Source organism: Anolis carolinensis, unplaced genomic scaffold (assembly GCF_035594765.1).
Source record: "Anolis carolinensis isolate JA03-04 unplaced genomic scaffold, rAnoCar3.1.pri scaffold_12, whole genome shotgun sequence".
Lineage (NCBI taxonomy): Eukaryota > Metazoa > Chordata > Lepidosauria > Squamata > Dactyloidae > Anolis > Anolis carolinensis.
Genome location: NW_026943823.1, coordinates 1,253,208 through 1,310,436, shown reverse-complemented (window position 1 = coordinate 1,310,436; position 57,229 = coordinate 1,253,208). Strand labels below are relative to the sequence as shown.

Sequence of the window (57,229 nt, the reverse complement as noted above, 5' to 3'; positions counted from 1 at the left end):
TGTGCAACGGGCAGAGGTTGAGCCGCTCGGTGGCAATGACACCCTTGCAAGGGAGGAAAAGGGCGTAGGTTATGCAAAATATAAACACAACAGGATAAAAATAAGAGACCCAACGTCGTCTGGATTCCCTGCAAAAGCAAAAACTTTTTCCCAAAAGTTTGGGAAAAGAGCGCGACTTTCCCCAGCATCTCGTGAGCCCTCGTCCTTACTTTGAAACGAATCGTTCTACTCCGGAAACTTCATTTTTTGAGCCACAAACTCGGTTTGTATTAATTGAGAGCCAATGAGATAATAGATATGCATTGAAAAACTATCACAAAACGTGCTGCAGGATGATGTCCCTCCCACAAAAACGAACTTTTTGGCACTTTAATAAACTTTTCCCCATGTTTTTATGAAAGAACCAATTAGGAAATGGCCTTTATAACCCAGGAACAGAAGTCATAGTGTTACATAGTGTAATAATAATAATAATAATAATAATAATAATAATAATAATAATAATAATAATAATAATAATAATAATATTGCTTGGGCAGAGCTGCTCCTTTTTGCCTGTCCCAAATCAAGAGAAAGGTCTCCAAAGTTGCTATTGGGATGATTTCTCCTTCAATAAACTTATAATTTTGCATAGTATTTTCAGAGTTCCTTCTTTGGTTCTGAAACCAAACTTTTCCATCTCTTTCCTTCTCGGTCGGTCACGAATGGAGACGAATCATCTGGAAAGGGCTTCTTGAAACGTTGGGGTGAATCATATGAAAAAAAGGAGCTTGTCGAGAAGGATAGCAATGCTTATCGTGATTTATAGTGAGATTAATAATAGTAATAATACTAAAGGTCGAGTTAAGAAAACACGGTCCAGAGTTGGAAATATTTACAGGCGATATTGCAATATATTGGTGGTTTTTGCTTTTGTTGCTCAATCCTGAATCCTGAGAACGCTCCTTTTCTCCAAGTCGTTCATCTCCTTCAAGATCAGAGCCACGTTGTACCGCAATTCTTGAAATTTTGCCACCGGCACCTGGGATACGGGAGGAATAATATTCACAGAAGTTAGGAATAATCTTACTGTATTATATGCAATGTGTAAATCAGTGTCATAATTAACAACTTAACACTTATACAGAGATATACAGATATCCGTGGCTCTGTATATAAGTCTCTTTTGGTCCCTGCTTGGCATCCAGAACCACTTACTTCAAAGCGATGGGCCGATCCGTCGGAGAGCTTCGCCTGCATCAGAATGGACGGCTGCAAGGCACGAGCCAGCGAACTGAAAGCAAGGGCACAAACAGTATAACTGAGAGGCAAATGTGAGTAGATCAATAGGTACTGCTCCGGCAGGAAGGTAACGGCGCTCCATGCAGTCATGCCAGTGGCCACATGACCTTGGAGGTGTCTACGGACAACGCCGGCTCTTCAGCTTAGAAATGGAGATGAGCACCAACCCCCAGAGTGTGAGTAGATCAATAGGTACTTCTCTGGCGGGAAGGTAATGGCGCTCCATGCAGTCATGCCAGTGGCCACATGACCTTGGAGGTGTCTACGGACAACGCCGGCTCTTCGGCTTAGAAATGGAGATGAGCACCAACCCCCAGAGTGTGAGTAGATCAATAGGTACTTCTCTGGCGGGAAGGTAATGGCGCTCCATGCAGTCATGCCAGTGGCCACATGACCTTGGAGGTGTCTACGGACAACGCCGGCTCTTCGGCTTAGAAATGGAGATGAGCACCAACCCCCAGAGTGTGAGTAGATCAATAGGTACTGCTCTGGTAGGAAGGTAATGGCGCTCCATGCAGTCATGCCAGTGGCCACATGACTTTGGAGGTGTCTACAGACAACGCCGGCTCTTCGGCTTAGAAATGGAGATGAGCACCAACCCCCAGAGTGTGAGTAGATCAATAGGTACTGCTCTGGTAGGAAGGTAATGGCGCTCCATGCAGTCATGCCAGTGGCCACATGACCTTGGAGGTGTCTACGGACAACGTCAGCTCTTCGGCTTAGAAATGGAGATGAGCACCAACCCCCAGTGTGTGAGTAGATCAATAGGTACTTCTCTGGCGGGAAGGTAATGGCGCTCCATGCAGTCATGCCAGTGGCCACATGACCTTGGAGGTGTCTACGGACAACGCCGGCTCTTCGGCTTAGAAATGGAGATGAGCACCAACCCCCAGAGTGTGAGTAGATCAATAGGTACTGCTCTGGTAGGAAGGTAATGGCGCTCCATGCAGTCATGCCAGTGGCCACATGACTTTGGAGGTGTCTACAGACAACGCCGGCTCTTCGGCTTAGAAATGGAGATGAGCACCAACCCCCAGAGTGTGAGTAGATCAATAGGTACTGCTCTGGTAGGAAGGTAATGGCGCTCCATGCAGTCATGCCAGTGGCCACATGACCTTGGAGGTGTCTACGGACAACGTCAGCTCTTCGGCTTAGAAATGGAGATGAGCACCAACCCCCAGTGTGTGAGTAGATCAATAGGTACTTCTCTGGCGGGAAGGTAATGGCGCTCCATGCAGTCATGCCAGTGGCCACATGACCTTGGAGGTGTCTACGGACAACGCCGGCTCTTCGGCTTAGAAATGGAGATGAACAACAACCCCCAGAGTCGGACACGACTGGACTTAATGTCAGGGGAAAACCTTTACCTTATTATTATTATTATTATTATTATTATTATTATTATTATTATTCTACCTGGACGAAATGGCCACATCCACCCTCCACTTGAGGTCTTCGATTTTGGGCAGATGGCTGGATTGGTTCTGCAGGGAAGCGTCAAGAGTCGGTCGCCTGTCGTGGGAGAAAACAAATACAGAAATAAGCCATAAAAATGACAGCAAGGCTGTATTTATGATGATGATGATGTTTATTTATGCTCCACTTTTTCTCTCCACAAGGAGACTCAAAGCTGTGATATTATTATTATTATTATTATTATTATTATTATTTGTACCCTGCTTTTTCTCTCCACAAGGAGACTCAAAGCTGCGATTTATTATTATTATTATTATTATTATTATTATTATTATTATTTGTACCCTGCTTTTTCTCTCCACAAGGAGACTCAAAGCTGCAATTTATTATTATTATTATTATTATTATTATTATTTATACCGTTTTTTTCTCTCCACAAGGAGACTCAAAGCTGCAATTTATTATATTATTATTATTGACACAATGACGTTGTATGACACAGCAAACAAGATAGATATGCTGGATTTCGTTTCACAAAACTACAAGTCGAACACTTCCCAAGCGTCTAGGACTGTGTGATGTATTTTCGGATGATGCGTGTAGATCCCAGCAGGGTGGCCTTTTGCAGTTATATTATTATTATTATTATTATTATTATTATTATTATTATTATTATTATTATTATTATTTATACCCTGCTTTTTCTCTCCACAAGGAGACTCAAAGCTGTGATTTATTATTATTATTATTATTTATACCCTGCTTTTTCTCTCCACAAGGAGACTCAAAAATGCGATGTATCTATTATTAGTATTAGAATGTATTATTATTATTATGTTTATGTTTATTTAAAAGAGATGGCTCTTGTCCTTTGTAAATGCAGATCTCTCCCTCTCGCCACATTACAGCTAAACCCATGATATTTAATTATATTCGGATGTTTTTAGATTTTAAAATGTATTGAAATGCTTTTAATGTAAAGCGCTTTTGTGTCTCCTCCGTGGAGAGAAAAAGCTGGGTATAAATAAATATAACAACAACAACAACACAAGTCAGTGCGACTAACCTGTTCCCAAAGGCCACCGTGGCAAAGTCCACAATGAAGTCTTCTGGGATCCTTAAAAAAAAGAGAGAGAAAAAAAGGATTTATTGAAGCCAACAGAGAAACAACTTTAATGTCAACCTGCCCCACAAAATGCTCAGAGGCGTCCTCATTAGTTGCTTCCAAAAGTTCCCCCAACTAAATTAATTAATAGGTACCACTCTGGCCAAGAACTAAATGTTAGAACTACCATATTTTCCGGCATATAAGATGACTTGTTAACCCAGGAAAATCTTTTCCAAAGTCATGGGTCGTCTTATATGCCGGAGGTTGGAGGGTGGAGTGGGAGGGCAGCAGCTACACCATGCATGAGCAAACTTGGAGGGGTAGTCTTATACGGCGAGTATATCTCAATACGGTTATTTTAGATCGAAAAGTTGTGGGTCGTCTTAATACGCCCCGTTGTCTTGTACGCTGGAAAATACGGTACACAAGGGACAGTGAAGAATGAACATAAACGTTGGGTTGTTGTATGTCTTTCGGGCTGTGTGGCCATGTTCCAGAAGCATTCTCTCCTGACGTTTCGCCCACATCTATGGCAGGCATCCTCAGAGGATGCCTGCCATAGATGTGGGCGAAACGTCAGGAGAGAATGCTTCTGGAACATGGCCACACAGCCCGAAAGACATACAACAACCCTGTGATCCCGGCCATGAAAGCCTTCGACAAAACATAAACGTTCATTAACAAATGTTCTGTTCCTGGTTTGAAAGTGTTATTCCTGTTTGATTGTCCTTCCTTTGAAAGGAGTTGTTCTGTTTTTGTGGCACAAACTAGGTTGAAGTTGTTGAGACTCAATGACGACGAAGCAACAACAACATCAATACAAAGCAGACCTACCTAAGCTCCTTTAAGTCTTCTCGAAAGACCTGCGGAGAGAATAAAAAAGGTGGAAAAAAGCAGAATTAAAGCCATGTTTCTGCAGTTTCCCCCAAATATTTGGGATATTACCACGTGGCCTGGGAAATACTTGTTTCTCCCCAAACAACGGCCTTCCAGAAGACGTATTTCATGGCATGAGCAGTCAAAATAATCCACTATTTTGCTTTCACAAGCCTTGTTTGCAAACACAAAGCCACCCCATCCATCTATTATGGGTAAAAAGGGAAATCTTCGATACATAGACGAAAGCCCTTCAACACCATATGGCCTCCCAGAGATAGGATAAGGCTTAATCCCATCATCCACTTAAGACTGTTGACAAGAGAGGGTTTTAGAGTCACTCTGGATACAGCTCACTTTTATTTTGCAGGAGCAAAACTGTCACAAATCCTGATAACTTGCTTTAAAATCACCTATATAAATATAATAAATTACAAATTATAAATAAATTATAGACACACGAATATACATACAATAAATTACAAATTATAAATAAATTATAGATAGACACACGAATATATACACTGCCAACAGAACCTCGGAAAATGTCAGTAGACATCTGTGGACATCATTCCACAGGTATGTGTGTGTGTGTATGTATGTATGTAGGTATGTGTGTGTGTCTGTGTTATATATATATATATATATATATATATATATATATAAAATAAATTACAAATTATAAATAAATTATAGACACACAAATATATACACTGCAAACAGAACCTCGGAAAATGTCAGTAGACATCTGTGGACATCATTCCACAGGTATGTGTGTGTGTGTATGTATGTATGTAGGTATGTGTGTGTGTGTGTGTGTTATATATATATATATATATATATATAAAATAAATTACAAATTATAAATAAATTATAGACACACAAATATATACACTGCAAACAGAACCTCGGAAAATGTCAGTAGACATCTGTGGACATCATTCCACAGGTATGTGTGTGTGTGTATGTATGTATGCATGTATGTAGGTATGTGTGTGTGTCTGTGTTATATATATATATAAAATAAATTACAAATTATAAACAAATTATAGATAGACATACAAATATATACACTGCCAACAGAATCTCGGAAGATGCCATTAGCCATACATGCAGGTGAAAACGTCAGGAGAGAATGCTACTGGGACATGGCCAGACAGCCCAAAAAAATCACAACAACCCAGTGATTCCGGCCATGAAAGCCTTCGACAACACAGTGCTCATTCATTTCCACCATGACCTGTAAATGTCGGAAAGGGAACGAGTCCAAATCCTCTGGAAGGAGGATTCAGGCGACGTCCTCCCACGGTATGTTGATTGACATGTGGGGCTTTGGACTCACGTCTTGCTTGAGAGAGGAAGTGGGGAGCCTCAGGGCTTCCCGGAGGAGCGTGTACATGCCGGAGAGGAGGACGGCGAGCTGCTGGCCGGAGAGGCCCGTGCTCTCCACAATCGCCCTGACCGACTCCTTGCAGTCCTTCCCTTCCAAGGCATTGACCGTGACTGTGGAGACGGAGAAAGGGAAAGGTTATAATAATAAGAAAAGATACTTGAAAATGCAATTGCAGAAGCAGAAGACCACGCTGCAAAGCAAAAGAGCCAAGCAAGGAAGCTGTGGCTCTGGGCTTGCAAAACTGTGGGGAACAACCCAACGTGAAGATCTCACATTCATAGGACCGTCTTAAACTCATGTCCGTCTGTATTAATAATAATAATAATAATAATAATAATAATAATACTTTATTTTTGTATCCTGCCACCATCTCCCCAAAGGGACTCAAGGTGGCTCACAATAATAACAATAATAATAATCATAATAAAAATAATAATTTATTTTTGTATCCCGCCAACATCTCCCCGAAGGGACTCGGGGTGGCTCACAATAATAATAATAATAATAATAATAATAATAATAATAATAATAACAATACTTTATTTTTGTATCCTGCCAACATCTCCCCGAAGGGACTCGGGGCGGCTCACAATAATAATAATAATAATAATAATAATAATAATAATAATAATACTTTATTTTTGTATCCCGCCACCATCTCTCCAAAGGGACCCGGGGCGGCTCACAATAATAATAATAATAATAATAATAATAATAATAATAATAATAATAATACTTTATTTTTGTATCCTGCCAACATCTCTCCAAAGGGACTCGGGGCGGCTCACAATAATAATAATAATAATAATAATAATAATAATAATAATAATACTTTATTTTTGTATCCTGCCAACATCTCTCCAAAGGGACTCGGGGCGGCTCACAATAATAATAATAATAATAATAATACTTTATTTTTGTATCCTGCCAACATCTCTCCAAAGGGACTCGGGGCGGCTCACAATAATAATAATAATAATAATAATAATAATAATAATAATAATACTTTATTTTTGTATCCTGCCACCATCTCCCCAAAGGGACTCAGGGCGGCTCACAATAATAATAATAATAATAATAATAATAATAATAATAATACTTTATTTTTGTATCCTGCCACCATCTCCCCAAAGGGACTCAGGGCGGCTCACAATAATAATAATAATAATAATAATAATAATAATAATAATAATAATACTTTATTTTTGTATCCCGCCAACATCTCCCCAAAGGGACTCAGGGCGGCTCACAATAATAATAATAATAATAATAATAATAATAATAATAATAATAATAATTTATTTTTGTATCCCGCCACCATCTCCCCAAATGGACTTGGGGTGGCTCACAACAACAACAACAATAATAATAATAATAATAATAATAATACTTTATTTTTGTATCCTGCCACCATCTCCCCAAATGGACTCGGGGCAGCTAACATGGAGCCAAGCCCAGAAAAAGACAAAGTGTAGACAAGTTAAAATATAAAACAAAACAATAAAATAGTAACCAATATAACAATCAAAAATGGATTCAAAGAAATAAATATAAAAATAAAACCATAAAACAAGATAAGAAGTTATAAAAACCATCCAGTTTCACCTGTCCTGTGTATTTTATAGAAATACATTTTAATATGTACCTTTATAAAAACTATATTTTAATATGCGTGTTTATAGAATTTTTGCAATGTTTGTGTGCTTTATATATTGACAAGGCTTTGTGTGTTTTGACCGACTGATTGATTGATGTCCCACTTTATTTTTCCATACGGAGACTCAAAGCGGCTCACAATTAAAAACATTACAACTGAAAATGTACAAATATACAATATTATCATTATATATTGTTATATATTATCAGTAGTGTTATAATTAATATATTGGTGTTATTATATTATAAGATTATAATAATAAGTATTGCATACAGTACTCTTATTGGACAAAGCATTAAACTAGACAGCATTTGCAACGATTTTTAAATACTTTGGGCAAAACATTCTTATTGACAGAAAGTATTTTAAATAGTTGCCAATGCTAGCAAGTGGATTGCTTTCTGTCTATCTTCCAGTTACATCAACAAAGCAAACAAATGGATGTGATGCATATGATAACAAAAATATGTCAAGAATGACTTCCTTTATTGTCATTAGGAGAGAACAACAACATAGTATCTTTAAGATCTTTTCTGAGCTTCTCCTATAACCCTCATTTAAAACCTTTAATTTAATAGATTATACATATAATACAATATATATTACATTGTATATATTATATTAAAACCTATCATATATATTATATATTGATCTCTTCTGAGCTTCTCCTATAACCCTCATTTAAAACCTTTAATTTAATACGTTATACATATAATACAATATATATTACATTGTATAAAATATATTATATTAAAACCTATAATATATATTATATATAATTAATACATTAATACCTATAGCGTATTATATATAATATAGTAAAACCTTTAACATATTATATAATTTATTAAAACCTATCTTAGATATAATATATTAACATCTTTAATATTAATAGTATATATATATATATATATATATATATATATATATACACACACACACACACACACACACACACACAATAAATTAAACCCTATATTCTATTACATATACAGTAGAGTTTCACTTACCCAACACTCACTTATCCAACGTTCTGGATTATCCAATGCATTTTTGTTGTCAATGTTTTCAATACAGTAGAGTCTCACTTATCCAACATAAACGGGCCGGCAGAATGTTGCATAAGCGAATATGTTGGATAATAAGGAGGCATTAAGGAAAAGCCTATTAAACATCAAATTAGGTTATGATTTTGCAAATGAAGCACCAAAACATCATGTTTTATAACAAATTTGGCAGAAAAAGTAGTTCAATACAAAGTAATGCTATTTAGTAATTAGTGTATTTATGAATTTAGCACCAAAATATCACGATGTATTGAAAACATTGACTACAAAAATGCGTTCGATAATCCAGAACATTGGATAAGCGAGTGTTGGATAAGTGAGACTCTACTGTATATACACAATTAATAAATTAAACCCTATATTCTATTACATATATTAAAAACTTTATTATATATTATATTAAATCTTATATTATATAAAATATATTACATAATATATTAAAAACCATTCATATAATATATTAATATATCTAAATAATATATTAAAGCCAATCATATATTGTATTATATTATTGTTGATACAGGGTTGTCTTGTGCATCCTATTCTTCCCAGCTAAGGCTCAACAGAATGAATGCATTCTGAGCATTGGAAAACAGCCCTGGCTCTGGAAAACAGGATTATGGGAGTTGTAGTTTGGCAGAGAAGGTGCAACTCTAACTCCCAGGACTCTATAGGATGCAGCCATGGCAGTTCAAGCGGTGCCAAACTGGATTAACTCTGCAGTGCAGATGCAAAGATATATTGAAGTGTCTCTCTGTGCATTTGCTGACCTTTGAGGAGCTTCCGGAAGGTCTCCTTGCCCACTTCCCGCAGGCTTTTGGCCATGGCTTCCACTTCGGGGGGCAACCGGGACCCCAAGAAACTGACCCTACTGCTGCTGTTGTTTGCATTGCTATCTATGGAGAGCCCCGCCTTGACCAAGGCCGCCATGGCGGCTGACTGCAAAAAGGAAATAAAGGGAAAAACCGCGATGCAAATGCAAGCTCCTCTTGCAAAAAAAAATCCCCGGGCTGCTTCCGGATTCCCGGGGAACGTTCCATTGCTCGCGCGCGGCCCCTGCCGGACAGATCAGGAAGTGCACGCAAGCACGAGTCAATCGATCTGCAGAAATATTCATAGAAATACAGTAGAGTCTCACTTATCCAACACTCGCTTATCCAACGTTCTGGATTATCCAACACATTTTTAAAGTCAATGTTTTAAAAAAATCTTGATATTTTGGTGCTAAATTTGTAAATACACTAATTACTAAATAGCATTACTTTGTATTGAACTACTTTTTCTGTCAAATTTGTTGTCTAACATGAAGCTTTGGTGCTTAATTTGTAAAATCATAACCTAATTTGATGTTTAATAGGTTTTTCCTTAATGTCTCCTTATTATCCAACATATTCGCTTATCCAACATTCTGCCGGCCCGTTTATGTTGGATAAGTGAGACTCTACTGTATATGCAGAAATATTAACAAAATATCTGCAGAAATAGTCATAGAAATATTGCAGAAATATTCATTAAATTAAATTACATTAAAATATCTGAAGAAATATTCATAAAATATCTGAAGAAATATTCATAAAACTATCTGCAGAAATATTCATAATAATACATGCAGAAAGGTTCCTAATAATATATGCAGAAATATTCATAGAAATATCTGCAGAAATATTCATAAAACTATCTGCGGAAATATTCATAAAAATATCTGCAGAAATATTCATAAAATATCTGCAAAAATAGTCAATAAAATATTTGCAGAAATATTCATAAAATATTGCAGAAATATTCATAAAATAGTGCAGAAATATTAACAAAATATCTGCAGAAATAGTCATAGAAATATTGCAGAAATATTCATTAAATTAAATTACATTAAAATATCTGAAGAAATATTCATAAAATATCTGCAGAAATATTCATAAAATAGCTGCAGAAATATACATAAAATATTTGCAGAAATATTCATAAAATATCTGCAAAAATAGTCATTAAAATATTTGCAGAAATATTCATAAAATATTGCAGAAATATTCATTAAATTAAATTACATTAAAATATCTGCAGAAATATTCATAAAATATCTGCAGAAATATTCATAAAAATATCTGCAGAAATATTCATAAAATATATGCATAAATGTTCCTAATTATATGCAGAAATATTCATAAAATATCTGCAGAAATATTCATAAAACTATGCAGAAATGGTCATAAAATATCTGCAGAAATATTCATAAAACTATCTGCAGAAATAGTAATAAAATATCTACAGAAATATTCATAAAAATATCTGCAGAAATATTCGTTAAGATATATGCAGAAATATTAATAAAATATATGCAGAAATGTTCATAAAAGTATCTGCATAAATATTCATAAAAATATATGCAGAAATGTTCATAATAATATATGCAGAAATATTCATAGAAATATCTGCAGAAATATTCATAACAATATCTGCAGAAATATTCATAAAATATCTGCAAAAATAGTCATAAATATTGCAGAAATAGTCATAAAAATATCTGCAGAAATATTCATAAAATATCTGCAAAAATAGTCATAAATATTGCAGAAATAGTCATAAAAATATCTGCAGAAATATTCATTAAATTAAATTACATTAAAATAGCTGCAGAAATATTCATAAAATATCTGCAGAAGTATTCATAAAATATCTGCAGAAATATTCACTGAATTAAATGACATTAAAATATCTGCAGAAATATTCATAACATATCTGCAGAAATATTCATAAAATATTGCAGAAATATTCACTGAATTAAATTACATTAAAATATTTGCAGAAATATTCATAAAATATCTGCAAAAATAGTCATAAATATTGCAGAAATAGTCATAAAAATATCTGCAGAAATATTCATTAAATTAAATTACATTAAAATAGCTGCAGAAATATTCATAAAATATCTGCAGAAGTATTCATAAAATATCTGCAGAAATATTCACTGAATTAAATGACATTAAAATATCTGCAGAAATATTCATAACATATCTGCAGAAGTATTCATAAAATATCTGCAGAAATAGTCATAAAATATTTCAGAATTATTCATAACCTATCTGTAGAAATACTCATGAAATATTCCTATTTCCGAAGCCTTCCCTCTGGGGTCCTGGCTGTTCTACCGCGTGTCACCCGCAGGGGGCGCAGTTCGTCCTCTCGGCCTGCAGGGGTCGCTGTGGGGAAAGAGGAGGCGAGCGCTGGCCTCGTTTTCCCTCGCGAGGAAGCGGAAGAGCGGCAGCGCGGCTTCCGTCGGCCCGGCCGGCGCCTGAGTCCTGTCATGGCGGCGGGCTGAGGCGGCCTTTCTTTCCGGCTTCCCGTGGCCTCGGGCTGTTTCCGCGCGCGTCCGCGGCCATGTCGGCGTGCGAGGAGGCGCAGAAGTGGGCGGCGGGAGAGGAGCCGTGCTTCTCCACGCCCACGCCGCCCTCGCGGCTCGCACTGGGCCTGGGCCTCGGGGAGGAAGGCCCGGCCGGGCTGGACGTCAGCGACTTCGGGTGCCACCCCGCCGCCGCCTCGTCCTCCTGCCACCGCACGGACCCGCTCCGGCGCCTCCACGCCCACCGGTACGCGCCTCAGGAAAGCGGGCGGGCCTCGGGGAGGAGGGTAGGCCTCAAGAGCCAGAATATACCAGGCCTCCTTCATTGACACGCCGCTGAATAAATCCCCGCATTGTCTGCTTTGATCTGGGTTATATGGCAGTGTGGACTCGGGGCCTTTCCACGCAGCCCTATATCCCAGAACAGGGGTCCCCAAACTTTTGAAGCAGAGGGCCGGTCCACAATCCTTCAGACTCTTGAGGGGCCGAATTATCATTTGAAAAAAAAAATCCTATGCATACTGCACATGTCTTATTTGTAGTGCAACAACAACAACAACGAAAAAACAATACAATATTTAAAAATGAAAACAATTTTAACCAACATAAACCTATCGGGATTTCAATGGAAAGTGTGAGCCTGCTACTGGCCAATGAGATAGTCAAGTTAATTAGGATTGTTGTTGTTGTGTGCCTTCAAGTCATTTCAGACTTTGGCCGAGCCTAAGTCTAAAATTAATTATTTATTTACTGCATTTATTTACCACATTTATACCCCACCCTTCTCACCCCGAAGGGGACTCAGAGCAGCTGTATGTACATACAATATATTACATTATTAGCATAATACAATATTAGCATTATATATTACTATATTGAACTATACCATTATACTATTATATAATATGTAATATATAATATATAATTAATATTATTATATGGTATTACTATTAGTATTATATTGTATAACATAATATTATTATCAATATTATATGTATATACAATATATTATATTATTAAAACTGATATAAAAATATTATATTACAAAACTGAGGGCAGGGGCCAGGTAAATGACCTTGGAGGGCCGCATCCGGCCCCCGGGCCTTAGTTTGGGGACCCCTGTCCCAGAATATCAAGGCAGAAAATCCCACATTTTCTGCTTTAAATTAGAATATATGGCAGTGTGGACTCAAATAATAATAATAATAATAATAATAATAATAAAACTTTATTTATATACCGCCCTATCTCCCGGATGGGACTCAGGGCGGTTTACAGTCATAAAAGCAACACAACATTACATAACGACATAACACACATTATTAAAGAAGGTAAAATAATACAATTATAACAATAAATCACACTTACATGATCAGATCAAGGGGACGGGAACCATAAACCCAATATATTAAAATGTATCATTTTAGGATAGGGAAATCTTGTGCAATGTATTCAGGCTCAGAAATCGGCGGTAGTCCAATATAATTACTCAAAAGCCTGCCGACACCACCAGGTATTCAGTTCCTTACGGAAATTGGACAATGTAGGGGATTCCCTGATCTCTTTTGGCAATGCATTCCAGAGCCGGGGGGCCACTGCCAAGAAGGCTCGTTCCCTCGTCCCCACCAGCCGCACTTGAGACGGTGGTGGGAGCGCGAGAAGAGCCTCCCCGGAAGATCTCAAGGTCCGCACTGGCTCATAGGAGGAGATGCGATCACGGAGATAGGTAGGGCCCAAGCCGTGTAGGGCTTTATAGGTCAAGACCTGCACCTTGAATTGGGCCCGGCCACACAGCCCTATCTCCCAGAATATCAAGTCAGAGAATCCCACATTTTCTGCTTTAAACTAGAATGTATGGCAATGTGGACTCAGATATCCCAGTTCTAAGCAGATATTGTGGGTTTTTTTTTTCTGCCTTGATATTCTGGGATAGAATAATTTATTTATTTATTTATTTACAGCATTTATATTCCGCCCTTCTCACCCCGAAGGGGACTCAGAGCGGATCACATTACACATATATTTATTTTATTTATTTATTAGCTACATTTATATGCCGCCTTTCTCACCCCGAAGGGGACTCAGAGCGGCTTACAAATTAAATTTACATACAATATTATATTAGCATAGTACAATACTGGTATATAGGCAAACATTCAATGCCTTTTAACATAAAACAAGGACAAACAAACATAGGCTCCGAGCGGCTTCGAACTCATGACCTCCTGGTCAGAGTCATTCATTGCAGTTAATTACAGCTGGCTTGCTCTCCCGCCTGCGCCACAGCCCGGCACATAAATAATATTTATTATAAAATATTTTATAATAAAAGATTCGAGCCTCCGGTGGCTCAGTGTGTTAAAGCACTGAGCTGCTGAACTTGCAGACCAAAAGGTCTCAGGTTCAAATCCCGGGAGCGGAATAAGTGCCCGCTGTTAGCCCCAGCTCCTGCCAACCTAGTAGTTTGAAAACATGCCAAATGTGAGTATTTATTTATTTATTTATTTACATCACTTTTACCCCGCCTTTCTCTCCGAGGAGACTCAAAGCGGCTTACAGTAAATGGCAAAAATTCAATGCCTAAAAACAATGTAAAAACAACAATTCATATAAGTAGATCAATAGGTACCGCTCCGGCAGGAAGGTAACGGCGTTCCATGCAGTCATGGCGGCCACAAGACCTTGGAGGTGTCTACGGACAACGCCGGCTCTTCGGCTTAGAAATGGAAATGAGCACCAACCCCCAGAGTCAGTCACAACTGGACTTAACATCAGGGGAAACCTTTACCTTTACCTAATAAAATAATAAAACTTTATTCATACCCCGCCACCATCTCCCCACGAGGACTCGGGGCAGCTTACATGGAACAGAGGCCCAAACAACGTGAGGGCAAAATATAAGCAACATAGTACAAATCACAATATAAAAAAGATAACACAGTAATACAATATATCAATTAAAACAACAATACAGGATAAAAATTGCATTTAAAACACATAAATGGTAAGACCATAATAAATACAGGATAGATTATTAAAAAACCCCTGGGGCTGATTAATTAATGACTGTCTCACCGAAGGCTGTGTGGAAGGGCCCTCTAATATATGGCAACATAGACTCGGGGCCCTTTCACACGGCTGAATAAAATCCCACATTTTCTTTGAACTGTGTGATTTGAGCTCTATAACCCAGTTCGAAGCAGATATTGTGGATGATCTGCCTTGATATTCCAGGCTATATGGCTGTGTCTATTCTGTCTATGACCTGAGGTCCCTTCCGCACAACTGTATCCAATCCATATTGAACTGCACAATATGGCAGTGTGGACTCAGGCCTCTTCCAGACAGGCCCAATATCCCAGGATCTGATCCCAGATTTTCTGTTTATCCCAAATTATCTGACAATGCAGACTCAGATAACCAGTTCAAAGCAGATATTGTGGGATTTTCTGCCTTGATATCTTGGGTCATATGGCTGTGTGTCCACTACCAGATAACCCAGGAGATCAAGGCAGAAAATCCCACAATATCTGCTTTGAACTGGAAGATATGGCAGCATGGACTCAGATAACCCAGTTCAAAGCAGATACTGTGGATTTTCTATCTAGATATCCTGGCTGATTTGTGAAGTATTGTACCTTGAAACTGTTAGCCAAACATGTAAAGATCAATGAGTGACAGTTTCACTGATTTGTTCTTTAGTCGGCTTTGTGGGAAGTATTTCCCGGAAATGCAGATGCCTGAAGACTGCTTGAGTTCTAGTGATGGGCTGTTCACTGTTGATGTTTGTGTGTCCCAGCTTTTAATTCCAAATAAGCTAGCTGTCTTTAGGCGAAGCATGAGGTGCTCCCCAAGGACTGAGTTTAACAGTGGGAGCTCTTTCATTCTGTTTTGCAGGTGGAACTTGACCTCATGCGGCACAAGTGTAGCAAGTTCCGAATGCAGCGAAGAGCTCTTTTCTTCCGTTTCGGTCGGCGACCAGGACGATTGTTTCTCCCTGTTGGACGACCAGGAGTTGACGTCCTTTGACTTGTTTCCAGAGGGGAGTGTCTGCAGCGATGTCTCTTCCTCCATCAGCACGTATTGGGACTGGTCAGACAGCGAGTTTGAATGGCAGGTAAAAATATGCAGTCTTGATTAATCTACAAAAAATGTCCAAATATAGTACTTCTATCAAATTTTGGAGATATAACATTGAATAGCCAAAAAATGGAAAGAAAATTATGAATACGAAATAGATGACTGGCACAAAGAAGTGCGGAACATTGCAATAAACGATACACTGACTTGAGAAATAAAATACAAAAAGGGATTAAAGAAAATAAATGCTTTTGAAGCAATATAGGGTGAATATATATATTTGCCCTTGCAGATGGCCAATTCTCTCACTCCAGAAGCAACTTGCAGTTTCTCAAGTCGCTCCTGACACAAAAAAAAATTGTCAATCTAAAAGGAATAAAATTAGATTATCACACATTAGCATTTTGGATAAGAAGTCAATATGCAAATTATTTATTTTAAGGATGAATCAATGTCCCATGGGTGGTGGGTCCACGTCAAGATTACATGACTAATTGATTTATTGTATGTTTTGTGTTAATGTTAATTATTAGTTATTATTATTTGGATTTTATTTTGTTTGCTACAGCTTATGTAATCATATTTTGGTAAATCAAATGGTTCATTCTCTGGTCTTAAATTCATTTCAGAAATACCAGGATTTGAATTCATTTTATATTGTGTGTGTGTGTTTTAATTGCTAAATGCTAGAGAAGATATAGAATCAGTGGCAACTTAGTAAATTGGCACCTATGTAAATGCTATTTGTTCTGTTTTAAGTGGAATGTATGTTTTGATTTCACCTTTCAATTCGTGTCCCCTCGTGCTTTGTTGAGATGCTTCATTCTGAAATCTGAGTTCCTTTTTTTCCTGCCATTATCAGTTGCCTGGCAGTGACATTGCAAGCGGAAGCGACGTGCTTTCGGACATCATACCCAGCATCCCAAGCTCACCTTGCCTGCTTCCAAAAAAGAAAAACAAACACCGGAATCTCGATGAACTCCCATGGAGTGCAATGACTAACGATGAACAGGTAAGGCTTTGCAGGTGCAGGATGTAGCAGCCTTCATCTTTATCTCTTTATAGGAAACTTTATAGGTTACTTTTTAACTTCTATGTTTATACACATATTTGTTTTGCACACACAGAGAAACACTGTATAACTAAACAATGGCCTATATACAGTACTAACCAACCCTTTTTATTTTAGGTTGAATATATTGAGTATCTGAGTCGCAAAGTCAGCACAGAGATGGGGCTTCGAGAGCAGCTGGATATTATTAAAATCATTGACCCCACTGCTCAGATTTCTCCAACAGACAACGAGTTTATTATCGAACTCAACTGCCTGACTGATGAAAAGCTGAAACAGGTATGTTAAAACTGGGATGTATTTTTAAATCAAATGTTGGGTTTTCTTGATATGTAATAGTGCTTTAATGCACCCACCTATAAATAAATACATTGTTATTCCAAGATACTGCAAAGTAGTCTTGGCTTCTTTAATAGTTTCATATGGCATAGTGCAAGCTAGAATTGAGCATATGATTATTTTTATTTATTTATTTATTAGCGACATTTATATCCCGCCCTTCTCATCACGAAGGGGACTTAGGGCGGCTTACAAGTTATATATACATACAATATATTATAGTATTAGTATAGCACAATATAAACACTATATAAGCATTATATATTATTATATTGTACTATACAACTATATTGCAATATTATTAGTACTATTACATGTAGTATATACAATTATAATAGTGTATTATTATTATTACATTGTATTATATCATATTATTTTCAATATTATATGTATTTACATATGATTAGGTTTCATATTGGAGAAGAATTTTTAAAGCATCAGTTTATTAGAACAACCAAATAGTAGTCTAATAATAAAAGCCAAAGGCAAAGAGCCAATCACAGCAAACTTTGAAACTGAAGGGCCGTAAAAGCTTGGCTCAAGTTTTGGAAATGTAAGCTTTTGTGCTTGTGTATAGGTCAGGAATTACATCAAGGAGCACGGCCCTCGGCAGCGGTCGGCGAGGGAGAACTGGAAGCGGAGCGGCTACAGCTGCGGGAGTGCCAGCGGGGTCAGCGGGGCCAGTGCCAGCAGCAGCAGCGCCAGCATGGTCAGTTCTGCCAGCAGCAGCGGCGGCTCCAGCGCCGGCCACTCGGGCTCCAACTCCAGCGCCAACATGAGCCGGGCCCACAGCGACAGCAACCTCTCCACCAGCGCCGCCGAACGCATCCGGGATTCAAAAGTAAATGCTTTGCCCTCTGGTCATACTGGAGTTGATTTATCATTTAAAAAAATCTCCAAATCAGTATTACTTCAGTTTAATAATAATAATAATAATAATAATAATAATAATAATAATAATTTTATTTTTTACCCGCCTCTCCTTGTGGCTTGAGGTGGGTTATAGCACAGTCAAAATACACAAGCATTGCCAAAATTCTGTAAACATATGTGTGTGTGTGTGTGTGTGTGTGTGTATGTGTATATATATATATAATGATATTTAATTCTGTTTTCATGTTTATATATTTGATTGTTTTAAATTGTGTTGAAATGTACAATTGTACTACACTTTTAGTCTTCTTGTGGAGAGAAAACGTAGGGCATACATTATTATTATTATTATTATTATTATTTTGCCAACTGCAAAAGGCCACCCTGTTGGGATCTGCGCGCATCATCCGAAAATACATCACACAGTCCTAGACACTTGGGAAGTCTTTGACTTGTGATTTTGTGATATGAAATCCAGAATATCTATCTTGTTTGCTGTGTCATAATAAAATAATAATAATAATAAATAATATTTTCTGTATTATTCCATGTTCTTGTCTTCTCCTCCAGCTCTTATTCATTAAAGGTTCATCTTGATTTTTCTTATTTTTAAAACTCTTTTTGCTCTTTTATCAAATTTTAGTTATTGCCTAAATATAATCCAAAGGTTTAGTTTCATCTGTTAGTTAGTAAATTATTACTGTGCAGATAGTGTGTATCACTGTCATTCTTTCCCATGCAAACAATCCAAATTAGAGGTACCAACCCCTCCATTATCCTCCACTATAAGAGATTCTTAAGTGAGGGGTTAATAAGTATTACAAAGTGTATGTGAGTGTGTGTGTATGTATTTTATATGGTAATAATAGTATTTTTATGTCGACAGAAACGTTCTAAGCAACGCAAACTGCAGCAAAAGGCTTTGCGCAAGAGGCAGCTGAAGGAGCAGCGGCAGGCCCGGAAGGAGCAGCTGAGCGGCTTGTTCCTCAACGAGGAAGTCCTTTCTCTCAAAGTGACTGAGGAGGACCACGAAGGAGACGTGGACGTTTTGATGTGAGAGGAAGCGGGTGGTCGTTGTCGGCGTTCTTTCTAAGCCTTAAACCCTATTCATATTTTTTACGTGCGTACGCCTATTCCAAACTTTCGGTTGGAGTTGGGACTCGCTGTTGCGTCTCTCCTACATCGCTCGGTTTTGTTTATGTTAAAAGAATTGATTATTTTCCCCAATTGATAAAAGAGAGGGTATTCTTTAAAAAAAATCCAGGCTAATCTAGTTTGCTTTCAAGTGTTGGCATATTCTGTTTAAAGCTTCAGTCTGGGAACATTGGAGAACGGATGTGTTTCTTGGATCAAAAGGTCTCTGCTGTCTGGCCTCCAACTCATTTAGGACTGTTTGCAGGAATCACTAACATCTTTTCTCCTTTGCTGTTGGGAATATATCCAAGCATTGTGCTGCAGGGAAGTCCTTTAGAGATGACCGCTGGCCATCTAATGAATGCATGACTTAGGAAATGTCAACAAAACATCCAGTATCTGCAATGTATAGTGATCTGCAAGGGTCTCTTGTCAAACCAGCATTTTTCTGCTTGTTGAAGGCTTTCATGGTTGGAATAATTGTGCTTTTTTTGGGCTGTATGGCCACATTTTAGAAGCATTCTCTCCTGACATTTCATCCACATCTATGGCAGGCATCCTCAGAGTTTGTGAGGATGTCTGCCATAGATGTGGGTGAAACGTCAGGAGAGAATGCTTCTGGAACATGGCCATACCCTGGAAAACTCACAGCAACTCATTTTTCTGCTTGTTAGGAAGTGGAAAAGCTATTTGAGATTATTAGTCAGTGCTGAGCCTGGAGGGAGGGTCGTTGCATTATAATGTGCAATCCTGATTTAGTATGATAAAGAAATGGTAAAGCATGCCTAGTAGAAAAAAATCACATTTTTCTCCCTGTGCATAGATGTTTTTTCCCGTAGTTTCATGGTGCCTTAACATTATTTGAGACGTTTAAATGGAGAAAAAAAAACAGATTAAAAGGAAAAGAAAGCAGATCCTTCACAAAGTGTTTATTAACCCATTCACATTTTCAAAAAGAAAAAAAGCCTAGCTGCTGTCTTACAAACTTGCCTGGTTTCTGATTTCGTAAATAGGAGTCTTGGATTTTTAAAAAGCTGATTTCATTCCCATGCAATCCTCTCGTGCTTAATTTAAAGCAAATCGCAGGTAGGCTACGTCGAAATTTTGCTGCCTAAAATTCAGTGACAAATCTTTTTAAGCATTTGAAGCCGCCCGGGATTCTGGCCGCTCAACACTGTTTTAATTTTCCAACTACTTGGAGTTTTGTTCATGTTTCTGTTATAATTGGTAAATGTGCACCAATGGGACATCGGTTACCAGTCCACATTGTCCAAAATAGACGTAAGTGGCTTTGTGTCGTGTGGCTTTCTTTTAAAATATCCGAGCATTGGCGACTTTTTAAAGATTTGGGAGCAAAATTCAAGATCCAGATAAGACATTGTGTTTAGTTTCTGATTTTGTGTCTAGAGGTGCAAAGGCCTGGGAAAAAAATGGGAAAATTGATTTTTAAAACCCTGATTTTTTTCCCCCAGGCCTTCCCATCTCTATTTGTATCCTATTTCTTCAGCCCTTTGTGATCTAGATAAGTTGCTTAATCAATATAAAACAGTTGATATTTTGTTCTGTTGAGCGTCGGAAAGCCTGATTGGAAAATGTTTTTCTCTGAATATGGATATCTGTTTATGTTTTTGTAAGTCTCTGCGTTCAGTTTCTCGCTTTTCTAGGATAGGCATGGGCCAACCTTGGCCCTTGAGGTGTTTTGGACTGCAACTCCTATCATTCCTAACAGCCTCAGGCCCTTTCCTTTTCCCCCTCAGCCGCTTAAGCGGCTGAGGGGGAAAAGGAAGGGGCCTGAGGCTGTTAGGAATGATAGGAGTTGCAGTCCAAAACACCACGAGAGCCCAAGTTTGCCCATGCCTGTTATCAAAACTCATTTTCAAGCAGCTGCAAACCGAAGTCAATGATATTATATTCCGATTCTTTATCCAATTCGTGACATTTTTGGTTATTATTATTATTATTTTTCTACATGATGATCAAAGAAAATCTGTAAAGTTTTCCAGAAAATAATAATATCTCTATCATAGAAAACTGTGTATATATATGAATGTAAAATCCTTATAAAGGCTGGTGAACAGTAGTTGTAGAAAATCTTAGAGCGCATTATTTCTTATTGACGACGACAACAACAACAAGAGCTATTTACTCATATCTTCTTCTTCCCTTTGGGCAGAGCAATAGTTGGCACATTTGCCCCTGAAAATATCTTACACAGTGGCCTTATGGCTGTCATTTAAACACGACTTTTCATTCTTTGCTGTGCTTTGCACAAAAATTTGGGCAAATTTTCCCAGAAATGATGCCGGAGCAGGCCGTGAACATGACTTGAATTCTAGTCATTGTATTGGCCCGGAACACGTGACGAAGGAAGGAGAGAAATGCATGTTTCAAGTAGGTTTTGCGACATAGTTGAGAATCACTTAATAACAGCCAATGGTATTGGCGTCCTAAAGATGACGTATTTCATAACCAAAGCAAAAGAGGAGAATATAATCCAGATGGTTTAAAAAAGATATAGATAGATATCTATATATATATATATATATAGATAGATATATATTAAATCTGGACTGTTTTTCCAGAATTTCTTCTAAGGAAATGTATGCTGAAATGCAATTGTAAATACAACTGTTCACTGTACATTCTGTATCTATCTACTTGCTATAATGTTAATAGGATATCTCCCTTCTTTCTTTCTCTTTTGATGTTGTGAAGGATTTAACAAACAATTATAAAATACTGGCAAATGTCTTACTCCCTCCCTCTCCCCGTTAAACTCTAATTGTATTTGAAGATAGTCACACAAATATGGTAGTTTGGGATGGCATTAAAAACGAGACTAACCTAATGCAACTGGTTGTGTGCGGTGTCGTGTTTGGAAAGGATCTGGCAACGTGGATTCAGGTTGTTTGTGTGCAAGCGGGTCCCCGATCCTTGTTTCCCACTGTTTCAAATTGAGCTTGATGTTTTGTCAGAAAGACAATGAAAGAGAGGAAATTGAAAGTATTCTTTTCCTGTGTAATGAGTTTCTTTTGGAAGAGATTTAAATAGCAAGTTGCTGAAACAAGGAAAATCCTGTCTTGTGTTGTCACTAAGATTGGCTTCTCAAGGTGCTTCGAATGCGATTTTCCTGCTTCTTGGCAGAATGGGGTTGGACTGGATGGCCCACTTTATGATTCTAGGTGTTGAAATGCACAATAATGGAGACTCTGGCCTCAAGCTCTGCAGGGCAAACATTATGATAGTTTTCAATGTGAAGAAAACTTTCGGTCAAGGATCAGTTCTGAGATTTTGAAATGTCAAGTGGGACTAGCTTTGTAAGACAACTCTTCACTTTGTCTTTCAAAATACCATGCTTTTACTTACACTTATAAGTTTATAAGAAAGTAATAAACAACAACAACGGTGGCTCCCATCCGTAGAATCAGAGTATTGGCAGAGTAATAACCATAAGTGCCTTTGGAGGTTGCAACGCTTCTGCAAGAAGGTTAACTGGGTTGGTTTTTGTGTCTTGGATGGAGTTGGGAGTTGACATTTACCTCTCTGTTCTTCATGATGAAATGAACTTGTTTTTTAAAAAAGCAGTAAATATTCCTTTTTAAAAGCAATCCATTTGCTTCCTTTTAAAAAGGACGGATCTGCAAGGACAGGAGGGGAAGGAGGGATGCTTTGTGCACCGCCTTCTGATGCCTTCGAGCTGATCAATTCACCGACAGATAAAGCTATTTGCCGACTGATAAAACCAGTAATTTATGGCCCTGAATGTGCGTGTATTAAAATCCAGAAATGTCCCTGATTGCCTGGAAAACAAGCGTTAATGCCATCCTGGATAACGCTGGGATTCGCTGATCTGTTTGCACAACAGCCTCTCGGATGAAGAGTGCCAAAATGTGTCCAAGGAGGTCATCACTTGAGCTTAATGGCACACCAATTTCCGTCCGGTGCTGACGTTGGAGGCCAACGACAACATCACAAATGCATTAGCTCTTCAATGCGGAGCTCCGACCTGGATCTTAGGAACATCGATGTCTGATTAATCATTTTACTTAATGACTCCCATGATCGCAGCACCGCAGAAATGCACTGTTTGCTTGGTGGCATTAAGTCCATTTATCATCGGGGAGAAGGGTTTGAAAAATGTTCTGTTCCTGGTTTGAAAGTGTTGTCCCTGTTTCATTGTGCGGTCCTTGCTTTGAAAGTTGTTGTTATACCCAGAAACTTTGTTTTTGTGGCTTGAATTGGTTGAGACTCGATGGGATAATACAGCGCGGTCATCGCAGATGCTTAGAGACAAATGCTTTTTGCAAATGAATCAGTGCGCCTTCTTGACAAGAGGTCAAGGGCAAAGAAATGTGCTATTTGTATTTTCTCCCCCCTCCCCAATGGCAGGTTTTCAAGGGGGTCCGAACTGACAAGCCTGTCATTGTAACTTCGTTTATTTCAATTAGTAAAATCTTTGGAGTGAACGCCTCCCATGAGTATTCTCCAAAGAGGAAAAAATCCACTTTCTTCAGGTGTCACAAATGTCATTTCACTTGGTAGATGCTTCTAAGGACATCATTTTAAAAGGCCAACGGTGATCAAGGTAATCATAAGTCCAAAGTAGATGGAAGCACCAATAATAATAATAATAATAATAATAATAATAATAATAATAATAATAATAATAATAATCCTTGCAGCCCATGAGCAAGCCATCAGAACAAATGCAATTAAGGCCAAGATCGAAAAATCAGCTGATGACCCAAAATGCAGACTGTGCAAGGAAACCGACGAAACCATTGATCATATCCACAGCTGCTGTAAGAAAATTGCAAAGACAGACTACAAACAGAGGCGCAACTATGTGGCCCAAAGGATTCATTGGAACTTATGCCTCAAGTACCACCTCCCAGCAGCAAAGAACTGGTGGGATCACAAACCTGCAAAAGTCTTGGAAAATGAGCATGCAAAGATACTGTGGGACTTCCGAATCCAGACTGACAAAGTTCTGGAACACAACACACCAGACATCACAGTTGTGGAAAAGAAAAAGGTTTGGATCAATGATGTCACCATCCCAGGTGACAGTCGCATTGACGAAAAACAACAGGAAAAACTCAGCCGCTATCAGGACCTCAAGACTGAACTGCAAAGACTCTGGCAGAAACCAGTGCAGGTGGTCCCGGTGGTGATGGGCACACTGGGTGCCGTGCCAAAAGATCTCAGCCGGCATTTGGAAACAATAGACATTGACAAAATTACGATCTGCCAGCTGCAAAAGGCCACCCTACTGGGATCTGCGTGCATCATCTGAAAATACATCACACAGTCCTAGACACTTGGGAAGTGTTCGACTTGTGGTTTTGTGATACGAAATCCAGCATATCTATCTTGTTTGGTGTGTCATAATAAAATAATAATAATAATAATAATAATAATAATAATAATAATAATAATAATAATAATAATAATACTTTATATACTGCTCTATCTCCTCGGGGGACTCAGGGCGGTTTCCAACGTGATAAAAACAGCATAATAAAATACATATAATAGACAGAACCATACAACAATTTAAAATAATACAAGTAGCAGCCATAAGTACACAACATATGATCCAAGCCATAACGAGCAGCGTATCTCGTAACGCCGGCCCATTGAATTTCCATTTTGTGTCTCTATTTAAAGAGCGGCATTATCACGGCCCATTTCCTGCCAGATCCGTGTATTTGCCCGCGCGGCGGGAGGCAGGACACTTTCGGGCCCCAAAGAAATGATTATCTCCCAGCAAATTACTCCTAACTCCATTACGGAATACTAAGCGCCTGCTCCTCCCGTGTTTGCTGTCCCTGAGATAACGTTGCCATTTATTTATTTGGTTTGTCCCGTCTGCCTGGGTGACCCCCTTCGAGTCCAGGGAAGGCCATAAACCAACAACCGCATTAGATCTGCCTCCGAGAACCAAGTTTGATAATTATTGATGTGGACGGGTGTCAAGATGTACAGTAGCCGCGTTGTCGCTTTGATGGCTCTCCAAACGGATAATGGCGCATCGTTTTCACGGCTGATTGACTGCTAATTCCCCTCTAATAAGAGCGCTATCAGGAGAAAGTGCCCGAGTTCTTTGCCCTCCTCCTCCTCAAACAAAGGAAGCCATTCGTGAAATGATTTAAAATTTGTTTAGATTGCTTCTCAGGTTGATTTTCCCCCTCCCTCCCTTTTAAAGCCAGTTGTGTGTTGTCCTTTCCAGAGGTTTCCTACAAATCTAAACAATGGTGTTATTTTTAAAAATTGTTATTATTATTATTAATAATTTTTTTCATGTCAGGAGTGACTTGAGAAACTGCAAGTCGCTTCTGGTGTGAGAGAATTGGCTGTCTGCAAGGATGTTGCCCAGGGGATGCCTGGATGTATTGATGTTTTTATCATCCTTATTATTTTACTCTATTATTATTAAAAGGATACATAAGCATATTTACATTGAAGGAGATGAGTATAATTTTTTTTTGTGTCAGGAGCAACTGGAGTTGCTTCTGGAGTGAGAGAATTGGCCGTCTGCAAGGACGTTGCGCAGGGGATGCCTGGATGTTTTGATGTTTTTATCATCCTTATTATTTTACTCTTATTATTAAAAGGATACATAAGCATATTTACATTGAAGGAGATGAGTATAATTTTTGTGTGTGTCAGGAGCAACTGGAGTTGCTTCTGGAGTGAGAGAATTGGCTGTCTGCAAGGACGTTGCCCAGGGGACGCCTGGATGTTTTGATGTTTTTACCATCCTTGTGGGAGGCTTCTCTCATGTCCCCGCATGGAGCTGGAGCTGACAGAGGGAGCTCATCCGTGCTCTCCCCGGGTGGGATTCGAACCGGGCAGCTTTCAGATCAGCAACCCAAGCTTCAAGTCACAAGACTTTAATCCACTACGCCACTGGGGGCTCCATATTAATATATAATAATAATAATAATAATAATAATACAATTTTATTTATATTCTGCCCTGTCTTCCAAAAGGAACTCGGCAGATTCCAACAAGCTGAAAAGGCAAACATTCAGTGCCTCAATACAACAACAAATACAGTAGAGTCTCACTTATCCAACACTAGCTTATCCAACATTCTGGATTATCCAACGCATTTTTGTAATCAATGTTTTCAATACATCATGATATTTTGGTGCTAAATTTGTAAATACAGTAATTACTACATAGCATTACTGCGTATTGAACTACCTTTTCTGTCAAATTTGTTGTATAACATGATGTTTTGGTGCTTAATTTGTAAAATCATAACCTCATTTGATGTGTAATAGGCTTTTCCTTAATCCCTTCTTATTATTCAACATATTCGCTTATCCAACGTTCTGCCGGCCCGTTTATGTTGGATAAGTGAGACTCTACTGTACAAACATAATAGAACAGTTTCAGCACTTTGGACAGCAACCCAACTCTGCAATGCAGCGCAGAGTCCTGTCTTCAGGGAGCCTTGCGCCCCAGAGTTTCTTGAGATGAAAACTGCTCTCAAGTGTCCCGTTAACATCCCCGACATTCATCCTAGTTATAGTTCTGAACTATATTGACTATACATTTCCGAACATATACACTATACATCTCTGAACTATATTGTGACCCAAAAGTCAACCTGTTGTGAAGTTTTCTTGGCGGGATCTGTTCCGAAGGGGATTTGCCTTTGTCTTCCTTGGAAACTGAACATGATGATGATGATGATAATAATAATAATAATTTATTTGTATTCTGCCCTATCTCCCATTCCATTCCTAAACTCAAACCACTGAATTCTCGTGGCTTCCCAGATACTTTCTGGGATCATTTGATCTGGTCATGTAAGTGTGATTTATTGTTATAATTGTATTGTTTTACTTTTTTAATAATGTGTATTATGTTGTTATGTAATGTTTGTGTTTGCTTTTATGACTGTAAACCGCCCTGAGTCCCATCCGGGAGATAGGGCGGTATATAAATAAAGTTTTATTATTATTATTTATTTATTTATTTCCAATATTTTTATCCCGCCCTTCTCACCCGAAGGGACTCAGGGCGGCGTACAAAATTGGCAACAATTCGATGCCAATATTCATCATGGCTTTAATCTTTCTTTATAAATTATATAAAAATGGGGAACATGTATGGTTACAGAACTTTTCTCTCTCTTCTAAATGCACTCTCGAGTTGCTCTGGCACAAAGCAGCTTCTTTGTTTTTCACTTTCAAGGAAAACCATTGCTACAAAAAACTGGCACATTATTCTGTTGAAAAAGACAATTATTATTATTATCATTTCCAGAAAGTAAAATCCTTTTTGGAGGTCATTTCTAGTTTTATGTGCCGTTGTCTTATCAATTCTAAGACTTCCCAGCTCCAAAGTCAAGGACAACAGAAGGCGTGGAGCAAGTTACTCAGTGATGGCCGCATAATTTTATAACAAGTCCCAGCAACACTTGACTTCCTGGGCTTTACTTGAAATGCATTTGGCCACTTTTCGAGCTTCTTTAATTGCAAAGAGCCCGAGATCTGCCTCTTCCTCTGTTATTATTGTCCTTTTGGCCATTATTGCACATCGTCCTTCTTTGCAACGTGCTCTCGTTTCTCCTTTGTTTTCCGGCTTGCAATCAGTCTGGAGATGGGCCACTCTCTGGATCGGCTCCAGTGAAACCCGAAAACCGGCATTATTTGGTTTAATGGCGTGTGAAAGTCAAAAGCCTCTTGCTGTGAGGGGACGCTTTCCAAATGCAATATATTCCTTTCCATTCACGGATCATCCCTTGAATGTATTTCTTACAAGCCAAACTTGTAATTCAAGCTGTCTGGCAAGACTTCTGCTTTGCTTCACAATCGTGCGGTCTCCATTCCAAAGACGTTTGCGTGTTTACCTCAATCCGTATTGGCTCTTTTCCAATATTTTTGTTCTTGTTTCCCAAAAATCACGGCTGCTGAGTACAGGTTAAGCCTATCCGAGTCCGACTCTGGCTGTTGGTGCTCATCTCCATTTCTAAGCCGAAGAGCTGGCGTTGTCCTTAGACACCTCCAAGGTCATGTGGTCATTTGCATGGTTGCATGGAGCACTGTTACCTTCCCGCCGGAGCGGTACCTATTGATCTACTCACATTGGCATGTTTTCGAACTGCTAGGTTGGCTGAAGCTGGGCCCCCCGGTGGTGCAGTGTGTCAAAGCGCTGAGCTGCTGAACTTGCGCACTGAAAGGTCGCAGGTTCGAATCCGGAGAACGGAGTGAGCACCCACTGTTAGCCCCAGCTTCTGCCACCCTTGTCAAACTACACCCCGCATAATTCCATAGCATTGAGCCAAGGCAATTAAGGTGGATTTGAAGGGGTAATATTTATATTGTGTTTCTACCATTTCAATGATGGACTTGAGAGTGTTTTTGCTGTGCAAAATGTATGCCTTGTTTAGTGGCCTTGCAGCCGTGGCCATCTCCAGGGCTGCTGTCATGGTGTCTCTTTTCCTGGGAGAGCCAAGGCTGGGCAAACACCAGGCTTGTTCCATCCCATGGCTGTGCCTTCTCATTTGGATGCCCGGAGAGTAGCCGTGCCGTACTTTGTTCCCTGTCGAGAGGCACCGCCTTCCCTCCTTCTGCCCGCCCTCCAAAGCAAGAGCAAGGCCCCCCTGCTGCCATAAAACCCTGCCTTGGGTGGAAGGAAGGAAGGAAGGAAAGAAGAAAGGAAGGAAGGAAGGAAGGAAGGAAGGAAGGAAGGAAGGAAGGAAGGAAGGAAGGAAGGAAGGAAGGAAGGAAGGAAAGAAGAAAGGAAGGAAGGAAGGAAGGAAGGAGAGCTTCATGGACAGCCTCTGCCTCGGTAAGCACTTCTCTTCTCCTCTCAAGGCTCCCCAAGGATTTTGCGAACCAGGAAAGATGATGAAGGAAAGAAAGATGATAACTTAAGGCAAGGGATGCGCAGGCCCCATAAATCAGACTCCGTGGCTCTTCACCCATCATTTTCCCCTTATGGCATTGGCTTTCTTTTAATAGCATGGTTTTTCCAAGAATCATTTCAATCCCATCACTTCTGCTTGATTCTGCTTCCAAATTGATGCTGGGTTTGGGAGAATTTGTCATTGTTTCCAGAAGTTGCTGGAAACAATGTCCAAGGCGCTAGGGTTGTGTATAACGGTGCACTATGGATTGTGTTCCCTGTTCCTTTGTGCTGAGTGTGACAAAACTTAAAATGCATCACACTATGTCACCGGAATAAGTGTCATTATTATTTCCTAATTGGTTCTGTCATTAAAAACATGGGAAGGGGAAAAAAGTTTATGAAAGTATAATAAACTTTCATCATCTGTCATGGATACTTTAGTTAAATACAGTAGAGTCTCACTTATCCAACATTCGCTTATCCAACGCATTTTTGTAGTCAATGTTTTCAATACATCGTGATATTTTGGTGCTAAATTTGTAAATACAGTAATTACTATATAGCATTACTGCGCATTGAACTACTTTTTCTGTCAAATTTGTTGTATAACCTGATGTTTTGGTGCTTAATTTGTATAATCATAACCTAATTTGATGTTTAATAGGCTTTTCCTTAATCTCTCCTTATTATCCAACATATTCACTTATCCAACGTTCTGCCGGCCTGTTTATGTTGGATAGGTGAGACTCTACTGTATTCCATTTAAGGCTGATTTATAGCATAAGAATTCAGAGTATAGGAATCTCTGCCTTGTCTCTCCAATTGCCAGTGCAGTTTTATCTCTTGTAAAGCAAGGAAATACAGACAATTGAAACAGAATTTCCAGTTTTCAACAGTGATTGCTTGTGATGGATGTACAGTAGAGTCTCACTTATCCAACACTCACTTATCCAACGTTCTGGATTATCCAACGCATTTTTGTAGTCAATGTTTTCAATATATCATGATATTTTGATGCTAAATTCGTAAATACAGTAATTACTACATAGGATTAATGTATAATGAACTACTTTTTCTGTCAAATTTGTTGTATAACATTATGTTTTGGTGCTTAATTTGTATAATCATAACCTATTTTGATGTTTAATAGGTTTTTTTCTTAATCTCTCCTTATTAAACAACATATTCACTTATCCAACATTCTACCGGCCCGTTTATGTTGGATAAGTGAGACTCTACTGTATTCCACTTTGAGTTTGGCTCTAAATTTCAAAGTAGCTGTCCAAGGTGCTGAACCCGACTTCCCCAAGATTTCTGCTCTCGCCAAAGTTTGCCCATGGCTGCCATAGAGGTTTGGGAGTTGTAGTTTGGGGAGGTCCCAAGCGGCATTGCTTCTCCGACCGGCCAGGGCTTTTCTCTTCTCCCTTCAAGGCGGGATGCGCTCCCTATGGCTCCCCAAAGCGCCCTTGTGCGTGAAGGAGCCCAAAGCAGAGAAAGGGGGAGAGGAGGAAGCCCGGGGCGAGAGCGCCGCCCGCAAAGGCCCGGCCAAGAGGAAGAGGCCCCAGCGCCGCTCCCGCACCGCCTTCAGCGACTCCCAGCTGCAGGACTTGGAGAGCGCCTTCCGCACCACCCACTATCCGGACGTCTTCGCCAGGTGAGCTCCCCGTCTTTGATCTGGGTTATATGATCCATATTATCTGCTTTGAATAGGATTATATGAATCTACACCACCATATATTCTACATGATCTGCTTTGAATGGGATTACAGTAGAGTCTCACTTATCCAACATAAACGGGCCAGCAGAACGTTGGATAAATGAATATGTTGGATAATAAGAGGGATTAAGGAAAAGCCTATTAAACATCAAATTAGGTTATGATTTTACAAATGAAGCACCAAAACATCATGTTTAACAACAAATTTGATAGCAACAGTAGTTCAATATGCAGTAATGCTGAGTAGCAATTACTGTATTTACGAATTTAGCACCAAAATATCACGATGTATTGGAAACATTGACTACAAAAATGCGTTGGATAATCCAGAACATTGGATAAGCGAGTGTTGGATAAGTGAGACTCTACTGTATATGGGTCTGTATCACTCTTGTTCTATTACCATATTGTGTTCCATCTTTTGGATATTGTGTAATGTATTTATGCTGTTGTTTTTGTAAACTATGCTGATCGGGCTTTGCTCCATGTGAGCCACACTGAGTCCCTGCAGGGAGATGGTGGCAGGATATAAATAAAGTATTATTATTATTATTATTATTATTGTATGACACAGCAAACAAGATAGATATGCTGGATTTCGTATCACAAAATCACAAGTCGAACACTTCCCCAGTGTCTAGGACTGTGTGATGTATTATTATTATTATTATTATTATTATTATTATTGTATGACACAGCAAACAAGATAGATATGCTGGATTTCGTATCACAAAATCACAAGTCGAACACTTCCCAAGTGTCTAGGACTGTGTGATGTATTATTATTATTATTATTATTATTATTATTATTATTATTATTATTATTATTATTATTTTATTATGACACAGCAAACAAGATAGATATGCTGGATTTCGTATCACACAATCACAAGTCGAACACTTCCCAAGTGTCTAGGACTCTGTGATGTATTATTATTATTATTATTATTTTATTATGACACAGCAAACAAGATAGATATGCTGGATTTCGTATCACACAATCACAAGTCGAACACTTCCCAAGTGTCTAGGACTCTGTGATGTATTATTATTATTATTATTATTTTATTATGACACAGCAAACAAGATAGATATGCTGGATTTCGTATCACACAATCACAAGTCGAACACTTCCCAAGTGTCTAGGACTCTGTGATGTATATATGAGTTTACACCATCATATAATCCACATTATCTGCTCCGAACTGGATTATATGAGTTTACACCGCCATATAATCCACCTTATCTTGGTTATGTTTTTTTTCCTCATGGCTAATTTGTCTATTTCTGCTGTTTTAAAAAACTTTCCCAACCCATTCTTCTTGTGTTCAGGAGGCCTACCTTTTCTCAAAGTTGTGCATATAATGCCTGTGCTGTCATTTTGTCATTTTGTGATTTTCTGTTTATTTGACATCCCCAGTAGCAATAATGCAGACTGCAATTCTACCTTGGATCGGAAAATTATTGCAATGTGTTTTGGCACCGTGTCCTAGAATTCTGTCTTTTTTACAGTAAATGCAGTCCCTTCTTCCCCTTTATGTTTCCAACACGTGTTGCTTCTCCTCGTATCCGTTTTAGCAAATGTAGCAGCTAGCAATATGTCCAATTTTAGATCAGAGGCTCTTTAGCGGCAGAGATGTGTCCTTTTGCAGCCAGAAAAGTCCCATGTGCATAGAATAAATAATCATAATCAACAACACCTTCAAAATTTCCAGCATTGGAAACCTATTTGGATGTCTGATTTCAGGGAGGAACTGGCCATGCGTCTGGACCTCACAGAAGCCCGAGTTCAGGTAAGAAATTGCTCCTATTTCGGATTATCTTTTGTATCTTTGGTCATCTTTGTAGAGGATATATAAATGGGTTTAGTCAATTGAAGGGCTTTCGTACAAGCCAGCAAGGGCTGTTGGGTGCCTTTAAGGTGCTTCCAATTATGGCGAGTCGACCCGAAGGCAAATCTAGAAGTTACAGTATGGAACAAAATTTGGAAAATACTGTTCTTGGTTTGAAAGTGTTGCTCCTGTTTAATTGTGCAGTCCTTACCTTGAGTGTGATAGAGAATCGAACTCTGTGGAATCAGGAGAGAAGAGGCTGTGTTTTCCGCAGGCGGTGGTTGTTGTGACTACTGAACCTCCTCTCTCTCTGTTTCGGGAAGGTTTGGTTCCAGAACCGGCGGGCCAAGTGGCGGAAGCAGGAGAAGGCGGGGCTGGTGGGGGGCCTCTACCTGGACGAGGTCTCCCCCAGCCCGGCCTGGAGGGCCCTGCCCGTCTCCCCAGCGGCACCTGCCTTCGGACCCCCAGCCGTGGCCCTGCCGTTCGGCCTCGGCAGCTTCGCCTGGATGATGTCCTTCTTCCGCGGCCCCCTCCTCGGACCCCCTCCGCTGGGAAGGTGAGCAGGGGGGGGGGGGCCCGAGGGTGAAGTGGCCCTCTGTGAGTCACTGGTTTGGATGTGGCTAGCCACTTTGAGTCCCCATTGGGAGAGATAAAGTGGGGTAGTAATAATAATAATAAAAATAATAATAATAATAATCTCAGCCGGCATTTGGAAGCAATAGACTGACAAAATTACGATCTGCCAACTGCAAAAGGCCACCCTACTGGGATCTGCACGCATCATCCAAAAATACATCACACAGTCCTAGACACTTGGGAAGTGTTCGACTTGTGATTTTGTGATAAGAAATCCAGCATGTCTATCTTGTTTGCTGTGTCATAAATAATAATAATAATAATAATAATAATAATAATAATAATAAATACATCACACAGTCCTAAACACTTGGGAAGTGTTCGACTTGTGATTTTGTGATATGAAATCCAGCATGTCTATCTTGTTTGCTGTGTCATAAATAATAATAATAATAATAATAATAATAATAATAATAATAATACATCACACAGTCCTAGACACTTGGGAAGTGTTCGACTTGTGATTTTGTGATATGAAATCCAGCATATCTATCTTGTTTGCTGTGTCATACTTATAATAATAATAATAATAATAATAATAATAATAATAATAATAATAATAATAATAATAAGTGAAGGACTGGCCGTTCCTGGGTGAAGTGGCCCTCGAAAGTGACTGGTTTGGCTGATGCCAGGTGAAGGACTGTCAGTTTCTAAGTGAAGTGTCTTTCTGTGACTCACTGGTTTGCCTGCTGCTGAACAGACTGGCCATTGCTGGGTGAAGTGGCTGTTAGTCACTGGGTTTTGGTTGTTGCTGGGTGAAGTGGCCCTCTAAGTTGTTGGTTTGCCTGTTACTAGGTGAAGAACTGGCTGTTGCCGCTAGGTGAAGTGGCCCTGTGAGTCACTGGTTTTAGCTGTTGCTAGGTGAAGTGAATGGCTGGCCATTGCTGGGTGAAGTGGCCCTGTGAGTCACTGGGTTTTGGTTGTTGCTGGGTGAAGTGGCCCTGAGAGTCGCGGTTTTGGCCGTTGCTGGGTAAAGTGGCCTCCTCAGTCGCTTAAGCAGCTGAGGGGGAAAATGAAAAGGTCCGAGGTTGTGAGGAATTGCAGGAGTCGGGAGTCCGAAACACCTGGCGGGAGGGCCGGAGTTTGCCCAGGCCCGTGCTGGTTGCCCCCAAAGTCATTCCCGTCCCTTGCGCACGCAGGTTCCTTGGCCCCTTGAGCCCCTTTGTGGCCACGGCCTCCGTCCTGGTGAAGGCGCCTGGACCTGCGGCGGACCCTCTTCCCACAGCCCTTGCGGATCCTTTCGCAGCTGAAACCAAACCCTCTGCTCTCCCTGCGCGGCAGCATCGTCCAGCCAGAGCCCGTTCTCCGGCCGCCCAGCCAGTCCCTCCGCCCGACCGGGCCCCGCTCTCCGTCCTTTCCTGCTGTGCAAAGGAACCATGTTCGCCCTCTTTGTTTGGGGACTGGGATCCGGCACAAGCCAAACGACACAATGTGCAGTGAAGAGATGCCACCCAAACACCCTCCGCGGAGATGAACCAAAGCCCGAAGCGTTGCCGTAACTTGCATATTTCGCCCCTTTCTGTATCCGGAGCCATTTGTTTGCCATTGAATTGCTTATATATATAAAAAATAAAGTTGAGCAAGAACTGTGTGTGAATCCTGGGGGAATCCTTTGACACTAAATAAAGAACAACACTCTGAAAACAGGGGAATTCCAGGCATGAAACAATCACGGCCAGCTCACGCCTCCCAACACAGGATTCCCCCAGGCAGGAAGCAGCCAGCCTCTGAAGCTGCAAGGCAATTGAATACTAATCAATACTAATTTAAATTAATATTAAATCAATATTAAATATTAATTTAATTAAATATTAAATCAATTAATACTAATACTAATATAAACCATGTCTCCTGTGTCAATATAACAATATATAATATTCATATGATGCTATACTAATAATATATTGTATATACATATGATATTGATAATATTATAATGTAATACAATATAATAATAAACTATTATAATTATATATTTATATTACATGTAATATTACTAACAATATTGCAATATAGTGGTATAGTACAATATAGTAATATATAATGCTTATTATTGTGCTGTGCTAATAATATGATATATTGTATATACATATAATACTGATAATATTATAATGTAATACAATAATAATAATACACTATTATAATTGTATATTTATATTACATGTAATATTACTAATAACATTGCAATATAGTGGTATAGTACAATACAGTAATATATAATGCATATATTGTGCTGTGCTAATAATGATATATTGTATATACATATAATACTGATAATAATATTATAATGTAATACAATATAATAATAATAATACACTATTATAATTATATATTTATATTACATGTAATATTACTAATAACATTGCAATATAGTGGTATAGTACAATACAGTAATATATAATGCTTATTATTGTGCTATGCTAATGATATGATAATAACTTGTAAGCTGCCCTGAGTCTCCTTCGGGATGAGAAGGGCGGGATATAAATGTCGTATTAGCAACATTTATATAATAAATAACAAATAATCAAGGTGATTAATTGCATCAGTCACACTCGCCCACCCTGGACATTATCCCACAGATACATATATAAACCCAATCTGTCCAGTTTCCAACAGAGCTCGCAACCTCTGAGGATGCCTGCCATAAATGTGGGCAAAACGTCAGGAGAGAATGCTGTTAGAACATGGCCAGACAGCCCGGAAAACTCACAGCAACCCAAAAATCATAGTGCTACCTAGTGTAATATGGAAGGGGACCCCCGAGTGTCATCTAGTCCATCCCCTTTCAGCCACATAGAGAGACATTCCTCATGGAAGAAGAAGAGAAGCACAGCTCAAGTGGTTCGAATTTTAAACATTTATTTTGAAGCTAACGTTGGCGTCGGCACCATGAAACCTGCCGCTTCCCCCCTCGGGGTGCTGTGTGCGAACCGTGTGATCGACAAAGAGCAGCGACTAACAACACCGAATGCAGCGGAGCCGGTTTGGGAGGAACCGGTGGCAGAGAATATCAATATATACACTCTGGAATCACAGGGAAGATTGGACACGACGGTAGTTCTGGGGGGTGAACCGTGAGCAAATCAGAGCCATCTTTGCCGTTCCCTCGGCCTCCAGGTTTGCATTTTGTGACAACCGGCAGCTCCTAAAGGGAGGAAAGCGCTGCAGCGGCTGCTTGAAGGTGAACGGGAAGAGAGAGAGAGCGAGGGAGGAAGGGAGGAAGGTCTACCTGCAGCCGCGTCTTGCTCGGTTAGACGTTGCTCAGGGCGTCCACTCCAGGCAGGACTTTACCTGCAGGAAGGTGAGAAGGCACGTGGGTTAAGCAGATCACTGGGCTATTCATGAAAGGTTTTCTATCATTGTCATAGTAATAATAATAATAATAATAATAATAATAATAATAATAATAATAATAATAATAATAACCGACGAAACCATTGATCCTCAGCTGCTGTAAGAAAATCTCACAGACTGACTATAAACAGAGACACAACTCTGTGGCCCAAATGATTCATTGGAACTTATGCCTCAAGTACCACCTCCCAGCAGCAAAGAACTGGTGGGATCACAAACCTGCAAAAGTCTTGGAAAATGAGCACGCAAAGATACTGTGGGACTTCCGAATCCAGACTGACAAAGTTCTGGAACACAACACACCAGACATCACAGTTGTGGAAAAGAAAAAGGTTTGGACCATTGATGTTGCCATCCCAGGTGACAGTTGCATTGACGAAAAACAACAGGAAAAACTCAGCCGCTATCAGGACCTCAAGATTGAACTGCAAAGACTCTGGCAGAAACCAGTGCAAGTGGTCCCGGTGGTGATGGGCACACTGGGTGCCGTGCCAAAAGATCTCAGCCGGCATTTAGAAACAATAGACATTGACAAAATTACGATCTGCCAACTGCAAAAGGCCACCCGACTGGGACCTGCACGCATCATCTGAAAATACATCACACAGTCCTAGACACTTGGGAAGTGTTCGATTTGTGATTTTGTGATACGAAATCTAGCATATCTATCTTGTTTGCTGTATCATAATAAAATAATAATAATAATAATAATAATAATAATAATAATAATAATAATAATAATAATAACTTTATTTTTATATCCCGCCACCATCTCCCCTAGGGGACTTGGGGCGGCTCACATGGGGCGAAGCCCAACAACACTGTTAAAATAAAATTACATAAAAATGCAATTCACAGTATAAAAAGAGAACAAAACAGCAGTATTATAACAGTAAAGACATCAACCAGCAACCAGACACAGGTCCTGCTATTTTCATAGGTGGGTGGACTAAATGCAGCAGCACAGGATAGAGTAATGACTTTTTTTTTCGTGTCAGGAGCAACCGGAGTTGCTTCTGGAGTGAGAGAATTGGCCGTCTGCAAGGACATTGCCCAGGGGACATTGCCTGGATGTTTTTGATGTTTTTACCATCTTTGTGGGAGGCTTCTCTCATGTCCCCGCATGGAGCTGGAGCTGATAGAGGGAGCTCATCCGCACTCTCCCCGGGTGGGATTCGAACCTGGCAGCCTTCAGGTCAGCAACCCAACCTGCAAGTCACAAGGCTTTTATCCCCTAGGCCACCGGAGGCTCCTAGAGTAATGACTAAAGTGCCTAAACATATGGCAGCATATCAGAACCATAATAAAGTGCAGGATAGATTGTTAATCCCATTTGGGGCTGGTTATTCTTTTCGAAAGGAGGCCAAGGAAGGTGCTAACCTAATCTCCCTGGGGAGGGAGCTCCAGAGTCAGGGGGCCACAGCCAAGAAGGCCCTCTTCTCATCATCCTTACAACTGGACTCCATGCAAAGGCCACGGGAGAGAAGGGGAGAGGGGCGGCTAGTTACCTTCCAGGAGCTCCAGGCTGGCCCCTCCGCCGGTGCTGACGTGGCTGACTTTGTCCTCCGTGTCCCACTTGGCGCAGCAGGTCGCCGTGTCCCCGCCACCTGCTCAGCAAAGGACAGGACAAAATGCATTTTAGAGGATTTGGGATGAGGAACTGAAATACGTTAATACTGTCAGGCACTGCAGAACCTCACCAGCAATGCAGCCCACTCACAAGTTCGTTCCTTGGAACTGAGATTTATTGTGTAGGTTTCCACACTGCAGCAGTAATAATAATAATAATAATAATAATAATAATAATAATAATAATAATAATAATAATATATTTATACCCCGCCACCATCTCCCCAACGGGGACTCGGGGCGGCTTACATGGGGCCATGCCCAGAACAATACAATATAAACAGCATATAAAAGAACAACACATCACAACACAGTGAACAATACAATAAATAATAATATCCATTACAATACAAATCAAGGAAACAATGAAAACAAGGGCGGACCACATGAACATTAAGTTAAAACTCGGGGTGAGAAAGACATAAGAATAAAAACCATAGCGAACAGGCTCATAAGGAAGTGGTGTAGTCTAGAGGATAGATAGTAGAGGGAGCAACGGAAAAGAAATATAACATAGTTACTCTCCGAAGGCACAACGGAAGAGCCATGTTTTCAAGTCTTTTTTGAAGGCTACCAATGTGGGAAGGAAAAGGCCAAGGTGGCCAAAGAGAATTGGTGGGCCCTTTCGACACTGCTAAAGTGCCAATCCCTGAACCTAAGATGGAGCAGGATGATTCATTGATTTAAGAAATTTATATCCCGCCTTTCCCCACTCCAGAAACCTAGGTAATAAATTCCCAAGGTATTGACTTGTGAGTGGATTGCACTGTTGGTGAAGTTCGGAAGTGGCCAATGTAACATCGCGAGTGAAGTTTGCAAGAGAAAATTCCTGTTTTCTATCGACTGCCACCACCCCCACGCGCATGTCAATGTAGCTCAGACTAGCCCTTCTTCCAAAATCCCTTATCAAAGTTTTCCCACGAGAAATAGTTCAAGTGATCCAGATGCCAGTTCTGCTTCCCACCAGCATCTGTTTCCCCCAAACAGCAGAAACTGGATCCCGACACTGGCCTCTGTGCCTCCTCCAACTGCAAGACTCCAGAGCCCTCCCTTCTAGCGCCGTGCAAGGCCACCCCGTCCGTCCCTACCGATGATGGTGATGCAGCCTTTGCCCGTGACCTCCACCACTTTGTCCATCACGGCCTTGGTGCCGTGCGCAAACTTCTCCCACTCGAAGACGCCCACCGGGCCGTTCCACACAATCTGCTTGGCTCGGCCCACGGCCGCCACGAAGTTCTTGACGCTCTCAGGGCCGCAATCCAATCCCTAAAAAAGAGGAAAGAAAGAGGAGTTATTGGGGTTTGGCTGCTTCCCCAGAGAAAGGGGCCCTCGGAGCCTCTCTCGGGACCCACCATCCATCCGGCCGGGATCCCGGAGGCCACGGTGGCCTGCCCGCTCTGCGCCTTCTCATCAAACTTGTCGGCCGTGATGAAGTCCACGGGGAGGTTGATCCGCACCCCGTTCTTCTCCGCCTTCGCCATCAGGTCCTTGACTATTTTGGACCCTTCCTCGTCAAACAAAGAATTGCCGATCTGGAGGAAGAAAAAAAAAGGCAGGACGTACATTGCTATGCTCTACTAAAGGTATCAGCAGCCTAGCCACGATCTAATGCGTATCAAGCATATATGAACCAACGGGATAAACTCCAAACATATTATTACCAGAAGGAAAAGGGTCTCCACTGGAGCTTTATTCCCAATCCTTGTTTCCACAACAAACCACATTGCCTGCAGTGCCCTTCACACCAAATAAGGACGAGTGCCACAAGTCGTGAACATACCTCCATTTTGTTGATCACTTTCAGGAAGGTGAAGGCCATTCCGCCGCCGATGATCATCTCATTGACTTTGTCCAGCATGTTATTGATCAGCTGAATCTTATCTTGAACCTTTGCCCTGACGAAAAGGAAACAGAACCACAATAACCCTCGGAACTATTTACAAAGAGAGCCACGAAGAAATAGAAAGTGACATTTACTTCAAGTCAAGGACTTCCTAGAGAAACAACAAACACCATTAATTATAGAATCAATATGAGAAGTCAGTAAGATAATGATACTTATAAAAATAAAAGACAGAAGGCGGGAACTATATAAGATGGATATGAAACATGCCTGAAAGGAATGAATTGGAAGGCAAATACTTTTTTAAAAATATATTTTTTTTCTCCCCCACCTTCTCCTTTTTTTTCTCATTCTATCATTAAAAAAGAAAAAAGTGACATTTACTTCCACTTGATTATCTGCTTACAAAGACATTTGGCAGTTTCAGATATAAGGAATAAAGTTACAAAACCAAGCCAGACTGTTGTCACTTTCTCTTATAAACCCTTATAAGCAAGAAGAAAATACTATATTGCAGTATCATGCATTGAAGTGAATGGATAGTGCACGATTTCCCTTAAACCGGAATAATATGCGTCTGCTCAAGTCTTGCGATTTCATGGGAAGGCCCTGGTCTTCTCAGGTACATTCCAAGGCTCGGTTTGGCCTTTGCCCAATGGAACCACAAAGTGTAGATTTGACCAATCATAGAATATATTGCATAAAGCTAACTGTAAACAATAGAATTGTATTTAAGTCAGAAATAGGCCCAGTTTTGTCTGCAGAACTGAAGAGTCGTAATGACTCCATGTCAACGGCTGCAGTAATGTTTCCCCGCCCCAGCTGTGTAATGACCGGCAGTTTCAATTTACACTAAAGGAAGTGCTGAGCAGGGATTATTATTTCTTTACAGCCTGAACTCAGATGGAAAGGTCAGACACACACTATTTTGACAGATATAGCAAACATACCGACGATCCTTGGGAGAAAAAAAAAGTATTTGCACACCCCGAGGACACTTTTGCAGCCAACCACTGAGTTATCCATATACATCTGAAGAGGAAAACGGGACTTTGTCTCTTACCCGCCAAGGATGGCCAGGAAGGGGCGCTCGGGGTGCTCCAAAGCCTTGGCAAAATAGTCCAGCTCTTTCTTCATCAGGAAGCCGGCAGCCTTTTGAGGCAGATTGACCCCAACCATGGAGCTGTTTCATTGGGGGAAGATAAACACATTCCCAGTCATTCACTGTGCCGAACAACAACAACAACTGAACCTGTTCTTTTGGCTCCATAAGGATTTATCACTCTACTCTTCAAATCCAAAGCTATACAAAGGTTGAGCTGCAACTGTTAACACTAGAGACACTGCTTCCGGACAGAAGTCACAAAGACTTCTCAAAGTTCCTGTTTCTCTGATTTAACATATTATTGTTATGCTATTGTTGTTGTTATAGATTCCCAAGACAATCCTGATTTGGACAAGGCCTAGGTCAGAATCGGCATCTCTAAAACCAAAGGACATTAAGCTTCCCACAAGGGAAAAGAGTTAAACCAACATGGATGATATGAAAACAAAGGCTACGCACCTGTGGGCCCTATGTGCTGTCCCAAAAGCATCGTTGACATAAACATCGCCCAGTTTAGAAAGGGAGGCTCTGAAGGCCTCCACCTTGGCAGGATCAGCCTTAATCTGCAGACAGAAAGAGAGATTTAAAAAAAAATTATTGCATTTACATTATTTAGGGGCACTATGAGCAATTGGATAATTCTCTTTGGCAATGCTATATAATATATTGTATATACATATAATATTGATATTATAATGTAAAAAAATATAATAATACACTTATAATTGTATATTATATATTACATGTATTATTACTAATAGTATTGCAATATAGTGGTATAGTACAATAGAGGAGTATATAATGCTTATATTCTATGCTAATAATATAATTTATTGTATGTAGATATAACTTGTAAACTGCCCTGAGTCCCTTTCGGGGTGAGAAGGGCGGGATATAAATGTCGCTAATAATAATAATAATAATAATAATAATAATAATAATAATGCTAAAGACCCCTCAGTGGCTGGATTCACTTCACCCAGAAGTAAGTCCCAACAGCTAGACTGGCTTCATCCAGAAGGTATTTGCCTTCTCTATTACCACTGGCTTATATACTAATACTCTCAATGGCTTCTAAGTCTCCAGAGTTGACCAGCTTTAGGCAATTAGTTTAAGTGCCTCGACAACAACAACTAACGATAACCGGAAGGAGGGGAAGCATCTGTAAATATGCTAACTATTTGGTGCACATCACAAAAATGATATAAACCCATCAATGTCTATGGTATTTAAGAAGTAATATCTGCGCAAAGTAAACAACATTAGCACATATGCTTATAATGGGAGAGGAAACAAGCTGAGAGGTTAATGTGAGCAAGTATGCAAAGCCTAGCACAAGTCACTCCGCCAGTGTGATAATAATAATAATAAACACAAACAAAACTTTATTTCTATACCGCTCTATCTCCCATGGGGACTCCGTGTGGTTTACACATGGTAAACATTCAACATACAGCATACAACAGTCCAATGATAAAACAACAGCTTAAGTAGAATAAAAATTTAAACAACGTGTTCTTGAGGTATAAAAACAGTTTCAGATTTCTCCATTGGGTGATTTAAATAATAATAATAGTAACAACAACAACAACAGCTTTATTCTTATATCCCGCACCATCTCCCCAAGGGGACTTGTGGCGGCTTACATGGGGACCAGGCCCAATAATATACAATAAAATAACAATACAAAATGCAATATAATCACAACAAATCAATACATCAAAACTATAAAAACACAACATTGCATAAAAACGTAGGGGAGAGGAATAAAATTATAGTTGTGCAAAATATTAGGAATACTAATAACATGGGGCAGTGATAAAGTGCAGAAGGCTAGGATATAGGTGTGTGTGGGGGGCGGGAATGCAAGCCCTCGGCCTCCAGGCGTTTGCTTGCACATGTTTGTGGAGTGCCACGCGGTGTTGTGTATCACGCTGCAAAAGGGCACAGTTACTGTATGTCAGGCTCCCACCCTCTGGGTGCTCCAAAAAGGAGCCAAGTCGGAGGCGTAATGGGGTCAGAGCAGCTAAGAAAAGAAACCGACTGGGACCAAGCACCAGAGATGACCTTCAAGGAAATGTCAGAGGTGGCCTCAACATCCTCAAGGCACCCGATGCCGTCTGATCTTGGGAGCTAAGCAGGGCCAACCCTTGTTTAGTGCTTAGATGGGAAACAATCAAGGAATCCCGGGTTATATTCCAGAGAAAGGGACTGGTGAAGAAACCTCAGGGGGAAATTCATAGGGGTCATAGAATAATAATAATAATAATAATAATAATAATAATAATAATAATAATAATACTGCTCATTCTAAAATAGCTCCATTGTTGATGTGTTGCCATTATTACATTGCACTTTATTGTCCATTTTAGCTGTGAAACTACCTCTCCCCATTTCGGAATATTCTGCATTTTGGCCTAGATCTATGAATTAGTCTCCTGTATTTAACATTTTATGCTGCATGTTGATCTTAATGACTGTTTTATTGATGCTGATGTTTTTATTGTTGGGATAATTGTGTTATTGTTTTTTTGTTATTATATTGTTGTATCGGGCAAGGCCCCATGTAAGCCGCCCTGAGTCCCTTCGGGGAGATGGGGCGGGGTATAAAAATAAAGTTATTATTATTATTATTGATGAAACCTAGGATCACATTGGCTTTTTGAGCTGCTGCACCACAACTCAAGGGCTGACCGGAAGGCCTGGACACACACCTTGTTCCCTGAGGCATCCTTCCCCTTGCCTTCCTCTTCTACGTGGAACCGGAGGTTTTCCAGGAGGATGACGGAGCCGGCGGCAGGGTTGGCACAAGCAGCCTCCACCTCTGCACCCACGCAGTCTTTCAGGAACAAGACATCCCTGAGGGGGCAGCCCAAGAAACACAATGTGAGCCCGGGCATTTTAATAAGGAAATGTCTATTAAGAAAACCCAAGAAATCCAACACGAGGCCATATAAGAAAACTCAAGAAATCCAACGCGAGGCCATACCTGCCGAGCAGGGTTTTGAGTTCTGCAGCCACCGGTTGCAGAGAATACTTGTCGGGCATCGGGACCCCATCCGGCCGCCCCAAGTGGCTCATGAGGACCACGGACTTGGCTCCATGGTCCAAGCAGTGCTTGATGGTCGGGACAGCTGCCTTGATTCTAAAATCAAAGCAGAGGGTGAAATGCAAAGCCTTGCTCAGGTGTCAAAGTTAGAAAAGCAGTTCAAGCTAATTCAGGATCGTTTCCATAACCCATATGTTGATGCCACAAACATTATTGGGTCTGTTTGTCTTTCTAGCAACCCACAACATCACTTCTGTCCAAGGCCTACCAAAATTTTCAAATGATGGTGGCCACAGAGTTGCAACCTTCTGAGTGCATTCGATTCTCATCTAGCGCTTCACCTTCTTCAGATCAATTGGAAGCTGCGCACATATTTACTGTAGCGTCAAAGTAGCGGCAGGAAGCATCAGAGCCAACTGATCCATACTGTCTTATGAGTCTTGTCTATACATATCATTCCTGAAACCTCATGTATGTAAACAGCAATCTTCCACAGAGCTATAAGCTAATACAAAAAAATCACTGCGTCTCACTAAGCTCCTGCTTAAAAGCCCAGAAAGGCCTCGTACCTTTGGTTGTTGGTTATTTTGTTGTCCTTCATTGGGACATTGAAATCAACCCTAAGAAACAAAAGGAAATACTATTAATGCATATGCAAAGAATGCCCCGTCTCTCCACCACCCTGTCAGAGACCAATGAAACCCGACAGCAGGAAGCAGTACAGCCCATCATTTCGCTCCCACATTTATACCTGGGCAGGTAAAGGCATGCAGACTTCATTACAATGTGAAAAGCAAAGAAAGCAACATGACTCGTTAAGAATAATAATTATATTTCGAACTTGACCATACCATTATGGGGATTCAAAAAGAAAAGGGAGAGAATAGGTAAGAAAAAGTTCTAAAAGAAAGATCAGAGCCTAGGAAGCAGGCCAAGATGAGTTTCTAACTCAATGTTGACAAAGCACAGGGTCTATTTGCACTCTCTCTGTTGTGAACTCTTGTCCCCTTCTCCCCAAAGTGCATTGCAAAAAGGGAAAGAAGCACATAAGGATTTCAGGGGCACCTGTAAAATAACACCAAGGTTTTGCCTTGGAAAAGGCAATGGGCTTGTATATGGGAGATCCAGGACCAAAGCACTCTCCAGACTTGGAACTAAGAATGGAGAACGTGTTGCTCCTCAGGATCTTGTTGGCAGCAGTCTTAACCAGACCAAGCGGATGGTGAGGGATGATGAGAGCTATGGTCCCACATCTGGAAGATCACATTATTTTCCTTTCTGTCTTTAAACTCATTGGATTGCTCTTCGCAAGTCACTGTCCAGGTTAACAAATGGGCTAGTGGGGTATTTACTTATTGATCTGACTGGCCATAAACCACACTTCTGGGAGAGCAATTTAGATATTTTATATCCATCATCAATTCCATTCAAATTCTGGACAGTTCTGACAAAGTGTTGTCGAAGGCTTTCACGGCTGGAATCACTGGGTTGCTGTGAGTTTTCTGGGCTGTATGGCTATGTTCCAGAAGCATTCTCTCCTGATGTTTCACCCACATCTTTGGCAGGCATCCTCAGGTTGTATGGCAGGTTGTGCCCATCTCCTTAACTACAGGAAAGGAGATTCCACCTGAACATTAGGAAGAACTTCCTCACTGTGAGGGCTGTTCAGCAGTGGAACTCTCTGCCCCGGACTGTGCTGGAGGCTCCTTCTTTGGAGGCTTTTAAGCAGAGGCTGGATGGCCATCTGTCGGGGGTGCTTTGAATGAGATTTTTCTGCTTCTTGCAAGGGGTTGGACTGGATAGCCTGTGAGATCTCTTTCAACTCTACGATTCTATCTCTGTGCTGGTCATGGACCATAATAAAGTCTTGAATATGGAAGGTTGTATACCTCACAACCTCTGAGGATGCCTGCCATAGGTGTGGGCGAAACGTCAGGAGAGAATGCTTCCGCAACATGGGCAGTCAGCCCGGAAACACACAACAAACAACACAGTTCTGACAAAGCTTTAGGACTTCCTTCCTTCTCCCAATGGGTCCAAACGTAAGAATGGCCACTCTGCATTAAGCAGCTTGGATTTAAGCATTGGCTTAGACAGCAAGCTCCTCTCCTTTGTGGACATTTGCCTGACTCTGCTGGTTCTGCACAAAGCATGACTTACTCAAGCTCACTCTCCTTCCTGCATGGCAATAATGGAGAGGAATTACTCAGCAGAAAGGCTTGCATGCCGAAACATGGCAGATGGGGAGACTGGGAGGAAGAGGAGGAGCAGCGGCTCCAGAAGCCAGTGCTTCAAAACCAGCTTTCTGTCCCCAAAGGACAGGCTTTGAAGGGCAGAGGAAGTGGCGTTGTGTAACAGCGGGTGGAGAATGTTAACCTTCAGGCTTCAGGTTTTGTTTCGGTTACAACAGGAAACCGGTGGTAGCTCAAAGACATGGCTTTGAAATGCACAGGTTTTGGAATGACACTCCCCAGACTTCAAAGATGCCACAAATCTTCTCTAGACTGCGTCAAACGCAACTCACTGTAGCACCTGACACCATCTCAGGCCCCTTCGACACTGCCATATCAAACCCAGATTATCTGTTTTGAACTGGATTATATGGGCGTAGACTCAGATAATCCAGTTCAAAGCAGACAATGTAGATTATATTGCAGTGTAGAAGGGGCTATTGCTACAGCAGGATGTCCCTTCTGCAGAAACAAAGTTTTTGCAGTTTAATCAACTTTTCCCCATTTTTTAAAAATGATAGAACCAACTAGGAAATGACATTTACAACCCAGGAACAAAAAAATCATAGTGTTACATAGTGTAAAATATGCCAGATTTTGATATTCCAAAATTATTCAATTTCTGAGGGGTATATAACTTGCCACGCGGCTTCAACTGAAAATCAAAGGAAAGGAAAATGATCTTGCTGAGCACCAGCAAGCTTGGAAAAAAACACTTTTAAAATTTTAAAATGTCTGAAGATTAAAGACAATAGGCAAGTAACCCTTTTGTGATTTTAATAGGTATTTCTTCTGGAGTTTTCCCTGATGTATTGAGTTCCGATCAGGCCAGGAGTAAGCAGCTTTCCCTTTTCAGTTGTAGAATTTTTTTGGCCTGCAAATCCTCACTCCTTTCTCCGCTCACCCTCCTCCTTCTCTGCCAGGGCAGAAATAGCTTGGCATTTACCATCTTCCCTGTCACTCCAAGGCTGACCTGAAAGGGAAGCTGCCTTTATATTCAACCCATTCCCCTGCACTGGAAGGCCTAATAGAAGGCACAAAACTATGCCTGTTTGAGCAAATCCTCCCCTTCTTCACAACAAACATCCTTGTTAAAAGAGTCACAACTTAGAGGTCACTTTCAGACTAATTCAGAGACTCTAACCCTGAAAATTCTGGCACAGATTGGAGATCTCCAGGCTTGAAATCGAATGCGCTTAGCTAGGAAACAATTCATTTCTAATAAAAAGAGCTGTTGGGTATTGACTTCCCTCTCCCTGATGCATTTGGAATGTCTTTGGGGCACTAAAGCAAAGTGGTTTCAAATGAGTTGCAACTCCAACTTGTTTTTAGTTCACATACTGCTGCGAAGGCAGGAGCGTTAACCCACTTCCAGCAATGAATGGCTTATACGTGCCCTGAGTCACGGAAGCATTTCTGCCCGCATTAATTCACTCCTCATCTGTGTGATTCCTTCGTTCTTAAGAGTTCAAACTCATCTCTTTGGGTCCATCTACCCCAATGTTACATCAGCGTCAAATATCTTGAGCCTGTAGCAGGGGAATCTTAGCTATGGCTGCATAAAAATAAATCCAGGTCCTCCTTCTTTGTTTGGCCTCTGCTACCTTTTAGACCAAAAATAAAATAAAGTATTTGGAAAGTTGACAGAGAACAAACTCCCAAAAGCCCCTTCATGACCATGGAGAGTGTCTTAATTGTACTCAAAAGGTTTTAACGGTTTTATGTGATTTTTTAGCTAACTGGTTTTAATAATCATCAGTTTAATTCTAACAAATATGGATTGTAGGTTTTGGACTACATTGCTTCAAGATTGTGGAACGGTTTGGGCCTCATTTAAGAGAAGAAAGTAGGGGATAATAATAATAATGTTCAGAGCAGGTATCTTCAAGAGAGGAAAGCAGGATATTATTATTATTTTTAATATAATGTTCAAGATTGGTAGAAGTCCCCTTCAAGAGAAGAAAGTAGGGAATATTATTATTATTATTATTATTATTAATAATAATGATCAATGTCAGAGCAGGTCTCTTCAAGAGAGGAAAGCAGGGTATTATTATTATTAATAATAATATGTTCAATATTGGCGGAGGTCCCCTTCAAGAGAGGAAAGTAAGGGATAATAATAATAATAATAATAATGATGTTCAATGTCAGAGCAAGTCTCTTCAAGAGAGGAAAGCAGGGTATTATTATTATTAATAATAATATAATGTTCAATATTGGCGATGTCCCCTTCAAGAGAGAAAAGTAAGGGATAATAGTAATAATAATAATAAAAATGATCAATGTCAGAGCAGGTCTCTTCAAGAGAGGAAAGCAGGATATTATTATTATTATTATTAATATAATGTTCAAGATTGGCGGAGGTCCCCTTCGAGAGAGGAAAGTAGGGGATAATAATAATAATAATAATAATAATGTTCAATGTCAGAGCAGGTCTCTTCAAGAGAGGAAAGCAGGTTATTATTATTATTATTATTATATTAATAATATAATGTTCAAGATTGGCGGAGGTGCCCTTCAAGAGAGGAAAGTAGGGGATAATAATAATAATGCTCAATGTCAGAGCAGGTCTCTTCAAGAGAGGAAAGCAGGATATTATTATTATTAATAATAATAATATAATGTTCAAGATTGGTGGAGGTCCCCTTCAAGAGAGGAAAGTAGGGGATAATAATAATAATAATAATAATGTTCAATGTCAGAGCAGGTCTCTTCAAGAGAGGAAAGCAGGATATTATTATTATTAATAATAATAATAATATAATGTTCAAGATTGGAGGAGTTCTTCAAGAGAATCAAGTAGGGGATAAATATTATTATATTATATTATTATATTACTATTATTGATAACAATGATCAATATTGGAGCGGGTCTTCTTTAAGAGAAGCAAGTAGGGGATAAGGTATTAATAATATTATAAAATAATAATAATAATGTTCAATACTGGATGGGATCTCCTTCAAGAGAGGAAAATAGGGGATAAGATGATAATGATGATGATAATAATAATGATGTTTAATATTAGATGAGGTCTCCTTCAGGAGAGGAAAGTAGGGGATAAGCATTAATATTATTATATATTATAATATAATGCAATAATAATAATAATAATAATAATAATAATGTTCAATGCTGGATGGAATCTCCTTCAAGAGAGGAAAATAGGGGATAAGATGATAATAATAATAATGATGTTCAATACTGGATGAGGTCTCCTTCAGGAGAGGAAAGTAGGGGATAAGCATTAATATTATTATATATTATAAAGTAATACAATAACAATAATAATAATAATAATGTTCAATACTGGATGGGATCTCCTTCAAGAGAGGAAAATAGGGGATAAGATGATAATAATGATAATAATAATGATGTTCAATACTGGATGAGATCTCCTTCAGGAGAGGAAAGTAGGGGATAAGCATCAATATTATTATATATTATAATGTAATACAATAATAATAATAATGTTCAATACTGGATGGGATCTCCTTCAAGAGAGGAAAATAGGGGATAAGATGATAATGATGATGATAATAATAATGATGTTTAATATTAGATGAGGTCTCCTTCAGGAGAGGAAAGTAGGGGATAAGCATTAATATTATTATATATTATAATATAATGCAATAATAATAATAATAATAATAATAATAATGTGACTTTTCCTTTAGCAAGTAAGGGATAAGAGAAAATAATAATAATAATAAACAATGTCCAATACTGGATTCCCGAGCCCGCCCCCCCATTTCAAAATAGACACGTGTCTAATCCCTGACACGCGTCCTCCCCTTCCCACGTGACACGCGTGTAAAGAACCGTTTCCAGAGCCCCGGGGGCACGCACCGCATGACGACGCGCTTCCCCTTCACGTCCACCTTGTCCAGCGTGAGCTTGTTGGAGAGAGACATCTTGGGAGGCCGGCAACGAAGCTCCTCCGAGAAAGCAACCGGCAGCGGCGACGGTAAAGGCAGAAATAACGTCCCCTCAGACTTAGCCCCGCCTCCTCGTTGCTCATTGGCCGCCCGGCTTCCACGCCGCCGCGTGATTGGCTCCCGAGAGGCAGTTTTCTTACGTCACGGGGTGGGCGTGACCTTGGAAAGGAGCCGCCGTCACGTCGCGCACGCAGGCCCTGTCTTCCGCTCATTCCAGTCTTTCGGACTCCAACTCCCAGAATTCTCCACCATTGTTCCCGGCAGCCGAGGCTTCTGGGAGTGGCAGTCCAATTAAGAAATCCATGCTTAGGGAAGGCCTTGCATGGGACAATGAGCTTGGTCTTCTTTTGCATCTAAGTCCTTGCAAAAGTGCACATCCCAGGGTACTAAAGCGGTACTAAACTGCGTTAATTCCACAGTGTGGATGCACCCACAGGCTACATAATAATATAGAATAAGGAAAAGATACGGATCTCTACCTACTAGAGCTTGCATTTACAGGTAATAATTTAATTTGATTTGAATTTAAGTAAATTTAATCAAAATTTCAAATTCAATTTAAAAACCATCTAAAGACCAGAATATTAAATTTATTATTTGGTATTATTTATTATTAAGTACAAGCACAAAATTATATATATATATATATATATATATATATATATATATATATGGATGTATATGAATATTAGGAGTCCCCTGTGGCGCAGCAGATTAAACCGCGAAACTGCTGAACTTGCTGACCGAAGGGTGGGCGGTTCGAATCCATGGAATGGGGTGAGCTCCTTCTGTCAGCCCCAGCTTCTGCCAACCTAGCAGTTTGAAAACATTCAGATGTGAGTAGATCAATAGGTACCGCTCCGGCGGGAAGTTTATGCCGCTCCATGCAGTCATGCCTGTGGCTACATGACCTTGGAGGTGTAGATATCCATTTATAGTTTAAAAAAATAATATATAATATATATTTATATTATATAATAATATAATTTTTTTTCCCGCGTCAGGAGCGACTTGAGAAACCGCAAGCTGATACTGGTGTGAGAGAATTGGCTGTCTGCAAGGACGTTGCCCAGGGGACGTTGCCTGGATGTTTTGATGTTTTTGCCATCCTTGTGGGAGGCTTCTCTCATGTCCGCACATGGAGCTGGAGCTGACAGAGGGAGCTCATCTGTGCTCTCCCCAGGCTGGATTCGAACCGGTAACCTTCAGGACAGCAATCCAGCCTTCAAGTCAGCAGTCCTGCTGGCACAAGGGTTTAATCCACTGCGCCATGGGGACTCCAATAATATAATATAATATAATATAATATAATATAATATAATATAATATAATATAATATAATATAATATAATGTATTTTAATGATATAATATATATGTTTGGGATTCTCAAACAAGGATATGTGTGTGTGCTATACTTATATATACGATATAATATACCCATATATACTTGAGTATAAGCCGACCCAAATATAAGCCAAGGTACCTAATTTTAATAATAATAATAATAATAATAATAATAATAATAATAATAATAATAATAATAAGTTTATTTGTATCCCGCCACCATCTCCCCCGGAGGGGACTCGGGGCAGATCACAGAAATATCAAATACAAAACAATAACAATATACAATACATCAATAAACAAACATGCACCAATTGTAATATTTGCACATTAACCAAAAATATTAAAAACACACTTATTAAAAACATAGAATTTAAAGGCTGTAAGAGTAGATTAGCAAAGTGCACATTTTGTGTAATTTTACCACAAAAAAACCTGGGAAAACATTGACTCCAGTATAAGCTGAGAGCGGTAAATTTCAGAAATAAAAATAGATACCAATAAAATTACATTGAGGCATCAGTAAGTTAAATGTTTTTGAATATTTACATAAATCTCAAATTTAAGATAAGACTGTCCAACTCTGATTAAATCATTATTCTCATCTTCTTCAATGTAAATCCATGCAATAATAATAATAATAAATACAGGAAAAGAATACATGTAGTAATAGAGTAAAATAATATAACAATAAGATCAGAGTGAAATAATACACATAATAATAATAATAATAATAATAATAATAATAATAATAGAGTAAAATAAATGTAATAGTAGCAACAATAATAGAGAAAAATAATAAATGTAATAATACCAGTAATAATAGAGAAAAATAATAAATGTAATAATACCAGTAATAATAGAGAAAAATAATAAATGTAATAATACCAGTAATAATAGAGAAAAATAATAAATGTAATAATACCAGTAATAATAGAGAAAAATAATAAATGTAATAATACCAATAATAATAGAGAAAAATAATAAATGTAATAATACCAGTAATAATAGAGAAAAATAATAAATGTAATAATACCAATAATAATAGAGAAAAATAATAAATGTAATAATACCAGTAATAATAGAGAAAAATAATAAATGTAATAATACCAGTAATAATAGAGAAAAATAATAAATGTAATAATACCAGTAATAATAGAGAAAAATAATAAATGTAATAATACCAATAATAATAGAGAAAAATAATAAATGTAATAATACCAGTAATAATAGAGAAAAATAATAAATGTAATAATACCAGTAATAATAGAGAAAAATAATAAATGTAATAATACCAGTAATAATAGAGAAAAATAATACATGTAATAATACCAATAATAATAGAGAAAAATAATAAATGTAATAATACCAGTAATAATAGAGAAAAATAATAAATGTAATAATACCAGTAATAATAGAGAAAAATAATAAATGTAATAATACCAATAATAATAGAGAAAAATAATAAATGTAATAATACCAATAATAATAGAGAAAAATAATAAATGTACCATATATTCTCGAGTATAAGCTGACCCAAATATAAGCCAACCAGGACCCTGACCCGAGTATAAGCCATGGGGGACTTTTTCAATCTTAAAAAATGGGCTGAAAAAGTAGGCTTATACTCAAGTAAATACGGCATATATGTATAGCACACACACTCATATCCTTGTTTGAGAATCCCAAAAAATTCAGGCCCATCAAAGGAGAACAATGTGTATTTTCTTAGAGACGGGTGGAAAAGTACTCGAAAACCTTGATGAGTGACTTTGAATGAACCTTGGCATCAGGAGGATTCTTCCTAAATGTCAATCTCATCCAGTCCGGAGCCAACCTGTCATTCAACAAGGAAGATTTTGTGATTGCGTGTCACTCATAACACACCTGGGAAATGTACAGACTCGGCTCCATGTGGCTTTTTGTTGAACTTCAGTGAGTTCACCTTGAATAATAATAATACAGTAGAGTCTCACTTATCCAACGTTCTGGATTATCCAACGCATTTTTGTAGTCAATGTTTTCAATACATCGTGATATTTTGGTAGGCTGTTAGGAATTGTGGGAATTGCAGTCCAAAACACCTGGAGGACCGAAGTTTGCCCAGGCCTGAAGCAGACTCATATTGTGCAAATAATGGATTTTATTATTGCCAAAGAGATATCATTTTCACCAAAAGACACAGGAGGGCAGCAAAGACCAAGGAAAAGAGAGGATGCAAAACATTAATTCCATCCTTGGGAAGCATCCGCACTGCAAACGAAATGCAGTTTGAAACCAGTGTAAGTGCTCAATGCTAGGAAATGAGACTCTGATCATTGAGGTTTTATTGGTATAATTGTTTTATTGTTTTATCATTGATATTTGATTGTTTTATCGGGCCTGGCCCCATGTAGGCCGCCCCGAGTCCCTTCGGGGAGATGGGGCGGGGTATAAAAATAAAGTTGTTGTTATTATTATTATTATTATTATTATTATTATTATTATTATTATTATTATTATTATTGGTCCTTGGCAGTTAGAGAGGCATCAAAGTGCATTAATTCCCATACTGTAGATGCACTCTCAGTACATTCGTGTGGTTTGTTGATAGATTCCCAGGAATTAAAATGCTCCAATGCACCCTTTTAATAATAATAATGATGATGATGATGATGATGATGATGAAAAAGCCCTCCTTGGCTTATACTCGGCCGAGCCCAAACAAAAACAAAATTTGACAGATAAAAGCAATATAAAAACAATATCAACATAACATTCATATCTATCTATATCTATATATATAATAAAAGTGAAATCGGAGTATGTATCAGCGTTTTGATTGGCCTGGCGGAATATGTGCTCGCGTTTTGATTGGCCGCCACTATCCCAGGCCACTGAGACCAACAGGAATGACGGATCTGCACCAAACTTGGCCCACTTCATCCCCACGATGCACTTTATGACCTGCTGCCATTTGGGGGAGGATGGACCACAGATGATGGGATTTGCAGTACTTTCAAACACTTTAACTCCCACAGACTACTGCAATGCCCACCAATGATAGAAATGGACCAAACTTGGCACACAGAACTCCTGTCGACCCCTTTACGTCCTGATGTATATTGGGGCAGGATGGACCAAGGATGATGGAATTTGCAGTACCTTCCCTCACTTCTTGAGACCACAGCAACTGCCACAAATCACACAACTGAACCAAACCACGCACACAGATCCCAAATGACGCACTTCACATGCTGCAGCAGTTTGACGGAGGGTGGACCAAGGATTATGGGATTTGCAGTACATTCCTCCAATTCACCTCCCACAAACCACTGTGATGCCCATGAATGACAAAACTGTATCAAACTTGACACGCAGGTGCAGGGTAGCCCACTTTACATCCTGGTGCAGTTTGGGGGAAGAGGGACTGTGGATGAGGGGACTTGCACTATCTTCACTCACTTCCTGGGACTACTGTGACCCCCACCAATGACTGATCAAGACCAAACTTGGCACATAGAGCCACCATGGCCCACTCTACATCTTGGTGAGATTTGAAAGAGCTTGGACCTTGGATGATGGGACTTGCAGTATATTCATTCCCTTCCTGAGACCACTGTCACCCCAATCAATGTCTCATCAAGACCAAACTTCAAACAGAGAACACCCATGACTCACTCTACACCCAGGTGCAGTTTGGAGGATGATGGACCATGGACGATGGGACTTCCAATACCTTCACTCACTTCCTGAGAGCACCGCGACCCCCACCAATGACTGATCAAGACCAAACCTGGTACATGGAGCCCTCATGACCTATTCTACATACTGGCTCTGTTTGGAGGGGGATGGACACTGGACGATGGGACTTGCATATGGGAGTTGGAGCTCACCCGCACCCACTGAACCCAGCTGACATTGGATAGAGGCTACACTTGGAACACAGGCAAACAAGGCCTTTCTCAAATAACCCGGGCATCGCCGGGTCTCCAAGCTAGTATAATAAACAAATTAAATACACAAAATGCACAAACACAGCAGTAACCAGATAGGGAAGGTAATAAAAACGAACATCACCATCAATGGACTAAATGGCCTCTTCTCTTAAAGGGTTTTCTTTCATTCAGCTTGGAATTGAAAATGGAAGCCGGACAGGTCATCTAAAGGCTAATGGACTGCCGAGATAAAGGCTAAATGGAAAAGACTCTTAGGGAACATCTTGCATGCTGCTTTCAATATGAAGAATACTCTTCAACTTCAAAGGACATTTTGCATCTCCAAATGGAGGCATAGAAACACCAATCGATGAGTCTTATATTGCAAAACAAGAATAGTAAACAACCCACAAATAAACAAGGAGGCTTTCATGGCTGCTTGAGAGTTGCAGCTCTAACTCATGTTATACTCCACACTACATAGTATCATAAGCTCTGCCTTGACTTTAGACTCTGTAGTCTATTATTTATTTATTGATTTATTTGCAGTAAATAAATGCTGTGGCGCAGGCTGGTGAGCAGCCAGCTGCAATAAATCACTCTGACCAAGAGGTCATGAGTTCGAGGCCAGCCCGTGGCGGGGTGAGCACCCGACAATTAAAAATAAAAAATAGCCCCTGCTGGTTGCAATTAGACATACGACACATAGACAGACAATAGAGGCAATTTAACATTTTCCAGCTAACGGCTTCATGAGGGTCGGCTTGATTCCGGTCACAGGGTGAGTTTCTGCTTTTTCATCCACTTGTGACACCGAGTCCTTGGTGGTAGTACTTTCTCATTCGTTTCCGCATGCTGCTGGACAATTTTTATGGTGTCATAAATCAATTAAATTAGTCTCCTTGCATAAAGCGGTACCTAAATTTCCTGCTTGATAGATGCAACTATCTTTCGGGTTGCTTAGGTCAACAATGAGCTAGGTGATTTTTTAATTGGTCGGGCACTCAATCTGACCTAGGCTGGTTTAAACTCATGACCTCTCGGTCAGTAGTGATTTATTGCAGCTGGCTACTAACCAGCTGCGCCACAGCTGCACAAACTGCATCTTTACTGTTGAGTTAAT

At 39.6% G+C, this 57,229-nt stretch overlaps 4 protein-coding genes across 7 annotated transcripts; 2 read left to right on the top strand and 2 right to left on the bottom strand.

Annotated features, from left to right (window-relative positions):
• Positions 1 to 785: 785 nt before the first annotated feature.
• On the bottom strand, positions 786 to 12,000 carry commd5 (COMM domain containing 5). Of its 2 annotated transcripts, none has more exons than XM_062963842.1 (8): positions 11,875 to 12,000; positions 9,569 to 9,737; positions 6,024 to 6,184; positions 4,640 to 4,668; positions 3,764 to 3,814; positions 2,698 to 2,793; positions 1,198 to 1,273; positions 786 to 1,021 (listed from the first exon to the last, which is right to left on the bottom strand). In XM_062963842.1, the coding sequence occupies exons 2-8, from the start codon at positions 9,726 to 9,728 to the stop codon at positions 920 to 922; spliced, it is 675 nt and encodes a 224-aa protein (XP_062819912.1). In that variant the 5' UTR covers positions 9,729 to 9,737; positions 11,875 to 12,000; the 3' UTR covers positions 786 to 919. The 2 variants fall into 2 exon arrangements, with proteins under 2 accessions (XP_062819912.1, XP_062819913.1); XM_062963843.1 differs by lacking the exon at positions 11,875 to 12,000 and adding an exon at positions 11,586 to 11,604.
• A 51-nt stretch (positions 12,001 to 12,051) lies between these two features.
• fam199x (family with sequence similarity 199, X-linked) lies at positions 12,052 to 22,486 on the top strand. Its single transcript, XM_062963840.1, has 6 exons — positions 12,052 to 12,382; positions 16,033 to 16,252; positions 17,078 to 17,227; positions 17,405 to 17,566; positions 18,204 to 18,467; positions 19,386 to 22,486. The coding sequence occupies exons 1-6, from the start codon at positions 12,174 to 12,176 to the stop codon at positions 19,554 to 19,556; spliced, it is 1,176 nt and encodes a 391-aa protein (XP_062819910.1). The 5' UTR covers positions 12,052 to 12,173; the 3' UTR covers positions 19,557 to 22,486.
• A 4,728-nt stretch (positions 22,487 to 27,214) lies between these two features.
• On the top strand, positions 27,215 to 35,280 carry LOC103280656 (homeobox protein ARX). The gene is made up of 5 exons (XM_062963841.1): positions 27,215 to 29,443; positions 30,935 to 31,157; positions 32,968 to 33,013; positions 33,376 to 33,608; positions 34,831 to 35,280. The coding sequence occupies exons 1-5, from the start codon at positions 29,425 to 29,427 to the stop codon at positions 35,129 to 35,131; spliced, it is 822 nt and encodes a 273-aa protein (XP_062819911.1). The 5' UTR covers positions 27,215 to 29,424; the 3' UTR covers positions 35,132 to 35,280.
• On the bottom strand, positions 35,182 to 50,912 carry LOC100553337 (phosphoglycerate kinase). 3 transcript variants are annotated; one of them, XM_062963839.1, is made up of 12 exons: positions 50,756 to 50,912; positions 45,244 to 45,294; positions 44,615 to 44,770; positions 44,340 to 44,484; positions 42,085 to 42,188; positions 41,584 to 41,703; positions 40,458 to 40,572; positions 40,030 to 40,209; positions 39,766 to 39,943; positions 38,557 to 38,655; positions 36,924 to 36,985; positions 35,182 to 35,424 (listed from the first exon to the last, which is right to left on the bottom strand). In XM_062963839.1, exons 1-11 carry the CDS (start codon positions 50,818 to 50,820, stop codon positions 36,945 to 36,947), a joined length of 1,254 nt encoding a protein of 417 aa, XP_062819909.1. In that variant the 5' UTR covers positions 50,821 to 50,912; the 3' UTR covers positions 35,182 to 35,424; positions 36,924 to 36,944. The 3 variants fall into 3 exon arrangements, with proteins under 3 accessions (XP_062819909.1, XP_008118583.1, XP_003227256.1); XM_008120376.2 differs by lacking the exon at positions 35,182 to 35,424 and adding an exon at positions 36,537 to 36,839; XM_003227208.3 differs by lacking the exon at positions 35,182 to 35,424 and having other exon boundaries at positions 36,537 to 36,985.
• Positions 50,913 to 57,229: the final 6,317 nt, after the last annotated feature.

What these genes read in the sequence shown, in the direction of transcription:
- commd5 (XM_062963842.1), bottom strand. Translation starts at nt 9,728, where the DNA reads ATGGCGGCCTTGGTCAAGGCGGGGCTCTCCATAGATAGCAATGCAAAC. An exon ending in CTTCCGGAAGCTCCTCAAAG is followed by an intron (nt 6,185 to 9,568) that starts GTCAGCAAATGC and finishes CCGTCTCCACAG; the next exon opens with TCACGGTCAATGCCTTGGAA. An exon ending in GATGTGGCCATTTCGTCCAG is followed by an intron (nt 1,274 to 2,697) that starts GTAGAATAATAA and finishes CCTTGCTTTCAG; the next exon opens with TTCGCTGGCTCGTGCCTTGC.
- fam199x (XM_062963840.1), top strand. Translation starts at nt 12,174, where the DNA reads ATGTCGGCGTGCGAGGAGGCGCAGAAGTGGGCGGCGGGAGAGGAGCCG. An exon ending in CGGCGCCTCCACGCCCACCG is followed by an intron (nt 12,383 to 16,032) that starts GTACGCGCCTCA and finishes TCTGTTTTGCAG; the next exon opens with GTGGAACTTGACCTCATGCG. An exon ending in CTGATGAAAAGCTGAAACAG is followed by an intron (nt 17,567 to 18,203) that starts GTATGTTAAAAC and finishes GCTTGTGTATAG; the next exon opens with GTCAGGAATTACATCAAGGA.
- LOC103280656 (XM_062963841.1), top strand. An exon ending in TCACAGAAGCCCGAGTTCAG is followed by an intron (nt 33,014 to 33,375) that starts GTAAGAAATTGC and finishes TGTTTCGGGAAG; the next exon opens with GTTTGGTTCCAGAACCGGCG. An exon ending in GGACCCCCTCCGCTGGGAAG is followed by an intron (nt 33,609 to 34,830) that starts GTGAGCAGGGGG and finishes TTGCGCACGCAG; the next exon opens with GTTCCTTGGCCCCTTGAGCC.
- LOC100553337 (XM_062963839.1), bottom strand. Translation starts at nt 50,820, where the DNA reads ATGTCTCTCTCCAACAAGCTCACGCTGGACAAGGTGGACGTGAAGGGG. An exon ending in AAAATAACCAACAACCAAAG is followed by an intron (nt 44,771 to 45,243) that starts GTACGAGGCCTT and finishes CTTTGATTTTAG; the next exon opens with AATCAAGGCAGCTGTCCCGA. An exon ending in GGATCCCGGCCGGATGGATG is followed by an intron (nt 39,944 to 40,029) that starts GTGGGTCCCGAG and finishes CCTCTTTTTTAG; the next exon opens with GGATTGGATTGCGGCCCTGA.